At 43.4% G+C, this 72,089-nt stretch overlaps 1 protein-coding gene across 1 annotated transcript; it reads right to left on the bottom strand.

Moving 5' to 3' along the window:
- Positions 1-18,220: 18,220 nt before the first annotated feature.
- Positions 18,221-41,954, bottom strand: CHKA (choline kinase alpha). Its single transcript, XM_068398721.1, has 12 exons — positions 41,529-41,954; positions 37,715-37,826; positions 30,584-30,637; positions 25,673-25,786; positions 24,915-25,048; positions 24,532-24,636; positions 24,097-24,155; positions 22,353-22,440; positions 21,302-21,410; positions 20,707-20,813; positions 20,292-20,373; positions 18,221-19,491 (listed from the first exon to the last, which is right to left on the bottom strand). Exons 1-12 carry the CDS (start codon positions 41,858-41,860, stop codon positions 19,432-19,434), a joined length of 1,356 nt encoding a protein of 451 aa, XP_068254822.1. The 5' UTR covers positions 41,861-41,954; the 3' UTR covers positions 18,221-19,431.
- Between the last annotated feature and the right edge of the window lie 30,135 nt (positions 41,955-72,089).

Consider the following 72,089-nt stretch of genomic DNA (forward strand, 5'->3'; position numbering starts at 1 on the left):
CCACAACTACAGCGACTACTCTGAGGTAGTCCTTTTTAAATCATGCTCTACTATTATAGGATGGTGAGGTCCTACTGGGTCCTACTAGCTACGTACCTACCAAGATATGACTGCCTTGCCCAAGTGGTCTGATTTCCACCAGTACTGCAGACAGCACAAGCTTTGTTACTACCTTTGAGAAATGTGGGATCAAGCCTGAACAGCTGGAATATTCAGCTCTGATCAACACAGAGACCTTTTCCAGCATGAATACCTTATGCAATATTATATCTATATTTGAAATGCCCAGCTCTGGGACAGGGATAGATACCCCAATGTTTCATTTCTCCCTTCTCTTACTCATCCCAGATGTATATGTGAGGATAGATGTTTCCTGCAGACACCACAGAAAAAAGGACCAGAAGTCCAGGCCATGGCCCACACATGGCTCATCATGTTCAAGGAGACTTTCCTCTTCCACATGCCTGAGCCTCCAGCGTGGGACTGCACAGTCCTGGTCTCCGTTTATGAAGTGGACTCAGACCCCAGGCATCTCATTGGAAAGGTCTCCCTGGGGAAAAGAAGAGCGAGCAAAGCAGCTGACCGCTGGGACCTCATGATAAAGTCCATCCAGCAGCCTGTAGATAAATGGCATCTTAGAGGGGAGGTCTTCTGCAACAGTTGCACGTGGTGAATCCGGCCAGGTTTTCTTCCATGAAGACAAGCCAAGGCAGCGCTCACAGTGGGCATATCTAAAAAAATGATGGGTCAGAGCCTGAAATTCTTGCTCCCTAAGACATGAACAGAGGTAACAATCTTTTGGCTTTCTCCCACTCCTTGCTGCTGCTCCTGGTAGGGAAAGGGTTTTTCATCTTTGCTGATCCCATGTCATCTTTACGATAGCAACAGGGTTTCAGCAGTGCCTTGAGCTGGAGAAGGTTTGTACCTATAGAAGGAAATAGAGCCTGCCCTGAAGTGCTCACTATGAATAGACAGAGGAAAAAGGGATGGGAATGAGGAGGAGTCAGTGGTCCTATTTATAAGGTAGAAAAGCACTAAAAGGTTAATTGATTTGTTTAAGCTCAAATGAGAAATGTAGCTGGGAGCTTGGATTTGTATTGAGGTCCTCTCCAGCACCTCAGAAAGCCATCACCATTTTTTTTCCTAATAGCCTCCCAGGCTTGGCTGATTGGGACTTCCAAGTTTGTTACAGAAAGAGTAAAAACAGAGGCCCTGGGGCTATTGGAGTGAAAGTGTGTTGGTGTGAGCACCACTGTGCTTGCACAAGATGGGTTGCTAATGGGAAAGTACCACCAATCTCTACTTCGAGGTGCCAGCCAGAGGCTTTCATTAGCAGTACAGCCACCCCAAAACTGAACACGGACACCTCTCCCCACACTGCAGGAATGAGGGTGATGTGTCATCTCTGACCTCCGTGCAGAGGCACCTTCTTGTGCTGCTTGGGAAGAGACATCTCCCTTCAGGGAAGGATGCTGCTCCCTGCACCCAGGAGGGTGGCTGCTGCACTGGAAGGGCAAGCATCGAGCAGCGCTGCCAAGGTGACCACAGCTGCAGGGCTCTGCCCTGTCTCCAAGTCCAAACACAAGGAACACCAGAGCAAGACACATCAGCCATCTGCCCACCTCACATCATCCTTCTGCTGTAGGAACCTCTGATGGAGGCTGGAGAAGGGTTGGAGCTGGAGCTGCCTCTCCACCCTCCTCCTCCCCACTCCAGCTGGATCTAATGACTCAAGTGTTTCCTGCACCCTGAAGGGGGGAGTTTAATATACCTGCTGACATTTTTACTGTCGTTAATTCTAATGAATCTGGATATTCTTGCTGTCCATATCCATTTAGTCTTTTTCTGAACCTTGATGTATTTTGGCCTTCAGGAATTCCTGGGGCATGTTCATTGCATGTCATAGGGGAAAATAAATTAAAGAAAAAAAGATTTTTCACAGCTTAATATTTCCTTTCACCTGTCTCCTTGTCCTGGTCTAATAAGAGACCCATTTGTCATTTCCTATACTCCCAGCATGTCTTCTGACTGATTTCCCAGGCTTTAAAAGTGGCAAATTCCCTCACATAAGAGCGATCTTCTGTCTCGCCTGCAGAAGGGTGTGGGTTGGAACTCCAGTTTTCCTTTGTTTTACAGTTTTTCTTAGTGGCACTGCTTAAAAATCCTGCCCCCCTGCTCCAGTCACAAGATATGTAAGGTCTCACTTCCAAGACATCTGTTAAATATGTGGATACGTTTTGCTTAGAGGACAACAACAATAGCAAAAAAAGTGATTTAGGTCACAAAGGTTGGTGTGGGAAGCAAGTGAAAGGAGGCCAGTAGAAAAGGGGAAGGAGGAGGAGGTGCTGGTGTTGAAATGGGTGCTTCTGCAGCCATCCCCACCTTTGCACAGCTCCTCTCGTGTTTGCTTGCCCTACAAAATGTCTTAGGTTGCAACATGGATCTGACTCCCTCATCCTGTGGAGGCAGGAAGGATGAAGCTTGGAGGAGGAAGGCTGGAGGAAGGCTGCAAAACACTGTAGGCTGGCAGCGATGTTTGGGTTGGGATGAGGTGTCCCAGAGAGGCCAGTATTCAACTATCCAAGGTGCAAAGCCCAGGCAGGGCGATGGGAGTGGGTGATGACTGAGGGGTGCTTGCAGGAGGTGGACAGGATGGTAGCTCCTAGGTGGTGGAAGGTCTCCAGGTAAAGAGATGCCTGTTGCCCTGAATGCTACTGTGCCTGGAGCAGAGGCTTTCTCTGGTCTCTTTGGGGATGTGCCACTCACTCATATTTTCTACAGTGGACAATTTTCCTCTCCCAAACACCATATATTGAATTTCACTTGAAGTCCATGCTCTTTGCTGTGCTGCCTTTGCATGAGAGTGCAGGGGCAACAGGTCTGACTCCAGACGGAGCCAAGCAATGCTGAGCTGAGGAAGAAAAAGGTGGCTTATAAATAAATACATAGTATTTATATATAAATATATATATAAAATAATATATATTAATAAAGTACAAACTATTTAAATAAATAAATATATACAGGAGTACAGACAGGTGGGCAAATAGCTCTGCAAATCCTACCAGAAAAATATCACTAGAGCAAAGTGCTGTCAAACCACAGAGCCATAACCTTTATTTCCTTCTCATGCAGATCTCCCCATCTCAAGGCAAACGATTCTGGGTGGAGAACAAGCCAGCCCCTGGCCTACAGGTGAACACGCTGCCCAGGAGACAGTTATTCCACCCTCAATATAATGAGTCAGTGTGTTTATACAGTTAAACTATTAAGATAATTTTACTCCTCAAACTCTCAAAACTTGTCTAATTAGCCTCCAGTAACGTTAGGTTTTAAGCTATTAACGTGAATTGGAGATTCATTTCCGTGCAATTGCTTGTCCTAGTTGTTGGCTCTGTTCGGCTGGTTTGGGTGTGCCTGGGGTAGCTCTGAATGTTAACTGCAGGCTCAGGTCCTTACACAGCTTCTCCTGCCTACCTTTAGTAACTGTAGGCGATGGTGTTCTTGGGATTGTGAAGCAGAACGCCCTACTGAAGTAGCAGAAAAAGCTCTGGTGACCCACTGGAGAGTCCCAGGAAACACGCAGTGACTGGGAACAGCCCAAAGGTGGCACAGATACAGAATAGAAATGCAAAGGCTCTTGCATTTGACCTGGGTGGCTTCAGTGAGAGGTCTTACTTACCTGGGATTATTCCTTGTTTTTTCCAGGGTTTGTGCTTCCTCTTCCAAGCTCCTCTCCTGGCTGTTTAGCACCAGGCTCTCATGCAGGTACCAGCAGGTTTGCATCGAATTGATGCGCAGCTGCTCTGTGGCAGGATTAGTGCAGCACAGGATCTGGCCCAGAGGGCCCAGGCAAGCTCAGCCTGGGACCAGCAGCAGCCCCCAGCATCACCAGGGTTTCCCCCCATGGGCATCATGCACTGCAACGAAGACAAGCTCTCCCCTATACATGGCTGGGATGGAGGGGCTGAAGAAGGGGGATTTCTCTCCTTGAGCCCAGAGGAGTTTGCACTTGAGGACAGTCCTGTCAGGCACGTAGTTGTGGGCACAGAGCTGTACCTCGCTGACGTTGCATGGTGGAGTGGGAGGGGGCAGATGGGGAATGAGGATGGGGTCCTGCCCGCTTTGCGTAGCTCCTGTAGTGCCTGCAGGACAACAGTGTCTTTGCTTTTCTGTTATAAACAGGCCTGGAGGCACCTTCTTTAATTAATGTTTGAGTAGCCCTAGCAAAACACCATGTAAACGGACTTGAAGCAACACGTCCAGTTTAAGCACACCTGGACACCAAAGTACTCGGGTCCCATTTGGCTTACACTCAGAGGCGGACATGTTCGACCTCCTCAGACTATGCCAGATCTCAGATTTAGCTCTGGAGACAAATTTCAGGTCTCAGCCAGTTCAGTATTTAGTTTCAAGTCCCCAAAGCCACAGTTTCCAGTGCCATGCTGCCATTCAGCTGGTGGGAAGGACTCTGAAGGCAGTCAGGCTGTGCCACTGAATGCTTCGAGAGCTCTGGCGTCCAAGTCTTTGTCCCAGCCAGGAAAGTCTGCAACAAAGGCTTGGCTGGTGGGAGCAAAAATTCAGATAGTCACGAATATGACCCCATTGAACAGCACCTTCTTTTAGCCACTGGCCAGGCAAAAACCATTTCAGAGGTGCTGGCAGCCAGCCCCGGGCACATGTGTGCAGGGCTGAGTGGCTTCTGGTCGGCTCAGTTTGTTAATCTGTGCACACGTGCCACGTGTCTCCTCTCCAGGAGCTCCCAGCTGCTTTGGTGCCTGGCAAACCTCCCATATCCACCCTTCCCTCCCTCCTCCTCCCTAAGCACCTGCTTTCTGCAGCAAGGGAGGGAGCGGACGCCTGCCTCTCCCCTTCCCTGCTGGCCCAATCTTCATGCGGTGCAAGTCCCGCTCCCCAGACATGTCTCCCCAGTTGAAAGCAAGAGACAAAAGGGAGCTGCCCCGAGCATGTGCCATGCATCCCACTTGCACATCTCCCCTGCCGTTCCCATGCTCCCTGCGCTGCTGGACCTTTGCCAGTCCTCTTGTGCTGTCCCACCAAGACCCCAAGGTCATTCCCGACTGTGCTCCTTGCACCCCACGTGGGCCCTTTGGGTGAGCAAAAGCCACCCAAAAGCTCACCCAAATGCAAGCCTTTCCTCCCCTGCCTGCAGCAGCCAGCCTGGCAGCAGCACTCCCTACCTGTGCCCCCCAGCTGGTACTCTTGGGGTCCCCTCCTCCTGGCCTGTCCAGCTGTGTCCTTGGGGACAGTGGCAGCTACTGGGGAGGGGAGTGGAGACCTTGCCAATTTGTGACAGGCTGTTATGGGAAGGAGCCAAAAATGCAGAGATTCACCCTACTTGCCTGCCTCCAGACCCCCAGCTGCCTCCCCTGGCAGGGGTGGGCATCTTCAGGAGCAGTTCAAACCTCCCAAGGACTGAGCCAGGTCTGGATGGTGCCTCTCCCTTGCTGTTGACTGGAAAAAATCAAACCTAGGATGATGCTAATCCTAGTGAATGAGCATCATTGCGAGGATGCTCTGGTGCAGCCATGTTTGCTGGTGAAGCAAGACAGTGCACCTGCCTGCCCCCTCCTTCTTCCCCTCCCTGCATGCTAGTGGCTGCTGCCACCAGTAGCCGTGACTTCTCTGGAAAAAGCAAGCATGTGATTGTTCCTAATCCGGCAGAGCCAAAGAAGTTGTGATAAGGACAACCCCTTGTCGGGAGTGTTCGTGACGGCCTTGGACAGAAGCTGCTGCCCCTGCCAACCCTCCCAGCAGCGCCAGCAGAGCCCCACTCCTTCAGAAATCCCAAAGATCTTCCCCAAACCTTGCCCCCAGCATGCAGGACCTGATGCTGGGCAACACCTCCCCACCGAGACTGGAGTCCCAGAGCAAGATTAACCATCACATCTATTAATTAGGAGGGAGTCTGAAAGCGCCCCTGGCCATGCCTGCCCGCACCCAGCCGCGTACCCCCATACATCACTCACATGCTCTGCACTGGGATATGATCCTTCTGGGAGCTCCTCTGTGTATTTTAGGATTTTTCTGTGCTTGCAAGGACAGAAGTAGTGTACGCTTAGGCCAGCTCCATGACTGCTGCCTCATCTGGTGTCACACCACTGCCATATAGTTCTCATCCAGCTCCATCAGGCAGTGGTGGTCCACAGCCCCTGCCCAGGCAAGCAGAGCAAGGGGTTGTACCAAGAGCCAGCAGTGAGAAATTGTGCTTCCTTCCCCCTGTATTTACCCCACATAAACAAAATGCAAATATGTGTTTAAAAAAATAAACTGCAGGGAGCTGTCAGGGGACCAGGCAGCATCTCTGTGTTGCTGCGTCAGCTCTCACAGGGCCCACGGCAGCATCACCAGGACGACAGCCATCTGAAGGAGGAGCTGCCAGTCCCCCACGAGAGCAGAACAGCAGCATCAGGCTGACCCGTGAGCCTCCAAGGTCTGCTTGGCTCTAGATAAACATCCACTTCCCACACACCACTTACCTCCTTTTCCAAGGCTCTCATCACCGAATCTGAGTGGCTTCAAGACTGATTTAACTTTTCTGACAAACTAGTGGGAGGTGAATGTTATCTCACACAAGAGATAAGGGCACATTGACCGAAATCACATAGGAAGCCTGTTACAAAAGAAGCAAGAGAATTTAAACCTGGCGAGCTCTGGTTTTGCTCATTAGTCACAGACAGAAACTTTACTCCATGTGGGAGTGCAGCTGAACCCGTACAAGCCATTTCTCACCTAGGAGCCTCCTGTTAGGAGACTGTCTTGTCTAACAGGAATGAGAAGATGAAGGTAGCGTAATGTTTGCAATTCTGGGTTAAAATGAGGGTTTTTTTTAAAAAATACAGGAGGGTGAGAGAGCAGAGGGGGGATAAAGGCAATTGCACCCTTTGGAGAAACAGAAGTCTAAGTTTCTTACGCCTCTGGGATTTGGTGCAGGGGCCAAAGGCAATGTATTCTGTCCATCTTGCTTTGTCTGTAGCCCCATCTCCCTGCATACCCACCAGTGCGAAAGATGATGAGAACTGAGGCTCAGCTTTTCCCTGCTGAGAATCTGCTGGTGCCTCACGAGGATCCCCTGCGAGCTGAGCCCGGCTTTTGGTCCCAGCAGGTGCAAGGATCTCGCACTCACTCCCAGCAGCTTCCTTTCCCGGCTGACGCAGGGGAAGCCCGGTGCCCCGTGACCGCTGGCAGCCCTCCAGCTGCCTCTGCTTGGCTCTTTCTGGCTGCAGGGAGCACGGTGGAGGTTGGACAACAAATACAACACATCCTCCAGTCAGAGGGGAGTTCCTGACCCAAATGCACGCACCATCCAACTTCTGGCTCGAGCAGTATCTCACTGCGGTCATGATGGGGATAATGACGTGGCAGGAAAAACTATGCTGGAAATAAGGTGCGTGTGTAGGGGATGAAGCGGGGAGAGGAAGAAGCAGGGTGAGCAACAGGAAGAAATATTATGGTGAGCCAAATGAGACTCTAGGGAGGGGTGTCCTTCAGGTACCAGTGATCCGAACAAGCACAGACTTCAGTTTGTTCCTTGAAGAGAAATAAAGACACTGGTTTGCTCAGCCCGTGGCCCAAAGAGCCTTGGGAATGAACCCTTCTGTTGCCCTCTCCTGGAGCCAGCCCTGGTCCTACAGGGATGGTTTTGCCATCCAAACACAGCTGGGCAAGAGCAAGAGAAAATTAAACCCACTGCATGCTTTTTGGTGCCCCAGTAGGAGAAGACCCAATCTGACATCTTAAAGGCACCTAATTTCTCCCAAAGCCTGACCACACCCTGGAAACCTCAAGCCTCACTGGAGTGCCAAGTTTGGGCGTCCAAATCCCACAAATCTCGTTTTTAATCATCTGGCACAGAAACAAAAGACATCTGTGGTCCAGGTAGCCTATTTTTGTAATGTCTTTTTAATAGTGTAGAGACTGTCTAGTCCATAAAGGGAGGCCTAGAGAGACACTATGGACCTGGTTGGGGCTCCAGCCGCAATGCACTGCGAAGATAACCCAACATCTAGAGTCGAAGCAGTGTTGGCTTGGGGACAGCGCCATGTCGCCTCCAGACAATTACAGCACTATGAGCCAAAAACAGCAGCTCTGCCTTTGCCACAGCAACCCCATGGGCAGGGCGGGTACGGAGGGAAAAAAGCGCCAAATTTAGCCAATTTTGTGCACTGTATGACAACTGAGTTTCTCACCTGTGGGACAGGTTTGGATTGCATGGGTAGAGCTCCATGGGGTAGCTTGCACCTTTTCTGCACACAGTGTATGCTGCTGGGCACAGGGCTCTCACTGGATTCACCCTTCCCCATCCCCGCTCCAGCAGCTCAGCCACCCTAATGCATGTTGAGTTTCTCTTATTCTCACTCAAAAGCAGCCTGCAAATGTTTCTCGGACCCATATCTCCAAAGGCAGCAATCTAACACCTTTTTTTTTTAGTTAAGCAAGACTGACAGCTGGAAAAATACATTTAAGTGAGCATTAAGAGTTACTGATAAGAAGAGTCCTGGAATGAATTCAGCTGGTGCAGATGGCAGCATGCCCTGCGTGTACACAGGGTTCATGCCATATGAACAGCTGTGGACGGGAAGCAAACCCTTCCAGCCCCAGAGTGTGAAATACTTTGAGAGAGCAGCTAGTCCAAAAACCCAGTCCCTGCGGCTGAAAGACCAACCAGCCAGCGGGACATATTTCAGAGCATTCGCTTAATAGTACCATGAGCTTTTAAACTAGATTACATCTTTGCTTGTAAATTAAAAAAAAACCCACAGTGGTTCTGTGTTTGTACCGCTGTTTAGCAGTATGGCAACTGTACAGAGCCTGGCCAGCAGAAAGCCTTCAAGGAGACAGAGCAATGTCATTGCTTCTGGATTTCCCCTTCCAACAAATCCTCCCTAGGAGACTCCCTCTGGGAAAGGGAGATCTTGGTCTCTAACTCCATTCTGACCTTCCCAGCATCCATTTTGACAATGTTTCTCCAAGATTAGTCCTAAATTCACTCTCTGATTTCACACGGGCTACTAAGGAAACCCATTAGGTGATGGCTTTGTCTGTCTTCTGGTCAGGGCCAGACTTCTTTCAAGAAGTGCTAAATCTTCCAGCGATTTAGCTCCCTTTACAATATTTTATAAAATCAGGTCATCTTTCCTATCACCACAATTCCCAGTTTTTAAAAACAAGGAGAAAGGCTTCACCTGTTCCCCCTAACCAGGAATGATACGGGAAAACATGCTCCCCAGAAGACATCAAAAAAGAGAAAAAGTGTTTTCCTGAAGCATTTGGATAATGGAGAAATGTTTCAAAAGTCCTTCCAAGCCTAAGGAGTTTCTAAAACACAAAACAAAATAAAATCCAGCTGACCAGATGCCTAATTCAGACTATCGAGTAGTTTGCCCAAATCACTGCTGATGATTGTAAAATACTCTTTTGTAAAATACACTTTACTCTGTAGAAACACTTGGTGCTCACCATCACGCAGCTGAAAGCCTCTGCTCAAGAACTGAGTGTTTCAGACTTGCTCCGGACCCAGCTCCGAGATTCAGCTAAGCCTAGAGCTGATCTGCCACACACTTCCCTGTTGCTCAAGAGGCTTGGTGACGGGGACACTGGTTAAACTACTTTGCAGTGGAAATGCAAGCCTCAGCAGCATCCCCTTCAGCCTCACACTCCCAGCTAAAGATCTTTACTTACGTTTTTAGAAATAACTTCACTGCTGGTGCTCCAGACTGTTTGTTATCCAATTCAGGGAATAGTTTTGCTTTGTTTACTTAAGATTAGGCTCTTTCATCCCAGTCTCCAGGTTGTTTAAAGGGGAAAGGATACCTTTTTGGGGTTGGTTTTTTTTTTTAAGGCTTTCTGCATGGGGACTCAGGGGTGCTCAGGGCTGACGTTTCGGAGATGGTCCCTCTCACCATCCCATTCTCTTCCAGAGCCTTGTGTTGTACTGACCTGTCTCTAATGCAGCCATTTTCTTAAGTGATGCAAAAGATTGTGGGATTTTGAGAAAATACCCTTAGCACGCAGTCTACAAACTTGCTATTCTCATTTATGGGAAGTGAACCAACTCCTTCCCTAAGAGAGAGAGAGACACATAGTTTTGGGTCAAAACTACACTAAACAGGTGCTTTCCGGAGAATGTCCTTGACATCTGGTTTCAAACGCGTGTTAATGAACAAGCCAATGCCTCCAAGCAAAGTCACAGCACCCAGAAGAACGTCTTAATCATTAACCATAAAATACGCGATTTCCCTGCAGTTTGGAAAGCAGGGGGTTAGATAGAGATAACATTAAAGGCCATCAGGATACGTGCACAGTCCCAGTGCCTGGGAGAGCAGTGAGCAAGGACCACTCACAGCCCATCGGTGTGTTGCTTTCATCGCCTGAAGGTGTTTTTCTCCCCCCCAGCTACTGGTCTGCAGTGAGGACAGGACTGGACTCTGTATCCACTCCATGAGGACTTTGGTTTGGTCTCTTTACTACCCAAAGAAAGGCTTCTCACCCAGATTCCTCTTACCATCCCGTTTTAACGAAAAGCATCCAGAGATTGCTGAGTAGGTCTTAAGTTCAGGTGATTTTCAGATCTGTTCTCACAATTTTACATGCAGGACGGAGGGTTCAGGTCAACCCCAAAATGAGCAAATGGGCTCAAAAAAACTCATGAAGTTTTTAAGCAAGGCATCCCCAAGCTAACTTGTTTCTATTCTATGTATGCAAATGTTCAGACGGCCTTGTGCAAGTGCCTGCTAGCTACATTTTGTTAAACAAGTGAAACCAAGACGTGACGCTGGAAGGCAGAGCTTGCTTTGATTTTCTTAAGGCTGAGGACAAGGGAGCCAGTGAGAGCTGGAAGCACAGAAGCCATGGTGGTGCTTTGCCTTGCAAAGACACTGCCCCGGGGGCTGATTGTCTCCCATTGTCAGCCCAGCATCTTTATCAGCTGCCCCACAAACAGCCTGCCCTCCGGTCAGCCGCTGCACACACAGGGTATTTGCTTTCAAACACTGAAGCCAAAATCGGTTGCTGAAAAGGACATCCAGGACCTGAATGGCTTGGAAAGAGAGAGGTTTTTTTTAACGTGTGTGTATGTATGTGTGTACACAGGACACGTCGAGCCAGCTCTGCAAACAAACTGGTGCCAGCAACTGAAAGTTCCCAGGGTTTCCAGCAGCAGGAGGGGAAAACTGGCACTGAAAAAAGGCCAAGTCTGCAGCCATTGCCAGGCACACGGGAGCTGAATGAAGACCGGATTCAGGTTACCGGGCCAAAAATGTGCTCTGTCTTTTCTCATCTGTTTGCAGACCTTGTGCGGTCCTTTCCCTACACCTTAATGTAAAATCCAAATAACTGTCTCCTAGAAAAAGGAGGCAGGGCCGAAAGGCATCTCAGTAACTAGTCAGTGCCTGCAGTCTTCACAGAAACCCTGCTGTAATAAAAATACGGATGCATTAATCAAAACAGCAGTGATCAGCACATAGTCTTCTGCTCTGTATTGGTGAGAGGCAAAGGTTAAGTCAAGAAATCTTTAATTTAGCTAAGGCTTGAGGAGAGAGCACTGTAAAAATAACCTTTCCCCTTCCAAGTTACATCCTCATCTTCTGTGGTGGGGTTAGAAATTCTACACGAAGGGCAGCTGGCCTTTACGTTAACTGCTTGCTCCTGTGGCTCGGCCCTTCATTCTTTAGGGAAGACGCAGGGAAAACCATTGAATTCACTCCCTGTGAACTGAAAGCAGCTGGGAACTGTAGGCAGAGCTTAAGCCCAAAGGTTCCCCTGGGGAAGGGGAACTCCAGCTACAACAGGAGGATAAACCAAATAGGAACAGTGAGCTGCACTAAATCCTGAGTCCTGCTCCCTCGGGTCTGGTTCTGGTGAGCACCAGTTACAGCTATGAACGTAGCTTCTTTAAGCATCATCATCCACTGCTGCTTCAGCTGGAAGCATACCAAGCTCCATAGGATCATCTCTAGGCTCTGCTGACTTACTGGCGATAGATAGGCTTTGAAAGCCCATGCTTCCTACATCTCCTGGCCAATGCCTTTGCAACTTCACACGTGTCTTGAGCCCAACACATCAACACATTATGCTTCTCAGAGGACAGCAAGCTTGTACTTGCAGAGTTTTGCCAGAGACTATATGGTGATGCAACACTAGCAGCTTTCCAAAATAAAGCTAGTTCAATGTTTGCACTTTGCCAGGTTTACGCTGTTCTACCACTGAAGGAATCCATGACGCACAAGTACACTGGAACTAAGGTTACTCCTAGAGCAAAATATTCAGTGAGAACGGAAAGTAACTTCCTTACAGATTTGGTCAAATCCATGCCAAGATTTCTGGCACATTGCACAGTTCAGAGATTACTTAGACTCGACATGAGAAGTCTAAGACTTAACATGAGAAGAGCATGCAGTCCTCAAGGCAGGGTGAACCTGGTTGTTGTGCTGAAGGCAGGGGTGCTAAAATGTGTGTGCTGTCCAATACAAACCCGTACTGGAAGTGGAGACGAGTACAACTGAAAAAGCTATATTCAGAGACTTCAACTCATAGTTGAACTCCAAAAGCTCAAGCCTCTCCCACACGTGAAGATAAAAAGGGAACATAACCAGGAAGTCTGAGATCTGAGATATAAACTCTTTGCAACTGTTAAACATTTCAGTGGGAGACTATTTTTGGTAGGTCCTCTGGATTCTGTATTACCACATCTAGCACCAAGTGAAAGCAAGAAGCCTAGTTTGGGTGTCTGAAGACAGTGAAGATGCTGGCATTTCCTTCTTCAGGGCATTCCTGCCTAGAGAATCTTTTCTCGAGATCCCCAGTCCAGTATCACAGGTTCATTTGAAACCACTCTTTTGTTGTCAGCTCTTGCACAGTGCAAAGCTCGAAGGCTGCGAGGCTGCAAGCCATGAAGCAGCCAGGCAAAGGCAGAAGCAACATCAGCTGGAGATGTGGGAGCCCCTTCCCTGGAAGGTCCACACTGCCATGTTACCACCTCGTTCTGGCGCTGAGCATCAACCCATGGTGGCCTGGAGGGGCTATGGCAGAGCAAGGCCCTGAGGATACCCAGTGAGAACAAATGACTTGTGCAACAGGGCTATTTGTACAACTGCTATTTACAGCGTCTCCAGTTTTGTCTTTCTTTTCTGTCCCTTCCTCTTTTTGGGTCTTCTTTACTTTTTTGGGAAGTGAGAATACAAATTGTGACACAAATGGTGGTTTCACATATAATGCAGTTGGAGCATGCAGCCATGGAAACAGCTGCTTAGGTGTGACTTCACATGTCTTATTTTGTCTTCTTTTGATTAAATTGAACAGTAGAAAGGACCATAACCATAAGATCTACCTGCTCCTCTAGAAACATCGTTACTTGTCAGTTACTCAGTGCACAAATACCTATTTATATAAATATTTTATAAAAGCCTGCATATTTATAAATAAACCTGGCAAAAAAAAAATATAAAAAATCAAAAATAGTTGGGAGAGCTCAGAAAGAAAAACAAATGAAGATGTTATGGAAAACTTTCATTTTACTTTAGGTTGTTCACACTTTCAAACTGGAATGAAAACACCTCAAAGTGAATTTCAAAAACCTGAAGTTTGAGTCTTGAATCTTCATCCAAAACATATTTTAATGTAAATGAATGGTTTGATTTATTTTATTCCTAAAGAGAAACCAGTATTTTTCCAAACAACTCTACCAAGGGATTTATGAAAGAGCCATTTTTCTTTACAGCTGTAGCCTTCTAATTAGACTTTCATTCTAAGGTGAATTTTTAAGCCTTTCAGACCTGAGACATTACACACAATCCTCTATAATCTCTTCCTGAGGAAATTATTGTATTATTTAATAGTCTTTGTGTTGGGTAATTACAGCAGGCTTCCTTCCTCCTTTCCATTCCTTGTTCTCTATTTACATCTGCAATAGGCTCATACAGCCACAATCTCTGCTGACTTCCAGCGCACGATGATTCAGTGAGATGCAGCAAGGAGAGAGAAGAACATGGGCTCAGTGGGATTATTCAGCACAGAAGATTTGGGGTTTTTAACACAGAAGCTGCAATGCCCTTTCCTTCAGTACACATAGCCAAGACAAATACAGCATGACAGCTTCCTCACAGGCTGTAGGAGGAAGTGCAACGGCAGGGAGGAAAACCCACGTGCAGAGGAAAATCTGAGAGTTTCCAGACGGCAGACACCAGAGCAGAGGTCAGCAAATGTTTGAGATGATGGCAGGCAGCGCTTTTTCTCTACCCAACCAGAGGTTAAGTGTCCTGCTAGGTGGGAAGGTCTCTGTTTCCAAGGCAGGACACAGGCAACTGGTAATATTTTGACCTTGTTCAAGGCTGTACCTTTTGTCTCTGCTGTTTGCCTGACTTGGTGGGAACTGGGAGCTTCTCGTGGATGCCAGAGCTCCTGAGCATTACTGTGTGCCATTTAAATTCTGCCACTGGGCCACTTTAGACAGCAGTTGCCAGCCCTGACTTTACAGCACCTCAGAGTTATGGCCTTTGAAAATTAGGAAGGATGGCTGATTCCTGAGTCATATTTTATTTCCATAAGAAGGGAACAATGAATAAAAGTAACATTCCCTAGGACTGGCAGCAGAGGCAGCGTTTGTAAGGCCTTCTGAGAAGATATTTAGTCCAGCATGCAGCACACTGGGCTGGAACTCAACTGCTGTGTGCCGTTCCTGGCTCTGCCAGAGACTGCCTGTGACCTGTAACAAAGCCCATCACCTCTGCTTACTCTCCTGCCTTTTCTAGCACCATTTCTCAGACAAGCACTTCAGTGCTACACCACCCCAAGACTCAAATCCACTCCTGGTCAGGATGCTTTCTCCTAAGGGCAGGGTTCAATGTATTCATGAAAGGCAGATTGGACTGCATTCAGACTTTATTGGCTGATCCCTGTTTAATGAGACTGGTAAATATAAATCATATATACATACACACACCCCCCCCTTTGTTTGCACATTATGATACAATTGCACTTAATGCTGAGTCAGTACAAGCTCTTCATACTTTGAACATGAAAGCCACAAAAAGTGAATTTCACGTTAGGAAAAAACAAGTAGCCTGTTTGCTAGTGATCAGCTTTGTTGCCCGGGTACCAAGTACAGTAGCTCCTTTTTGCTCCCTGCCAGGGCCCTGTAAGCACATGCTGCATTTTATTTCAGTCCAGAACCATTACGGCTATTTATTCATCTCCGGTGAAATGCTCCATTCACAGGGACCCAGGCTGGCATCAGAGACAATCCTGTCTGCATGTCAAGGGAGGTCACCCAAGGCTGCCTCAAGGATCTTTCAATGGAGGATTTGAATTCTTAAAAGCTGTATTGCCTTTGTAAGGCACAGCAAACAGCGCTTCCCCCACCTACCTGATTTTCTGTAAGCCACTAAAACAATGCAGGGCTGTGCTGTGCTGCCTGGCAGCTCCCTGCACCAGCTCTGTCTCACTGGGATAGCTGAACAGTGGTGGAGAGACAGCAGCAGGATCTGTTGCCTTCTGGCTGCTGGACTTGTGATTTTATAACCCTGAAAAGCTGCGCTGACTTGCTGAAGATGTCGTCTGCAGAAAAGACAAACTGGTATCTTGAGGCATCAGCAGATTCAGTCACTGTGATTTAACACAGCATCACTCATCAGCTGAACCTCAGGAACCCACAGCACTGCAGTTGTAGAGCAGAAAACATGAGCTCAAAGGTGTTGGCACTTGGGCTAAGGACAGGCAATTTTCTTCATTCTGTGGATTAATCTATTGCTTTCTCCTTCTCTCTTCGCAAGTCAGAGGATGCATTCTTTAGTTCCCAATTTTACAGACTCTGGGAGATTTAAGCAAGGTTCATTTCCTTCCCCTGATCATCTCTGGTAAGTGAACTGCAGGACAAGTTAGGGCCCTGGACAACATTGCTGCAAGCCCCAGTGCCCTTGAGGGGTTTCCACAGCCATAATCAGCTAGGATAAATAATTACATCCATCTGAAGGAGTGAAATCCAGCTCATTCCATTTAAGCTGTAGCACAACCTCAGCCAAGTTAATAAGGAAAAAGCAGAAATTTTTATTGATATTGGCAGATTTTGAGACACAAAGGGAGTGATCTGATCTGCAAAGTAACATTTTCAGGTAATTGCTTTCAGAACACTCAAAGCCACTTCAAAGAGGAATGATAAACAGCTACGGTGAATTTTTCCTGTTAGCATCTTCAGTGCTGGGGAACAGGGATTTTCCAAGGCAGCTTCTGACCCTTAAGTGAAGCAGCCAAGCAACCAACACAGTTCTCAAAGAGTAACTGGTCAAAATATTGGTAATCTCAGCTTCTTCCCACTATGGCAAATGACTGCGGTTGGTGGAAAGACCAAGAGTCACATTACACAGAGCAAAGGCTGCTCTTCTTTTTCACCATTGTTGCTCCTTGCAGAGTGCGTTCCCTGAGGTTAGGGCTAGAAATAAACTTTCTCCCTAATCAATTATCAACTGAACAGCAACTCCAAAAGCATAATAGTCTCATTCTATATAGTGACATCACCACTATGAAAGATGTTTAATTTATGAATAGACTGTATCCAGTTCAGACCAGAAATACCTCTTTTTTTCAGAGAAGGCAGTACATCTGAAACAGCTGCAAGACTGCACAGGCTGAATTTTGTAGGGTTAGATCTTTAATGAGCTGTAGTGGGACATTTTTCCCTAAGTCTGAGCTTTCAGATTTTCCTCATATATAAATGGCTGTAGGAGTGAGGGGCATACACTCCAGACTATGGCGATTACCCACTGAATTACCTCAAAGTGGCAGCAGAGTCTAGCTGTCTGGCTAGACAAGTGACAAGTTTCCTTTAAAAGGTTGTGTTGTGGGTTTGGTTTTTGTAACTCTTATACCAAAAGTCACATTTTTACCAGTTAATAGAAGGTCCTTTCACCAGGACTTGTGAGGCAATGTGGACACAAAGACAAGAATTCACAAAGTTGAAATAAAGTCAGCAGTTTCAAGAAAGAGCTCAAGCACAAGGTTGTATTTAACAAATCAACCGAGAAGAGGATTAATCAGTAGTTTTAAGCTGCCTTTATGAAAAACAAATCAGATTGACCATACCTATTTTGACATTAAAGAAAATATAAATGTAGTTAAACATTTCTTAGAAGTCTTATGAATATGGCTTCACAAGACAATATCCCATTACATTTAAACAGCTCCTCATCAGCTTAGAAGTCAGGTTTAACATTCAGTGACTATGAGTAACAGAAGACTGTGCTCCAGTTCCTGTTTGTCTACTGCAAGTTCTCAAAGAAAACTTGAAGAACTTGCCCTTGATAGGAAAATCTATTAAAAAGCATGCTTTGCTTTCCTTCAGGGACTTTCCTTCCCCTCATGCTCAGAAATCACAGTAGTAAGGCTGGAGTACAACAGCAGGTCTAGGACTTACTGAAGCAGTCTTGCCAGGGAACTTTATAGCTTAGTTTCCTCTCAGAATTTGTTTAACAGGAGCCATTTTGGCTTCACTGAAGAAAGGGCTAAGAAAGGGCTTCACCTCTGATGCAACCTTTTCAGCCAGCTGCAAAGCATCATTCTTAACTGTTTTGTTTCCACCCCTTTCATTACCACTGCCATTCCCACTGCATTTACTGTGTGCCATAGTACCTGTTAAATGAAGCCTTCAGTAGCCTAGAGAAATAACCTGACTATTCATACTACAAGTACTTCATCTGGTGTGCCAGTAAAACTCAATATATGCTGGTGACTTTTACCTTTGCTTTTAGGGTAGTTAACAGGAGAGATATAGTAAAGTGCTTAGATGTAAACCTTTTCCCACCTCTAAAACTACAGACTTTATAAACTGATCTTCAGTCTACTTTTCATCACTTGCTTTAACCACCTTTCTTCCCCACACTTTCTATTACTATTCAGTTATACAGTAACTGCTAAAGACATATTTAAGTAGAAGGTATATCCCACAGCATTGAGCCTATCTTAAATTAGTCTGCCTTTAAAGGTAAGCAAGAAAGTACTTCCAGCATAGATTAAGGCCAGAAACAGCATCTATTTTATCCTGCAGATATAAAGAAGTCTTAAGAATATCAACTATGATGTTTTTAAGTGCTTTATATTTATTATAAAGTTTTAATAATTGAGTGTATGGAAAATGATTCTTTATACTAGAGACTGCTTTTACAAGTTATGCTATACAGTACATTAAATGCTGCACATTTTTTCAGCTGCTTGAAACAGTATTTGCTATACAAGTGAAAAAGGTAGACTTAGAAGTTTATTATTTATAATACAGTGTGTTAGAAAGCACAAACAAATAACACTCAAAATAAACAAGCTCCCAAAAATCTAAAGAAATCTTTAGATGACATGTACACAGATTATACTCAAGTTTCAATATACACATTATTGTTCCCCACAAGACGCTCCACTTTACTGGACTGCTGGAACACGATGAGAACTGAAGGTGCAAGAAAAGCACCTCCCAAGCCATGTAAGCATTGGATGGGCAAAACAGCAATTTCCTGAAGCATTCTCCACAGTCTTTGGCTCTACTATTTCTTACAGCCATATACTGTGTCAACACAAGAGGAGAGATGGGCTCAAATTACAAGTATTGTCAAAGCCAATGCAGCTATCTGGGGAGTTGCTAGAGCAATTCAAGGCACTCTCCCCAGTGCTGCCAGCCTACAGACCCCCTGTGCAGGACACAGCATTTTAAGAGACAAGCAGGCTGGGTTAAAGCATGTTATTGAAGGACATGGAATGAACAGTTCAAGACAAACTCCTTCAGAATGTCCAGTTCAAAGTTCATTCGTACTTCACAGGCACACCAGCTTAAGAGAAACATTCATGTATATGTAGATAACACTTTAAAGCATACTGCTTCAATGTGTTTAGCTGCTTTATGGTTAAAGTGGTGTAACATATCAGCAGCTTTGAAGATAGTGTTCATGGGGCATGTTGAACCTAATCTCACAGTAGATTTTAAGCATACTGCACAGTTTAACAGTTGTCTCCTTCGCTTTTCCTTCTCATTAAGAGGCAGTGTCTACAATGGATCATGTTTTACAACTGTTCCACTTACAACATAAACCATAATGCCAACAACCTCCTAGAAAACGTAATCACAGTAACACTGTTTGCTCTGATGCATGTGGTATTGACAACTGTAAGCTTCTCCCATAATATAAAATACCTTCTAGATGAAAAAGGTTTAAAGATATTGCACTGTTGTATTTTACTTTTGCCTCCCAATCTCATTCCAAGTATTACGAAACTGTAAACAAGTCATTTTTATACAGTCTTCAGTACTGTACACCTGCGTTCCAAGGAACTGGAATTCAGTGACACCTTTGATAGATATACAGTAGCCTAAGCACAGTGTAAGTTCTGTCCAGCTGCCCTCTTCATACAGTAACCAACACGTCACTCCTCCCACATTCACACCTTCAGCTTCCTCTTCTGATCAAAGTATGCATCAAATCTGGATAAAGCATATTCCTGGAGAAACAAGGGATGTTCAGTATTCAATACAGTAAATACAGCTGAGTTTTCTTATTTGGGATGGGGAAGCGTAATGAAGGTATTAACTGTGTTACCTTCCTAATCCATCATCTCAATGCGTTAATTAGCTCTATTTGGGAAGGATGATCTCTCCAGAGGTGTTCTGGCCTCTTAATTTAAATTTCCTCCAATCTTATTTCAACTCTAACACTACTAGCTGCTGCCAGCATGTCAGAAAAAAAACAGGAACTAAAAAGGTCAGGATTCACTAAAAAGGATGACTCCTGCAACACTTCCTGCAGGACATTCAGTGTACCTGAAAGTTATATCACTTTATAGTACACTACACATGTATCAAGAGTTAGACTGATCCCCTTCTCTAGTACAAGCTGCCTGGCATTGGTATCATTGCACACTGAGTATCAATGTCACATGTGCACTTTGACTACTCAATTTCCAAATTCACACTTAACTACATGCTAGCTTCCCTCTTGCACAGGATCTCATATTGCAGAAGAATACTTCACTGCAAGGTATCATCCCACTGCAAGGCCTGACACATAAGGCTATAGTCTCTCTACGTAACAATGGGAACAATTTCTGAAGTTTTTACGATCTTAGATGTTCTTTACATTAAGAAAAGAGAACAAACTAGTAACAAATTGATTTTAAAAAGTGTTACTCCACTTAGAAGATATTAGTTGCTGTAAGAGACCATTTCATTTACTTTCTGATAATGTACCACACGTTACTTAGAGTTTACATTTTTAGTTACATGAAACAATTCAGTAACTTACCAGGTACCCAAACTCAATGGATGAGATCTTTGCTTGTATAATAGACCATAGACCCCAGAAGAAGTGTGATGCAAGGGAAAACCTGAAATTACAAGGCTATGTTTATTGAAATACCCAGCTAAGTCACACCACCTTATTTCAATATCCTGTTAGAAGAGTATTCCCTAGTTTGGGGATGTCCACACCTTTTCTTCAAGTATGACATTATAAAAATAATTCCATTAGCTTCCCCACAGAGTAGTATTTTGTTTACTCCACTAAAAGTGTATACCATGTACCTAAAGGTCACAATGGACAGATTTTTCTTTACCACATATAAACAGCTTAGAATATCTCTTGGCTGAAGCTTCTCCAGTTATACAAGTACAGGTATCACAGTGGAAGTTTCAAGACACAGTTGTGAAAGACAAGTTACCTGTTAACTTCTATCAACACTTCTTCTTCTAGTTTGGACTTTTCTTCATTGCTCAGATTTTCAAAGCCATCATGGAATGCAGACAGGTAACTGGAGATAAAATGAAGCTGGAAGGCAAGTAAACAGAGTTACAACTCTCTCTCAAGACGTATTTGCTTCTTGCAGAATTAGGCAGGCCTTTCAATAAGTTGTCATTTATTTTTTCCAAATATTGACAGTGCTGGAGTTACGTTTAAGATTAATGGTGGTTCTACTAATGGCTTAGAAGTCTGGTTTAAGAAAAGCTGTACTATTAGGACAACAGATGACATTTTGCTACTGTCAACTAATTTCACAGCTGCAATCCACAACTACTGGACTTTTTGTGGTGGAGAGCTACATGGCACATAGTAAATATACTATCCTGAATAGCTATTATGAAGTTTCTACGATTTTTAAAGCAAAGGTAGTCAGGATTAGAGAAAGTGTTATATTTAAGGAAGTCACAGAAGAAAGGTCTTTGGACAGAGTAAGTCCAAAACAGAACTAGAAGAGACACTTAAGATTTGAAGACCGTGGACACCAGCATTTTGTTAATTGTGTCTTACATGCCTACCTGTTGCTTCTTTGAAGGATATTTAAGAACACTAGCTTTGAAGAATGGGTACTTCTCATATGTGTAATCATACATCCATTCACAGAAGTGATTTCCAATGTCAAATCCTCTGAAAGAGATAAAGACTGTGTACCTCAATATTTGCATACTAGCAATCTGGTTTTGCTTATGCAAACCTAAAAATCAAGTTTAAAAGCACAAGGCTACTTGAACTTACTGCAGTCTTGTGAAAGGAGGGAGAGAATTGATGACTAGAATACAACTTTTTTGCAAGTTAAAATCAATTAGTAAAGACTGGCAGTTCAGAATAAAAGCTACCAGCTACACAAAAATACTACACTTTGCTACCAAGTTTTATACCAATGGAGACAGGTAAAATACTTGAGTACACACTACATCTCAGCATGAAATCAGATGCATCTCTAACATTAGCATTATTGCAGGCAAAGAGGTCATACTCAAAGTATTTAACATATCCCACTTTTACATTATCAGAATTCAGAATTCAGGGTGCCATTATGTTCCAGCTATGCTAATGTTTAATGATCCCAGTGACACCCCACACTTAGATCATCTTTAAACACAGGTATTAGATGACTGAGTTAAGAACAGAAAGCATTTTGCATAACCATGTAGTGACAAACCTAGGACTACTCTCATATGCACAGATGAGAAAGCCATTTGAAAGGACTGAAGAAGAAAATGCAAAAGCAAACCTGCTCTACATACATACCTGCACACACAATCTACCCTTCTCCTCATCTCCCCACTAGAAAGATATTTTGACACACAAGCAAGAAGCCATTTGTGCATAAACAAGCCCTCTAGTCTGGACAATCAAGGAGCTCCAGCAGCTTTGACTCTGCTGTATGCCTATACTCAACATCATCAGGACCAGAGCTATTTTGAGTAGTTGTATTTGCTGTCCACCACTAAGAGCGGAACACAATTCACTAGAACAGACAGATAATCAGCAGTGCAGCACTTGCTCTCACTGTAGCACATACAAAGTAATACACTTTCCTGCTGAACAGAAAATAAAGTGATTTACCGGTAATTATAGCTGCTGTATTCAAAGTCAATGAGCATCAGCTTTTGGTTTTCCAAATTCTCTCTGCCTTCCAGAAGCAAGACATTACCTGAAAATTTTAAGATAATACAGCATATTCAATAAAATCCCAGGAAGATTACAGAAAAGCAACTCTTGTCTTAAGAAACACTGTAAATATGTCTAAGCAGCTGATAATGCCAGTTATCCCTTACATCTGTGCAGAAGAATGATATGAAAGGCCAAACTGCACTGGCTGTGTACCAGCTCACTGAAAGTTGAGATATATACTATAAACCTTGTAAAGCTGAAAGCAAGAAAGTTTTCTTCTGTACAGGCAGAGGTAGATTTTTCTCCCATGGGTCCTGCTTCTCCAGTGTTTATCTTGCAGCTAACTAAGGTGACAGTGTCAGCCTTAGCAGCCCTTGCCGAACTGATTGTTTCCACAGCTCGAGATCTAAATTATGCAGCATCTCTCATACCTGCATAGCACTATCATTGATCACACAACACTTGGAACAGGAATTGCTTTTCAGCAGCCTGAAAGCCACAGACTGATCACTTTGCTATTCTAGTATGTGGCATAACCAGTGCCTATAGAAAAGCTCAGCCTTTTCCTTTATAACAGTGAGATTGCTTTATCTGTCTTTCAATTCACTTTGTCACTATAATTCATCTGAAAAACATCAAGTCTGCCTCTATCAAGTGCCAACTAGTAAATAAATTTAGCATAATTTCAGTTTCTGCAATAGTTTGTCCCCTCTCCAACAGGTACATCTGTTCTCTATGCACAACAGAACAAGCACAGTATTTTGCTCCCCCCACCCCTGCACTGGAAATCTAGGTTCCAAAGCTTGTCCCAGCCCTATCATACTCTGACTCCTCCAGTACTGCACCTCACCACACCAGCAATGAGACCTCAAACTCCACCACTATTGAGCTAGCTCTTCAGACCTCAGATCAGTGGCTTTTTCCTCCTCACACTCCCTGTCCTTATGTGCCTATCCCTCCAGGGCCATCCTCTTCCAGGCCAATTCCTCAGCCTTAGCTAAGAAGGCTGGGACTCCTGAGAACAAAACAGCCCTGCATATGGTCCTAGTATAGCATCCTTCCAGCTCACTGGAAGCTTACCCACTGTACAGGTGACAGGGACCACAACCACAGCATACCCAACGCCGTCAGCCCTGCCTCCTTTTCATCTCTTCTGAGAATTGGCTCAAAAAAATTGTTATTCGCTCCACGACTCCCAGAGAGAGAGAGCACTAAAAAAGGTGAATAAGGTTTTCCTAATGTTTCTTACCAGTACAAGCTGAGAACTGCTGAGTCAAACTACCCCAGTCTCCATTTTCACCATTCACTCTACTTTTTCAGTATCTTTCTTTTAGAAGGACTAAAGTATATCCTACCCTGAGCATGTTTATTGCACACAGCTAAGGAAGGTATGGTCTTAACAGAAAACACCCAAGACTCCCATCATCAACTCACCTATACTAACAGACCATGCATACATGCTTGGCTTATTCCAGTTATGATACTAGATGTTCTCTTAATTAGCCTGAGGGGTTGCTGAAGCCAATGCACTTTGCTTTGCAACTGCTGCACACTTGGGAGTGCACAGGCTGCTTTTTCAGGTCAGCTGCCAGGGCAGTACCTCAGTAACTTGACTACCTCTAAGAAAGCAAACAAGTGACCAGAAAAGGCTTAATACTGTATCATTGAACAAGGTCATGAAATATTAGCAGCTTACCTTCTTGACAGTCATTGTGGCAAAATACAACCGGTGATGAAGTGGCTTCAAGCAAAGCTCTAGAGAACAGCAATATAGGATCTTGTAAGTAACAAATCACTAAGTTCAGTTCCATGTCCAAATAACAAATGGATTTTGTTGTAAGAATCTGAAGCACTATTCATTTCTATCAAGACCCTATTTTCTCAGTTAGGAGCCCAAGATCAGGACAACATAATTAGACTTCACTAATCAGCAAGTCAGATCAGCAATGGATCATATCTATTTGTAGTCATGAGACTCAGGTTAGTTACAGAACCAAAAACAATCCCCAACTTGTAAAGCAAAATGAATATAGGGTATTATAGCATATAATTCATTTGAACAAGTTTACAAATTCATACTGAAACTGTGCAAATTGGATGATAGTGGTAGGAAAAAAAAAAGTCAGCCTACCTTAGATTTTTCATTTCCTGGGGGAGATTGTAACTGAGGAGTTTGTTCAGTTTTCTAGTTTTGGATTCTCTGGTAAATTTAATCCTCAGCACTTGATTTAGATATCTGTTAAAAACAGAGACAATAGTACAGCATTTGTGACAATAAGTATATTAGTCTTCCCATACCAAGATATCATTTAAACTAAAATCAATAAAGTTTAAAAAAGTTACTAAAGAAAATGTTACTATTCCTCAAGGTAATTTAAGTTCCTCAAGTAACTATGAAACAGTTTCTGGGCACAGTGAGAGCTTGTGCTCTCAGGCATCCAGGAAGAATGATTTGTTTATCAAAATTACAACAGGTCACCTTTTTTCCATATTTAAAAGTATTTCATAACTTACTTTTCCATTGTTCCAAAAAGCCACTTAGGTTCTTTATTAAATGGCATTTTCATGCCATGAAATCTAGCCATCTTCTCAGCTATTTCAGCAGATATGTCAGGTAAGCTTAGTTCTTCAGTACTTAGTTTCCTGCTCTGTAATAAAACATAGTATTCTTAAAATACAGTTAATTGATTAATTACAAAAGTGTGATTAATTACAAACACTAGCATCAGGGTCTATATAGTACAATAAAAAATACTAGCATAGTACTCAAGCAATTACTTTTTTCATCCCAAATGAACTTACAAAATTGCTGACTTTGGAACAGCCGAGTTAGCCAGCCTAGCTTACTTATGACTTAATTCTCTTCTAGATCAAGACCTGAGGAATATCACATCTCACGTTAAGAATATCTTCAAAGCAGACAGGGTATAAATATTTAAGAACATCAAAAGCATCTGCTCTTGTTGCTGTTAAAAGGAAAGTGTTACTCCATAGCTTCCAGTGCTATGTTTGGTACCTAACAGGCTTTTTATCTTCATGTATTAGTCTCTGCTACAGCTGAAGAGTTTTTAGATATCTCTCCCTGGCAAGAGCTATAATTGGGCTCTCCAACACCCACTACAACTGTATCAAATTACAGCTAGCAATTACTACAGGCTGCCAAGTACTCCATTCCCACATCCCTGCTTTTCTGGGCAGTCCAGAGACCTTCTTGTCATGATCAATTAAAACAGCTACCAGCAGCCCGCTAACTAATCATGAACAGGACTTACGGGAATGAATTCTTCCAGTCGCCCTTGTGGAAAGATTCCATACAGCTTTGGGCCAAGAGCTCTCTCTGCAAGAATGGCAAACATAACACTTTCCAGAACCATGGCTTCTGCCCCCTACAAAAAAAAAATAAAGTATTAGTTGGTGCTTGCACAGAAATGAACTTAGGTGTGCACAATAGCTGAACTGCTACAAAGTGAGAAATTTTAGGGTTAGCTTTAAAAAGAAGACTCAAGATTTTACTAATGGAAGTTTGTTGACTAATAACTTCTAGTTAGCATGGGAGCAACACAAGTATTTTGCTTTTAAGTTTAAAGCTGGGGAGGAAAACCTGTATTACTTAACAGGTACTGTTGGTGGGCCAGGTCAAAGGAAAACTATGTAAAAAACCAAAACACCCTCTCTTCCCTCCCCAACCTGTGGGAACTCTGCAAATTCATTTCCTGAAGGAGTTTATCCCACTGAAGCACAGCACAGGAACTATAAATATTATCCTTGGCTATTTTAACACACTTCGGAACACTGTCTCACAAAAAGACATTTTAACTATGCAAAGTGAATGAAGTTAATGACTGAACTAACCAATTTTTCATTTAGCAGAATGATTTAGGATTTGTTTCCGTTAAGCACATTTTAGGTTTGTTTTTTTTTTAAGAGCATAATTTAAACTCCGCTGCTATGGAGCACATGTGTATGAACAAACATCCTTGCTTTTCTACCCCCAAACATACCTCATATTTCAATAACTTTTCTTCAAGGTTTTCCTTACATCAATAAACTCAGTCCGTAACAATCACAAGCAGACAGCTTTTTTATAATGATGTTTAAAAATTAATAGAAATACAAAATATCTCAAAAATACAGTTAAAATCACTGAAGTATATAGCTTTCTTGATGGGTAAGATTAGCTGTAAGTAAACACAGAAGCCACAGTATAAATCACTACTTCTAGCAATTACCTTAACCAGAATCCAGCTGTACTCAAACCCTAGAGGTCTCCTAAGCCTCTGCCTACTTTTGAGCAACTCATCACAAAGCCTGACCCATGACACTTAAAAGCATAAGAATTAAGAGCACAAAATTAAGAAAGCTCTCGGGTATTTTGGACTACAGAGCCTTTTGTGTTACTGTAGTCACTGCAGTCTCAGACAGTGAATAACTTTCTATACGACTTCCACTCTTGAGTACGCTCCAGGCAGTTCATTGATAAATGATTTTGTATTACTGGCCCACACCTTATTATTCTGGCATCTTCTCAAGAAATTCTAGCATTTCATATTGAAGTGTAGGAAAAACTCATGTAACTATGTTCTCAAGCATTAACTTCAATAAAAAGTAGAGTAATCAAGAATATAAATTGAGAGTTTAAGACAATTTGCATATGAACATGTTGCATCCATATCTTCCACTGTTCTTCCATCTCAACTCCTCAAAGCAGAACTAATGCACTAAATATATGTACACTTTTAATCATTTCACATGCCCTCACCACCACAGATCTGAACTTTTCAGGTCTGTTCTGAAGCCTAATGCCAAGCACCAAAAAGCAAATTAGATACAGGTTACTGAATGTCTATTCCATTATTAGCTGATACTGAATTTGCCTGTGCCTGATACAACACCAGGGTGTTTTAAAATCCTGATTACAGCAATCCTGTTGGCTGGTCCCATTAAGATGTCAGTTCCTTGTTTTCACTTCTTACTGAAAAACCAACTCATGATACTTGGATAACAGAGTAAGTGCCAAAGAAATGTTCTTCATTAAGATGTCCCTTAATGCATCAGAAGTGACAACCAGAAATAGTGAAATTTCCAGTTATTCAACAGTGCGCTTCTGGGTTACTTCTGCCACATGTCTGCCTAGCCCTAGTCATGCTTAAGACATGCTTAAAAATTTAGCATCTTCAGATAATCCACAACTACACAATTGCAAGTTTGTAAAATTCTGTGCCAGCAGTGTTAACAAGGATGGCTGCATCTCTCCATGAAAGATCTGCTTCAAAATTAAAAAGTACAGGCAAATATTATCTAAAAGCAGCAGTATAAGAATATGCAATATGAATGCTCTGGTGCCTGACTCAAACAAGAAAAAAGTTGAGTATCAAAAGAACTTTCTCTACTGTAACAGAATGGCCACTTAAGAACAAGTCCAAGGAAAGCTGTGGAATAATACCATCTATGCGTCTCAGGCACAAAGGCTTCTGCTTCATAATACCTGACAGACCTTTTACCAAGTCTCTACTCCATACACTACTGTCAAGTATAGGTGTGGAAATAAACTACTCAAGGACATTAGAAAATTCTATAGCATACTTCATATGGACACTGAACAAATCTAGGTGTCTAACTCTTCAGTTAAATGTTCATCTGATGACTTTTTTTAAAGTATCAAGCATTGTAACTAAGTAAATTATGTATCTCAATGCCTTCAAATACTTTGCAATATACTTACACTGCCAAGACAACAACCTGTTGTTTTAGGCTCTGAAGCTCTCAATTTTAATCAAACAGATGTAACCATGAGCACTTGTATTTAAAACAAGCTTCTGGAGAAGATTTGACCACTCACACTTTTAAATGAATACTTAGAGCTGAATGTTCCATTTCAAACCTAAGAATTATAAACACTCTTTACAAGACTTTTCCAGCACAGAACTCCCATTCAGGTGAGGAGAGATCAAAAGCTTTTCTATACTTCAGTTGGAAGCGAAGCTTCTGCTTTATTCTTGCTTCAAGAAAAAGCTCACTATAAAATACATGAAGTAGTAATATTTTGAGGAAATTTAGCCCTAACTATAGCAAAACCAAGGTAAAGCACAGAAAATCCCTGTTAAAAGACCTTATGAGCTAATACAAGACTATCCTATCTCTAGTCACAGTTGTCAAACACCAGGCAGCTCTGAACAGTTACAATGCTTTTGCTAGTGATCCAGAACATTTTGGGATTAGAGAATCACAGAATGGATGGGGTTGGAAGGGACCTCTGGAGATCATCTAGTCCAACCCCCTGCCAAAGCAGGTTTCCCAACACCACGTTGTACAGGGTCATGTCCAGGCAGGTTTTGAATATCTCCAGAGAAGGAGACTCCACAACCTCCCTGGGCAACCTGTTCCAGTGCTCTGTCACCCTCAAAGTAACAAAGCGCTTCCTCATATTCAGATGGAACTTCCCATGTTTCAGTTTGTGCCCGTTGCCCCTTGTCCTGTCGCTGTGTACCAACAAGAAGAGTCTGGCCCCATCCTTTTGACATCCGCCCTTAAGGTATTTGTAAGTATTGGTAAGATTCCCCCTCAGTCTTTTCTCCAGGCTAAACAGACGCAGCTCCCTCAGCCTTTCCTCGTAAGAGATGCTCCAGTCCTCTGATCATCTTTGTAGTCCTCTGCTGGACTTTCTCCAGTAGTTCCTTATCTTTCTTGAACTGGGGGGGCCCAGAACTGCACACAGTACTCCAGGTGTGGCCTCTCTAGGGCAGTGTAGATAGAGGGGGAGGATAACTTCCCTTGACCTGCTGGCCACGCTCTTCCTAATGCACCCCAGGATACCATTGGCCTTCTTGGCCACAAGGGCACATTGTGGGTAACCTTGGTTCAAAGGTTACCCAGAAGTCTTTCTTGTCTCCGAAGGATGACATTAATTCCTCTGATCTAACCTACCTACAATTTTTACCTAGACTCAAGAAAATTAAAATCCATCCTGACAGGAATTCTTGAGTACACTGATCCCACAGTGAAGTTCCAGCACTACGAGATTAATAGCAGAAAACAATAACCAACCAGCACAGAATCACTATTTTCAGGCAACAAATGAAGACAGTTCTGAAGTTTAAAGCCTTGCTTCCTGTACTGTAAAACTTCTATGAGCTGCTGGCACCAGGGTGGGACTTGTTTGGATTTCTGTTTTCTTTTATAACTTTAGGAACTTTTTTTTTACTGGATTGGGGTGGAGGAGAAATAAAGCCACCTCCATTTTTCATTTCTGAAGAAAACTGACGAATGAAATCAGTTCATTTTTTAGTTCAGTCTTGGTTCAACTGACTGAAGCTCTTCCAGTAAATGTAACTGAAAGTTCAACAAAATTTCAAAAGCAGTCATTCAACAACAGAAATTTAAAAACCGGTTTCAACTCACTAGAAAAAAAACCCAAATGCTTGAATTGGTTCAGATGGCACTCCCAGAAGGCAGAAAATACCAGGGGAGAAAAGCAGCACTTAACAAGTAAAATGTACTTCTCCCTAATCGCTGCCAAAACCATTAGAGCTGAAAAACCATAGTACGAGCAAAGCATCTGGCTAACAGGCTGGAATGTTATTCCTTACTGAAAAAATACTGCCATGTTAGAAATCTAAATTACCAAATTCTGTTCAGATGACTTTATGAAAAATTACACTCAGCTAAACATTATGCTGCATGAGCAGAAATGGTTCCAAATGCAAGAACTTCAAAGTTTGCAGAACACAGATGATCCAAGCACAACGCTAATCAGAAACACTTCATGTTCAAGAGGAAGTTCTCTCCAGCTCCATATACTTTCCTCAGAAGAGTTCATCAATGTATTATAAAATAGGTATTAGGTAAAGCAGAGTACTGATCTTCCTCTACTAAAGAAAGAAGAGGCTGGTATTAGAAATAGCAGTACTGATACCAATGTTAGAAATGGTAAGAAACCATTTAGGGTAGAATTGGGGGAGTGTTTCTTGTTAATGTGGAATGCTTAAATCTTTCCAAACCATGTACAGACACTCACATGATAATGTTACTTATAAAAGGAAATAGATTTCTTTTCTTCATTACTGTTTATGGTTTCTAGAAACACAGCCTAGACACCAGGTGGAGTAACTACTGGTTTAGAATGGATCACCACATTTCCCTATCACCTATAAAATTCTGTGAAATAAGCAAATTTAATTACTCACTTGCAAGTCATTTTCCTTCTGAGACTGTACAGACTCTCCTTTATTACAGGACCTCTATGAATGAGAAAAAGCAAACACAATGAGAAGATGAAATTTGACATGATTAACCTGCAACCACCAGAACAAAGGGAGTAGAAGTGCCACCTACAATTAACTAGATGTCTCAACACTGTCTTGATCTGTGACAGCTACAGCACTAGTATCCATCTGACCTCTGACCACCATACTACTTCAACAATTCCAAAATCTTGCAAAAGGATGTGCCACTGAGACTAAGCCACCCCTATAAATAGCCTGAGAACTGATTTTCAGGTATTTTTTATTGTTTCCCAGTATTTCAAAACAAGATTTCAATGTATCATAAGCTTAGAGGTACATTTTCAATTAAAAGAAAATTAAGTCCCTCTACATGACATCTGGGATGATATTCCTCTTGCAGATAAAGCACTTAAGAGACACATTACAGAGCTTACATAAAAGTCTTAGAAGGACGATTAGAACAGGCATGTTATGAAGCTTGCAAAGCGCTTGCTTTTTTCTATTACATTATTTTCCAAATTTCTTGTGACTCGAATTTCCTCATTGACAGTATGCTGTCTAGGCTATACGTACAATGTACCTCTGGCCGCGCAAATCCAAGGCTTCTCTTCAAAGGAATTGTCCATGTAAGCTAAAGATGTCTCAGTAAGAACTGCAGTATACTAGCAAAACTTTAACAAATCCCATGCATAATGTATTGTGCTGGGATTGTTAACAGTCATTATAAAGCAGTTTCAGAGTATAAAACCATACCCTCAGCAACTGAACCCTCAATGGCACATGCTTTTAACAGAGCTGCACATTTAAAATTCAAGATGTAATAAAAACCTTGTCCTTTAAAGGGCTTGAAGGTAAGGAGAAGAGAAAGCAAATATTTGCTTAGAATTAGCAACAGTTTGTGGCTGCTATTTATGTGGCAATTCCACCGTTGACTGTTTAAACCAGACTAGCTTTAGAGGCCCATAAAGGTAGCCTGCATCTCCACCTTCTGAACAAAAACATCTGATTCAAGGAACCATGTGCGTACCTTTCTGTTCCAAAGCTCTAACATGTCCAAAACAAGGGTGGAAATATGAACTTAATGGAATACAGTTAAGGCATTGCCTTAAGTACAATACAACAAGCTAATGATTTACACAAGCTACACAGTTACAGTATTTCAGAAGCTATAGAAGAAGTATAGTTAACATCAATCAATGGTCTTTCAGAAGTACTTCCCATTCCACTAGGATAATAAGTTTAAAACAAGACAATATGAAAACTATTAGTTTATATTACTTTCAAGAAAGTTAATAAAGTCAAAACATATTCACTAAAGCTAAATGCATAACTACTCAATAGTATTAAAGTCATTTACAGAGGGCTTCTCTGAACAAGCATGTCCTACATCAATACCACTCTTGCATCTCACAGATTTTTCTTGAACAGTCAGAAAGTTACTCACCATCCAGGAGTCTTTCCTGATTAATGGTGCTCTCAGAACGGTTCAGTTCATCAGAAGGTAAGCAGATTAGGCTTTTCCCTAGAACCTGAACTGGCATCCACTTTCCAGAAGTCATACTGTATGAAGAGCTATCCAGTTCTAACAGTCCACCTCAAATTAGCACTGGAGATAACCTAATGGCATCTACTGTGCCATTAGAAAGAGACAGTTAGGGATGTGTCCTGCAGAGTCATCAGAAAAGGAGACTTCTGCAGCATCCCTTCCTCTTTTCTGTTCCCTCAGCATGGAGCATTAGTGTCCAGAGGAGAATGAATACAAAGCAATTTGTAAATAACTTGCAAATATGAATGGGAGCTTGGAGAGGATCAGTCTTCTCAAGTGGCCATGTACTCAGCTTAGAATTAGGAAAGTCTCCAGTACATGTGGTCAAGGAGAATGAAGTAAGCAGGATGCAATTTTATGTAACAGAAGTTTTAAGAGTTTAAGAGTTTAACAGGTGTTAAAGTGGTAGGATTTGATTGTTTTCTGACTGCAGTCCCTTATGAGAACAGTGGTTCAAAGTGAAATATCTCATACCATGAAGTATTTGATCTACATATTTAGCTCATGTTCTTGGCTAAACCAATCAAAACTTCAGTTTTTCTATAAACTCTAATAGCTTACTCCAACTTATGTCCAACTCTGGGAGCTATTTACTTCAGCAGCAATGAGGAGATTTTAATTACCCAAATAAGAGAATGACTAAATAACTGCTGTAGGTTTTTAATCACTCTCTCTATATGGAAATATTAACTAGAAATGGACATGTGTTCTATATCTTTAAGATTTCTTTAAATATTTTTTCAGTGCTTCCTTTACTGTGGGAAGGTTTATTCTCAAAGCAGATTAAGAAATCTCACTACAATTTTAGTAAGGGAGGACAGCTATATGCACAGAGACAACAGAAGTTGTCATAGAATCTGCTTTGTGATCATGTAAATTGATTTTAAGGCAGGAAGCTTCAGGTATAAGATAGAAGTCCTAGAATGAGAGACATTGCACATTATCTGATCTGTGATCAGAAGATGACCAGACAGTGTTTATAACATCTGGCAGTTTGACACAGAAAATTGAGTTCTTCATCAACTTCTCCCTAATGCTCCAAATTTATTTCTCTTGTAGCTAGAAGATGACCTCTGTATCAAAAATCCCAAATGACACCTGGCAGGAGAATTCTGTGTAGAGGAGGAACTTGCAACTTTTTTTCCCCAAATAACCCTTAGCTCTGCCCACAAATTTACCTCTTACATTATAATTCTATTTTTCTGAGTTTACTCAGCTTTAATAGTTTTCAGGACTTTAAAATACTGCAATACTGTGATTTAGACAAATCCCTAGGAATTCAAATCCCAAGGAACTACAACACTACAAGGAACTGCCTGAAAGGTTAGAGGCAATCTATGCAGGGGAAACTTTTCTTAACTCTAGAAGCTGTTGGAAGACATCGATTTGAACTTCAGGGTATGGGAACACAAACAGTTTTAGATTCAGCAATAACTATTTCTGCTTCTAAGAATCTGCCATTGATCACTGATCCCTGACAGACCTGAAGGAACTTATACTAATTTGCTTAAGTCCTAAAATCTAGCATGAGAAGAATAATTCCCAGCTCAAACCCGACAAAAGCCACAAAGACATCTCTCATCCTCTTCATTTCAAGTTACCATTCTCTTATGAGGGAGCAGAGGAAAGGAAGGGGCAGTACTTGCTATTTTGTTATCACTGTAAACATTCAGATGCACAGACAGTAGCTGGTGCTACTTAAGCCTTATTTTTAAACAATGAAATCCAGTACTAAAGAAAATGAAAGCTGTAGAGAATGCTCCAACTTCAGAGATCTCATACTATACCGTGAATCGTGTCTGTCACCTGGAAACCAGAGTGCTCTAGGCACGATCGCATGGGCAAGCCTGCAGCAGAGAACACATGCATATACAACTAAAGTGGTACATTACCCCCAGAATACCCTTAACTCCACCCAACACAAATATATCCCCGTAAGAGGTGCTTGGTTTCTTTCAAGCCGTCTGCCAGTGCCAGGGATTTGTAGTTACTCCATGCTACAAACAGACATGGACACCAACAACCACAGAAGACGTTGATAATTACAGTTACACAGCAGTCTCCATTTTATTTAGTTACAAAAAATAAAAGGCAGCAAGGCAGGTATGGAAAAAGATTTACCACAGAACTGTGGCAACATTTATACTTATTTTGCATCTGCTCACATAGAAATTGAGAGACCAGAAGGGAACATTAGTTATACCAGTTTGTTTTTCCTCATATATATATAAGATTTTGTTTTGGCTGTTGCAAAATAACAGACACACAGTGAATTAGAGTTCAACGTTCTTTTGACATGCATAAAAGAATGGGAATCAATCCCCAAGTTACCTTTTCATAGGTGAACTTCAAAGAAATTCACCTTAATTTGAGCTTCTTTTTTTCATTGATGCTATCTTACATTGAAATCCTATCAGCATTTCTAAGATGTGGGAAGTTTTGGTTCTTCTGAATTTAAATAGAAACACTACAGTGATCTACATATGAAATCCAATCTTAGGTCTGGACATTAAATGGCATATTGTTGGAGAACCTTTTGTTTCAGTTGTTTTAACATTGATATAGCCAACAGTTAAAGACATTTTCTCATGAGGAAGTTTTACTTTCAATGCTCCCCTTTAAATTTAGCAACTAAGCTGGAGCAAGAATAGTAAGTGAAGCAGAGTGAGACATTTCCCTTTTTTCAATGTAGAACATATCTGCATTGTGCCTCAAACATTTGAGTTTTAATGTGGTTAGTACTTCAACCTGTCACAAGCACAAATACTTGTCTTAAAAAAAAGTTCTGCTCAAGGATATACTCAAGAGAAGTCCTTGATTTTTAAACATCCATGCCAGTGCGACCATTCATAATAATGGCCGAGCCAGCTGTTATCTCCTCCCAACTCCCCCCAAAACAGTCATGCACACAAAAAATTGGCTTAAACATATCAGCTATGACAGAGGAAGGCACAAAGCCTTCCCTGTGTGGCAGCTTTAGCCAACTGGCATGGTTTATATTGGATGAGTTTCATGTACTGACATTTGTGTCTTCCAAGATTCACAATAAGCAAACTGGGGCTATTTTCAAACTGCAAAAAAGGTTCCTTTAAAAGGTGGCTCAAAGAATTACGGTGCCAGTATCATTCACTCTTAAGTTAGTATCAGGTATCTATTTTTCACTTCTATTCAAAATTTTAACTTAAACTTGTCTTCTGTATAGATAATAATTTGGTGCAGATTGCTACAGATCTATGGTATTTACAGTAAAGGAATAAGAACTGATATTATCACTGTTTTGTGCTCCAATTTCAACAAAAAGTAAAATGGACAAGAGTTAAAACATGCTACAAAGGCTCAAACAAACAAGTGGTAACTACTAATACCCAGTGGCAGTTACAATTAAGTCATTGAGAATTGTCGTGATTTTAGCATAAGGTCTCAAAACTCAATTTACTTAAGCAGTGTCCCTTAATTTCTATAGGGCTTTAAACATAAGCTAACATTACTAAAAAAACCCCATCAAATTACTCCCTCTTAACAGGCTTGTCATAAGATTCTGCTTATGCCACCCAGAAATTCGTAAGAATCCTAAGTGAGGTTTTCAAAATACCCCAATAGAACAGTTTGCTTATATTTTAACCTGCATTTAAGGTAGAGGGGCTGGAAGAGACAAATGTTTGTTGACAAAAATTGTGAACCTCAATGCAATCTGAAAGTTTTACCTTGGGACTTTCTCTGCTTACTTAACCTTTAGTGAACTGCACCAACAAGAGCAGTCCTTTCACTGCCACTACGGAAATAAAGGAAGTTAGACATCTCAAAAGATCCTTCAACACCAAGAGTAGAAAGGTTAGAAAGTTATGAACACACTTTCAATTTTCAAACTGAATTAGTTTTGATTTTAGAGCCCAAAATTTTATTTTGATTCCTTCAGTGGATAGGGGCACAGAAAAGGCAAGTTAAAAAAAAAAAGGGAAGAAGAGGGCAACCAAATTCTATAGTCTATTTTACTTTTCCTTTGAAATATAAGAGAAAGGCCACATTTCTTCACAGCTCTTGGGCAACAGATGTCCTACCGCTACAGCAGTTTTACAGCCCATGTTCCTACTCAAGCCTTCTACATATTAAGTCAGCATACTAATTCTGAAAAAAGTTCTTAGCATCAACCCTACAAGTCATTTCAAAAAGAAAGTTTCTCATCATCATTTTTTTCACTTTGCTTTTTGTTTCTCTTAACTAAAGGAAAGACTATTTAAGCTTGAATTAATGAACTTCTACACACTTTTCTTGTTTAACAGTTTAACTTTCCAAATACACATACAGTGGTGTAGCCAAGCATTTCATGCTATTTCAAACCACTGGAATCTTTTACATATTTCTGGTAAAGTTTGCTACCATAGGAAAGTTAATACCTCATATAGTATAATAAAAGAACACTTTGAAGCCAGTTAAGTGACAGTATTCAATGAGATTTTTAATAGCAGGTTTGGTCAAGGCAGCATAAGCAGGAAGAATGGGCTGAAATTTCAGGACCAATCTCCTACTGATATTGGATCAGTTATTCAAAGCAAGTGACTTGAGTACTGGAAAATATCAAACTAATGGATAATAAAGCCAGATCCTTTAAGTCAAACAAACAAGTGCCAACATCCAAATGTAATTTTATGAAGCTGCAATTTTTCATAAGGTTAAACACTTATGATTATTTCTTTACAATATAATCAAGTGTCTAGCAGAGATGAGTAGGAGAAGATCTGCTGTACAGTCCTACAGTAACAGTCTGTAAACTTTAGAAGAGATCACCTTTATAAAATATTCTTGATTTTAAACCTTACAATTTGAAACAGATTTGCCAACCACTTCTCTTAAGGTTTGACAAATTTCAATGCTATTTACATTTTACTAAACAAATAAAAGAAAAGTAACATTATAAGAGTTCGACAAACATCTGGTTAAGCTTCTATGCTAGCTACAAGGCATATCACACATTTAGGAAAGCATGTTTTGGAATGAGATGGCTGTACAGTATTGATGTTTGTGCTTCATTTTTATTCTAACACTATAGATCAAATTTTCCAGCAACACAATTACCCATGAGATCTAATAAAATGCTTAAGTGCTGTACAAGTTCGACAAAACCTTCAATTTCAATCTCTGAGATTCGTGTTACCAAGATTAAAATTAAGCAGTTTAGTCTCTTGCAATCTTACTAGTTATGCCAAAGTCCTATATACTGTACAGAAGCAAACATTAATAACTTTCCTGAAACACCACAATCCAAACTTAACACCATAAACAAAACATTACTGATCAAACACACAGCAAATGAGCCTTTAGCTGATACACACCAGTCGGGATCTGTATAGAAAGGAGTGCAAGTTCTAGACAACAACAAACTATAAAGAAAACTGCTTTAAGCTAGCAATCTACCCCACTACCACTAAAACACATTCCCAAAGGACAAAGCAGCACACACTTGCAGTGTGTCACAAATGAAGATCTCCAAAAATACCACCATTAAGCTACAGAAACCCTCCCACTCCCAAAGTACTCTATGTACTCACCATCTGCAGGATTGCACCATATAAGCGCAGGAGAACTTTCCGTGGTTCATCTGCAACTGTCTCAATGGTATCAGGTAGTGAGCACTGAAACAGCATGTTGCTGAGGCCACCTCTATCAAGAGAAAGGTAAGTTTATCAGCTAACTTGGATGAGCATACATGTTTCATTCTCTACAAACTAGAAGCACACTAATCATCCTTTTAGTATGATTAACTGATTACTCTAACATGAGAAAATTTTCCAACAGTACCAATAAATCATAACATGCAAAGCTTCAACAGAACAATTGGCATCTTCATGCTTTTTAATGTATCGTTCACCGTCAAAATCTATGGATCCAAATTACAGCTCAAGCTATGAACAAAGTGATGTAAAATGCAACAGGCAACTAAGATAAGATGTAGACTTCTGCTAACTTAATTATTTTCAGGACTTCTAGAAAGTGATGCCGGAGTATTGTCAGATGTACTCGGTTGCACAAACAAGCAGAATAACCTTAAGACCATGCAGTGAGTATAAAACCCTAAGTTTGAATTAAGAGCTAGTGTCACTGGGATGGCAGCTACAAAGATTTAACCTGAATACCTGTGCTACACCATCACTGATGAAAGTCTTAATTACGCTATCATTCTTAGAGAATCATTTTTCAATTTTAAAATTTACAATTAAAGCAGTTCTTTATTTTAAAGAAACTGCTCATGTATTTGTCAAAACTAAAGTAACCCTCAATCTTACCAGTAAGACACAAATCAGGGAGTCCTGTGCTTCAATCATTCAGAGGTTATCAAGCATGCTGGCTTTTCATATAATTACTGTTTTACAACAGTGTTCTTACAGGAAAAAAATGATAGTATAGATACATAGCCTTTCTACAGGTTTATAGATACTAGATTAGAGAAGTAAGTTTCTTGATTTCTAATAGCCCACTAAATACGAGTCTACTCAACCCACATTTTCTTTACTACATTGTCTTTCTGCATCCTCTTCATTATCAATATGTTCCTTAGTAAGTTTTCAAATTTCCCTTCTGGAATAGATTTTCTCTTATTACTTCTTCCTCTGCTGTAAGAGGAAAGAGTACTGAAACTTCTGGTTTATTTGCAAAACAGAAATGCAAATCAACTCCACTGAAAAAAACTTGTCTGTCTCACCATTAAAGAAAGAACTAGCTAAAATGCAGTTCTTAGTCCTAACCTGACACTCCTGTCAATGCTTTTTCAAATATTTTTTCTGGGTTCTTTTAAGGAGGGCTGGCCTACATATCCAAAGTCAATGACTGAGAAGGAAAAAAGAAATCTCAAGAAAACGGGGTACAACAGCAGCTTCACAATATGCTAACGACAGAAGAGAACCAGGTGGCTTGGCAGGCATCCAAAAAAGGATGTTTAGAGACAAGAGATATGAAGTAACTTTGAACCATGAAGGTGAACAGGTAGAAAAACCAGACAGATGGAAGGATATCAAACGAAGAGCAAAGCTGGACTAGTCAGATGCAATCAGAACATTCGTTAGTTATATCAACTACACTTCTGGCTTCATTTAAACTGTGCTAGACGTTTTTTTCGAAAAACATTTGCCACCTTTTCTAAGCCTCTGACGTAGACTTTAGTGAAAACAGCAATACTTAAACAGAAGAGCTAAACACACTGAAACCCACTTTACAAAAAATACCAGACTAGAACTCAAAATCCTGTACAGTTATGTTACTTTCTTAAACACATGCTCAGCCTGCACACAGTGTATGAAAGCCCAAAAACTCTCCTTTTTTATACCTACTCAGCCAAACAGAAGTGTCTTACTGAGGCTGAACTCCATTAGACAGAAATTTCACTACAGTTTTACGCACTTCAGACTTCAAAAGTTACCTCTAATCAAGTAGATCCACATGGGAGTCTAATAAAAGGTATTGTTCGCCTGAAACGTCAGTAGACTCAGCAGCTTGCTTAACGGTCAAAAGGGCATATCTCACTCTTGTACACATAAAGCTACCAGTAAGTCTACCGCTACAAATTACTTACAGGTAAGCCCTTCAAAAAGGGTCACCTATTTTCAAAGCTTCCCATAGCTTTCCCCAAATCATAGCCACAGCAATCAGATGTGCTTATATACTTGCATTTTGATTAGACGCGAATCTATTTCTTTGCTCTCAAACAATAAGGACTGGACCCCTTCATCCTATGATACCAAGTACCTCACAGCTGTTTCATGAACATGATTTGCACTAATGCAATCAAAATGGTAATACTGACAGACACATTGGAGAATGCACACCAAGTGCTTTGACTTTTGTGAAAACTAGTATCAGCAAGCCAATATTATGCTGCATTCTCTGTAGATAAAGTCGGTGAAAAGACTTTTGCCAAAATAAACGCAACTGCCAATTAGCATGGTTTTACACATTCTTAAGTTTCAGCCCGTGCTCTCCTCCCAATCCGGAAACCATCAAGCCATTTTGAAGTAGTGTCTCAGAGGGGAAGTTTCCAAGAAATGCAAGAATAACTGTGCTAAAATCCAAGAAATGCAAGAATAACTGTGCTAAAATCTAAGGCTTTAGAAAGTAAGTACCAAAGTCAGCAGTACACACTAATAAAAATGAAAACAGAATTAAGCAAGTCAGATTACAGACTTATTACCAGACTAGTCTACTGTTTAGGAACAGTATCAGTCTTCTAAAAATTCCCCTTCATAAACTTATGATCACATCAAGTGAGAAGAAATGATCTAAAAATACAAATACTATCTGCACTGGCTTTCAATGAGTTGCTCACTTTTAATAAGGCTTTTAATTTACATTTAGAAATGAGCATGATGGGTTTTGATTATACTTTTATATATCAGAGCTTTGCCAATAGTTTATGCTCTCTTAGTAACTGTGGGTAGATTTGCATGTATTTCATGTATCAACAAAAGTAGAAACACTAGGAAAGCAAACTCAGGACTCGAGGTGAGAAGCTGACAACCATATCCTTTGAAACTGCATGTGACTAAATTTGATCAGGTAGAATGATCAAGCACTAATAAGACACTAGACAAGCAGTCTGAAAAAATGAAACTCTGAACAAACACCAGTTTAACTAGCCAAAAAAGAGACTAATTAATTCTGCAGAGAAGGCAAGGATGTGAAACACATTACATGCGGCTTCTAGAACATCCCCAATTTACATATTTCTGCTGCCAACGTGCTGAGCCACAAGTACTTGTTATGTGCTGTATGTGCTAAAAGACGATTCACATCATCCATACATCACATTTACCTGCTCACTTCTGAATTTCGGAACGGTCAGGGCCACGCCCCAAAAGGCACTTTTTTCCTCAGGATGGAGCTCCGGTGCAGCGGTTTGTACCAGCTCCATCACTTTTACCGTCAAGGTCCAGGGCCCCTCTCCCGGCTCAGGGCCGAAGCGCTGCTGTCGCGCTGCAGCACCAGCCACCTCGCACCACCACCCTCTCCTGGGCGGGGCGGGGGGATTGACGCAACGAACCCAGGGCCCTCCACCTCCCCCCGAGCGAGTCTCCCGGCGGCGGGGCCAGCCGGCCTGGCCCCGCCGCAAACCCCGCCACGCCGGTGTGCGGACGGGGGCGATGTCCGCGCCCCCCCCCCAGAGCCAATGCGGGAGGCGGATGCGCAGTCGCTCTCCTCCGCCCAGAAACGCAAATTTAGGAAGGATTTTTTTTTTTTTTTGTTAAAGAAAAAAGGAAAAGAGGGAGACCCTCAGCTCCGCACCTCTTGCGTCAGGAAGCGGCTCGGACTCCCAGCGACCAACCGGCCCCGCCCCTTCCCTGCAGGGACCACCCCACCCCCCCCAGCGCTGACCTGATGGGGCTGATGCGCAGCTGCTCCTCCCGCAGCCCTCGCCAGGCCCCAGGCAAGAACTCCTTACACCATAGATACGCCTTGCGCCGCGTTCGGGGGTCGAGCTGCGGCTGCTCCTCAGGCGGCGGCAGCAGCAGCGCGGAAGGCGGGGTCGTGGCGCCTCTGCCCGTCGCGACGGGGTCCTTCCCCTCGGGGTCGGCGTGAGCCAGCGGCGACGGGGGCTGCCCGGCGGCGGGGAGAACGACGCCGCCCCCGCCGGAGCCGGGGCTGCAGCCGAGGAGGAGCCCGAGCGGGGAAGAGTCGGTCTCGCCGTTACAGAACTTGGTCTTCATAGCGTGAGGCGGGCGTGAGGCGGGCGGGCGGCGGCGGGCAACGGCGGGGAGGGGGAACAGCTGGCGGGCGCGACACCTCGCGTGCGTCCTTCCGCCGTGAGCGCCAGCGGCGAGTGAGCCGCGCGCCTGTCCCCGGCCCCCCTTTTTATAGGCAGCGCGGCACGCGGGCCCGCTGCCTCACGCTTTCTCGCTGTGTCCTGATTGGCTGTCGGCTCCAGCCCGGAGCCGGAGTGGGGATGGGGAGAGGTTGCGACCGAGCGCGAGGAGCGAGCGCGCGCGCGCGCACCTCCTCCCAGCTCCCCGAGCGCCTGGTGATTGGTGCGCGGGGGAGCACGAGGCACTCGCTCGCGCCGTCGCAGCCGCCCCTGTGCGCGAGGGGCGGGCACGGAGCACGCCTATTGGCTGTTCCCCGGTTGTCCTGGTGACCGGCGCGCGCAGCTCGGGGTGGGCGGGGGGCGCAGCTCACGGTGACCCCTACCCCCTGCTCCCTGCAACAGCGGCGGCGCGGCCGCCTGCCCCCGGCCCGGCCCGGCCCGTCAGAGCCCCTCGGGCGTCGCTTCCCCTTCCCGCCGGGCTCAGCCCTGCCCCCGCCGCCTCCGGGAGCCCCTCTGTGCCTGCCGCTGAGGGCTCGGTCCCCCACCTGGCGCTCGCCCTCGGCCCGGCGGCCGCTGCTCAAGCCTGAGGAGGATTTAACGGGGGAGGTTCGGGCCACAGCGGAGGCTCGACCGGGGTGGGGGGCTGAGCGGGATGTGAGCACCGAGGAGAGAGGGAGGGTGCTGGCCGGGGCAGGGCGTGGGTCACCCCACGGCGTGCTGTGCGGTGGAGGTGCCTTCGTTGCGTCTTTGGTTACACTGCGTTTAACTGAGCTGGTGTTCCCTCAGGGCTGGCCACGCCAAGGCTTCGCAAGGTGCCGGTGCCGTTCACCCGCGACTTGCCACGGAAACATGCGGGAAATCTCTGTGCTGTACAAAGTGGATTACAGCAATCAAGAATGTTTATTTAAACTCTGCTTGTTAAGGAAGGTTAGTGAGAAAGTGAGTTGTCATGTGTGAGAGCTGGTTCATGCCTATATGGTAAACTGGTCTCTCTTGGCCCAGGAAAAGATCATACCTGAACAGACAGGTAAGCTACAAGACGAAAAATAATTCCCACATGCAGCCTTCAAAGTTGAGTTTCTTTGTTAGTTTTGGCAGTGGAAAGACGTTCTCCTGTTACGGAAACGTCAGCGCCTGCCTTCCAGTCCCTCACAGCACGTGCGGTGATGTCACGGCCAGCTGGAAGGAGCCGCAGCTTCCCTGGGCCTCCTGCAGCCAGAGGGGATGGGAATGTTGGCCAATATATCACCTCGTCATAAATGAGCAGTAAAGGAATAAATCAACTTTAAGCTTTGAACTACCTTTGTACTTCCCTGATTTTTTTTCTGCCTTTAGCTGTTCTCCCTTGATGGTCTTTTACTGTATATAAGAGAAGCTTGTGGGCTCTTTTAATAATAGTTGCCATTATTGTGGAGATCGTTGTTAAAGCTGGGGTTTGCTGGGTTGCAAGGGACTTCCTGATATGCTCCTGCCCTCCTCCTTCCCCAAACTATTTCACTGCATGGGCTGTTCCCCCATTTTGTCTGCACACTTCACTTCAGCACTCCAGTGCTGGAAAACCTCCAAATAACCCAGTGATTTTCTGAGAAATGGCAGGAAAGCTCCAGAACTGGCTTCAGAACTGCTTTGTGCTGGCAAAGCAGCTTCAGCACAACTGGGTTTAGAGGAAGTAATTTAAAGTAAGAGCGATGTATGGGTTAGGGATGCCAAACTGGAACAGAAGAGACACGGATTCTCTTTTCTTCCCTTTGTGCCTCAGCTCTTAATTTACAAAATAAAATCCCTTAATCTGAGCACAGATTAGGGTGCTGGAGAGGGGACAAGCAGTGGCTGCTGGAGATGGCAACACAAGGGCTGCAGAGAAGCAGCCTTTTGCAGGTCCCTTCTGAAGTACCTGACAACAGCACTGATGTTGAATAGCTAAATACCAAAAAACAGTTCTAGAGGTGGAAAGCTCATTCTGCAACAAATGCTGATGGTGTCTCTACATGTGGGAAGAAGTGGTGAAAATATCAGAACAATTTGCCTTTCAGACTGGCCCTTCGGTTTCCAAGTGCTCGAGCTTCACACTACTTTGTCGTAGCATGAGTAACAGGACTTTGTTTTTTTTCCTAATGAGAGTTATTTGACAGATTTTTTTTCTAGATTGCTATTAGTGTGGAAAGAGAAGGCAGAAAAGTCAGAGAAATAAAAGATTTATTTTTCCTAGGTAGAGAGAATTCTATCCACTTTTACTAGACAAGAAAACACCAACTTGTTGATACTGGCCATTTCACTGACATTTGTTCATACCAAGTCATAAGCTTTGCTTCAAAACCTCAAATAATCTCTTTCAAAGCCTCAGAGAATTTAGAAGGAGATAGGAAAGTTATGGCTCTATTTGTTACATTTGGCTCTCTTTTGATTACAACACACCCTTTCTTGGTGTTAGCCTAGCTTGGGTTTCAGTTCTGTAGTGACTTCCGTTTTGATAAATATTCTGGATCCATATGAAGCCCGTACACATATTTTCTTTAGATATTTGTTCTGCTCATTACATCATTTAATGTTTTAACACTTCATTAGTAGTTAGTAACTCATTGTAATTTATTGTTGAGTTTGCAGAAAGGGTGTAACTCACTTGAAAATTGCTCAGAGTGTTTTACAACAAACATGGTGTATCTTCTGGGGAGCCACAAGCATGTACAGTGCAATAAAGGTCAGAACAAAGCAGTAGAGGAACTCGTGATAGAAATAAAGGTGAGTAATCATAAGAGCTTGCAGGTTTAGTTGATATGAAGGCATATCGTAGGAATGATAGGATCATAGGATAGTTTGGATTGGAAGGGACCTTCAAAGATCATCTAGTCCGACCCCCCTGCAATGAACAGGGACGTCTTCAACTACATCAGGTTGCTCAGAGTCCCGTACAACCTGACCCTGAATGTTTCCAGGGATGGAGCATCTACCACCTCTCTGGGTAACCTATGCCAGTGTTTCACCACCGTCATCGTAAAAAATTTCTTCCTTACATCTAGTCTGAATCTATCTTTTCATTTAAAACCCTTACCTCTTGTCCTGTCACTACAGGCCCTACTAAAAAGCCTGTCCTCATCTTTCTTATAGGCCCCCTTTAAGTATTGAAAGGCCGCAATAAGGTCTCCCCCGAGCCTTCTCTTCTCCAGGCTGAACAACCCCACCTCTCTCTCTCAGCCTTTCTTCATAGGAGAGGTGTTCCTCTGATCATTTTTGTGGCCCTCCTCTGGACCCGCTCCAACAGGTCCATGTCTTTCCTGTGTTGAGGACTCCAGAGCTGGACATAGTACTTCACATCAGGTCTCACCAGAGTGGAGTAGAGAGGCAGAACCACCTCCCTCAACCTGCTGGCCACCCTTCTTTTGATGCAACCCAGGACACGGTTGGCTTTCTGGACTGCGAGTGCACATTGTTGGCTCATGTCCCGTTTTTTTATCTACCAGCACCCCCAAGTTCTTCTCAATCCTTTCATCCTCCAGCCTGTATTGATACCAGGGATTGCTCCGACCCAGGTGCAGGACCTTGCACTTGGCCTTGTTGAACCTCATGAGGTTCACATGGGTCCAGTCCTCGAGCTTGTTCAGGTCCCTGTGGATGGTATCCCATCCCCTCAGTTGTGTCAATCGCACCACTCAGCTTGGTGTCATCTGCAAACTTGCTGAGGGTGCACTTGATCCCACTGTGTATGTCATTGACGAAGATATTAAACAGTACTGGTCCCAGTACGGACTCCTGAGGGACGCCACTTGTCACTGATCTCCATCTGGACATTGAGCCACTGACCACTACCCTCTGGATGTAACCATCCAACCAATTCCTCGTCCACCAAACAGTCTACCCATCAAATCCATATCTCTCCAATTTAGATCAAACTAATCTTGCTATTTTAATCTAACTAACTTCTCCCTATGGTTCTGCTAGCCACACATCAAACTTCGAGACACTACTATGTCGATATGTTACTTACCAAAATTACTTTTTTTACATTATTCCCAGAATGTAAATGTTGGTTAGGGATTTCATTATGGGTTAAGAAGACTTTCATCTTTAAATTGTGGGTAATAGTTCTTTCAGCCACATTATCCCGCCATTGTGCATTTCAGATGTGGTTGATTTGAATGGGCAGGAAGGCATGTGGCAGCAGTGGCATGAACTTGGTCTTATTGAAGGCCTAGGCAGCAATGCCAAAGGTGAATGGTCTGAAGGCATGATGCAAAACCCAGTAGAGCATGTGGAAAGGCAGGTGCTAGTGTCACTAAACATGAAAATAAATAGTTTTCTGCTCTTACCCAAGAACTTCCTTGGTTTGGCTCAAAGCATGCAGGAGGAGCAATGTATGAGAAATTTATACTGCTCTTCTTCATGCAGTATATTTTAAATGGATAAACAGAGAGAGAGGTTCTCATTCTAGAGCTGCTAAGATGGTACTTTTAATAAGTTTTAAGTCCCCATTCAAATAAATCAGAAAAAAAGAAAAACGTACTACTTCTACTTTTAGACGTGATTTTTTTTCTGCTCCTAAGGAGGAATCTATTACACTTAGATAATGCATGTAGTCAAATTCAACAAAACTAAGGCTTCTGTTAACACCAGAATATATTGAAACTAAGAGACATCAGTAAAAAACTCAAAGGGGGGAGTTAAGTACTGAATTATTGGCTCAAATGCTCCAGGACTGAATGGTTAAAATACTGGACTCAGACTTGAGAAACCTGATTGTGTTCTCAGCAGCAACTGACCCCTGTTTCCATTTCTCGTGCACTAGAAGCACCTTGTTGTTAGGTAACGATGCAATACTCTACCCAATGGATTAGTCAATCAACCAGCCGTCTTCTTAAGTAATGGAAAAAGGCAAATGTGTCTTCATGTTCCTGATGTCAGGTTTTACACCATAGCAACCAAGCTGCATTAGCACATTTTTTTTTGTAGATAGCAGACATTGGTTCTGTATCTATGTTCAATTTCTGATTCCATTTAATAGGTTAATCTACTGTAGCATCTAATAAATTACACCCATGAAGAGAATAATTCTTCAGCTACCTATATCTCCTGGATAACCTAGCTTTAAAGCCTGTGAAGGAAGTAACAGTGAAATAAGTAGGGTTAGGGCACAGACAAAACACATAGTGACTAATCTTGCTATAAGCAAGGTACAGTCTGGACTAAGATCCCCTCTTTTGGGGTGAACAGAAGCTTGAGAGTTTGTATGACCTCTGCAGTCAGTATGGAGTACATGACTACAGTATCTGACTACTCGTCACAGAAATCGCCTTCCCCTCAGACAGTAAAATACATTTTTTTTTCTCTGTAATTTACTTTTCCCTCAACCCCATATCATTACCATGTAATCCATTACTTCAATGGTGGAAGAGAATATAATGGTCAGCGAGTCCACTACTTCCTTTGAAGTAATGGAGACACTTCTTCACCAAGTCTTGATGGAAATTTCTACTTTTCACTGGTTCTGAATGCAGTGGTAATCACAGAATCACAGAATGGCTAGGGCTGAAAGGGACCTCTGGAGATCATCTAGTCCAGCCCCCTGCCAAAGCAGGTTCCCCTAGAGCATGTTTCACCTAGAGCATGTTCACCTAATCACATGTTCAATCAGGAGAGGGAATATGTCTCTTTTCTATGACAGTATAACATAAATCATTATGTGATAAATCATTTGTTAATTTATTGTGTGATTTACTAAAGCTTATTAGAATATTTTTTCCCGGTTTTCTGTAATACTTGTATATCTGCAGCAAAGGGAATTGCAGCTGGATTGGTGCATGACTTTATTCACCCCAGTTGCATTGGTGCAGTAGAAATTGCTTATTGCTCACAAAAGTGCAAAGTCTAGAATTCTGACTCATAAAGCACTTAATTTTCTTTCACAAGTCTTTCTCACTATTATACCAAGCAGCAGCAGATTTTACTGGCAAGATCAAACGCCAGCTAAGGCTGGATCTGCCACGTGGCACAGAGAGAATGACACTTTTGTAGAAGGATGCAGATACTTATTTCAACTGAAAAGCTTGCAGACTTAATAGCAGCTGTTGATAAACATTCTTTATGGATGAGTAGCAGGTTGCTGCTGAGTTTGTGAATCCTGTTCCTGAAACTAGGTTGAGGCCAGAGACTTTGACACAGGAACTGTGCAGTTGTTGCAAACGTGGGTGAGAGTTCAGGGCTGTCCTTGAGTCCCTCGGCCTCTTGGCTTACTTCCTCAGCATACTGCTCACAGGGGAGCATTTTGCGATAGCAAAATACTCTCAGCATAGTTCTGTGTTCCAAGTTGCACTTGGAGCAGGGAGCCTGCTTTCGTTTTTTGACTCCTTGGTTCTACATCTGTAAGACTCTTGATGAATTTTAAACAATATTAAGGCTGCTATTTCTTATTCCCTGCATCAACAGCCAAAATAATGCTGCTCTGAAAGCCAGGGTTTATGAAAGTTTGAAGTTGTGTAGCCACCTAGGCAAGATGCAGCTGCAAGAGAGAGGCTGCACAGCTGTCTCCCCTTCTGCTTCTTCAGTGCTAGGAAGGGTAGTGTGATCATGGCAGACAACATCCTAGATCCGTGTCTCCAGCAACAATACTGCATGGAAAAATAGACAATAAGCAGCCTAGGCAGAATAGGGGAGCAGAGTTTTTCAACCGAAGTCCCCTTTGCTCATCCCTTATCAAGAGAATTTGCATAGTCTTCTGTGCTTTGATCCTAAGAGAGAGAGAATTTCAGGACTAAATTTGAGATTATTGTAGGCTGTTTTATTTTTCTTCTGTGATTGTTTAGTTTCCAGCACAAAATACCAGCAAAAAAAACAAGGTGCAACTTTGGCCCCTGAAGTATACCTGCCAGAGCACACAGGGTTAACAAGGGCTGAAGATGAGGGATTTACCCTAGGTGCTGACTTGGTATTTATATATCTCCTGTGAATGCAAGGGAAGTGTTACACCAGAAAGCAGCCTTACTGAAAGGATAATATGCTCATTCATTTGCTCTGTTGGTCTAAGATAACCACAAAGACCTAGAGCTTGTACAGTGCCAGGTACTCCAAGCAGTATGCTAAGATAACATTACCTGGCTCAAGTCCCAGAGAATGACTTTTCTTGGAGTCAGACTGACCAAGCCTTTATTGTATTACAAGTCACTTAATTTCTTACTCTGTACCAATTTCATCTCATTGAAGAAACCCAGCTGGGGAATTTTCTCAGGACCTCAGAGAGATTTTAAAATCCAGTAGGAATTAGCTAAATATTCTCTTATTTCTTTTAAAAACTCCAGCTTTGACACTCCTGGTTGTATGGAGTACTGTGGTACAGTAACAGCTTCAGACGTGGCTGCAACCCACAGAACAATACACCGTGAGGTGAGTATCACTTTTAATACAGTCCCAGTTTAGTAATCTCTCCCACGAGTTCAGGCACTTCAACATCTGTTTTACTTTTGGACGAGCATCAAACTCTTCTACAAACCTCTCCCAGCTCCCCCGATCCCCAGCAGAGTTCAAGAGTGCAGCCACGCAGTCTTTGTCAAACAGGATTTGTGAAGCAACCTCCCCTCCCAGCCTGAGGACTGCGCAGAAATCCCCTCGCAAGGGAGTCCTCCCAAGCTATGCTCAAAGAAGAAAACAGTTGCTATAGTAACCAGTTCTCTACCTGCACCGAATCAGCTCTCTCTTCCCTCTTAAGCTCCTCTGGTTTTATTAGTTCTGGGTGGGAAGCAGCTCGTCAGGTCGGGGTGCCCTTGGTTCTGCGGGCTGGAGGAGTGCATGGAGGGGACCAGGGGGTCCTCGCTCATCAGGTGGTCCTTGCTTACTCACTTTGCCTGCTGGAGGATGTCCTGCATGAGGCTTGGCACAGCTGTAATTTTGTGATAGAGCCACTCAAACCATAGAGGAACAGGCTTTTTGCTTCCCCTTCTTGCCCCCAACTTGTGGTGGAGCCCTACTGCTATATTGTCCAAGAGCAGATCTGCCACTGGTCCGTAGGCTCACTTGCACACCCTTTGCCACCTCACTGGGATAGATTTCAGCCTGCTAGTAGAAAAAGAAACTGGATACAGTCTCTTTTCTCTGATAGCACATTTTTGCAACTCTTTCTAGGGTTAAAAGTGACCACAATAATCACTGAAAACACTCAGCAAGTTCTAAAATGTGCTAAATTGCATCTTTTCCGATATGTCTGCTGTGGGCAGGCCTTGGACTAATAGCTTTCTGCATTATGAATTCCACTGTGGAAATATATAGCTGGGAGCCAAAGAAACCTGCTCTAGGGAAGAACGTGCCAGAGCCACCTCTAGCTGTTTCAAGTGTGCAACACAGGCAAATTGCCTGCACAAGCTGGGGCATGTTCCGCTCACAGCAAGTGGACTAGCATGAGGTGGGTGTGATGTGGTGACTCGGGATGCGGGGAAAAAGCCACAGAATTAATTACCATGGTTGTAATAATGGTCACTAATAAAAGGCTGCAGAGAATCATGTAGGACAAAGCTGGCAATGCACTATAACAAGGCATCAGGCACTGTCACTGCTTGTGTTAAATGCTCAGAGCCTGTATGCTGTGAAGAACCTGAGAACATTCACTGGACGCTTGCATGGACAGAGCAGTGCAAAGCCAATTAGAAGGCTTCCTTCTTACGTTCCTGTAGCTGCCATTAACGTGATAGTAAATGCCCTATATTTAAATACAACACAATAAAAAGGTCCAAGAGCACACCCACACCACTGTGTTGCTTGAACAACAGCCAGTAGTAAAATAAAAATGTGCGTACATTTCTAAAATGTTTTAAAATCTTTTGTTGACCCAAATAATGAGGTAGATCACAGATTAATCTTAAAATGACTTGGACTTCTAAAGTATCTTTTTTTTTTTCCCCTCTCCCCTTTTGCTCATTATGCAACAATTTGCTATGCTAAGCATGCATAGCAATGGACTAATACCAAGCTGAAATAAGTGATTTTTGATGGAACTTGCAACTTCCGTACTGCTGGTTATTCAAGCATGCTGCAGGTTTTTTCCTATGTTAGGATGTAAAAGGATGGATTCCAGATATGGATTCCAGACACTGTAGTTTCAACTCAGGCACTAATTGTACTTAAGTAATTGGCATAGTTTTTATGGCGCCCTGGCAGAGTTTATAATTTAAGCCAAAGAATGGTTTGCTAGCTGGTTATTTCCTCGTGGGTCATTAAACCTCCGTGATGGGCACAATCAGAGTGAGGAGGTGCCAGAGAGAAGTTTCCGAATCTTTGGGGAGCCAAGCCTGCAGCAATGGGACTCTGCTGGCAGAGCCTGAGGCAAGATACATGTTTTAGGCAATAGCTTCCGTGATCTACCTCACTCACACACATTTGTTCCTTCCCAGTGATAACAACTAGCAGCCTGAGGTTAAGGAAAGGTCATTAAGTTAGAAAATGTTTCCAAATATGCAGCAGTATGATTATTCACGGGGAACTGCCTGCCAAAGAAGTGGTCACTGGACTTCAAGCGTACACGTGCTGAAGGAGGATCAGCAGAACAAAGAAGTTAAAGCATTTCAGGGAGCTGGCTGTGTTCTTCCTGACATGCACATACACACACACACACACACGTACGTTGATTTTCAGGTGTTCTAGCCTGAAACCTAGAAAACAATAGGCGTTGTCAGTTTTACACAGACACCGAGGATTTCTTAGCCTGTATGAAGAGTTTTAACTCAAGTTTCCACTTGTAGGAGGAAATACATCACTAAATTTCCTGTGCTGATTTATTTTATTAAAAAACAAAAATCTTCCAAAAGATCAAATAGCATTTGCAAAGTGAGTCCTTTGCCCGAGTATCTTTGACTAACAACATCTGGTTATTGTACAGGTGTTTAGACTTTCAATAATCTTTTTATTGCCATATTGTCATAAAATGAGCAAGTGAATTTTTCTGTGAAACACTCCACATCATCCAGACAAACGGCCTTTATTCAGAAACAATCACGGATAATGCCCAGGAGGTGAGGGTGGCTTTATATACAGCCAAAGTGATTTTGTGATATACCTAAACTTCAAAGTTGCGGACTGTTTTTTGAGCACAGAATTAAACTCACTGTTATTTGTTACCGGAATAGTGTTGCACACTATAAAGTTTTTTTACTGTGGCATTTTGTAATTAACTAATTTAATCCTACTTTGTTTCCATTTTGACATGGATGAACAACACAATTACTTGTGACAATTAGAAAATGGTCACCAAGCAATTAATCCAGATTAGAAACCCTCTGAAAACAGAATGAAACCCATTGCCTCTTTAACCAGAGCACGTTGTACTCCATTACAGGTATTTAATAGATTTATGAATTAAATACAATATGATATCATGAATTTTTCCTTTCCGATCTGATGATAACTTGTGCCAACTGAATTTACAAATCTGGCTTGTTATGTATTAACCAGTCATCTGGGAATCCAATTGAGTAACACAGCAGTTGTTGCAATACCAAGACTCCCATATAAATCATGCCCGAGTCCTAAGTAAATATTGGCTCAAATATTGATTCACATGAGAGATATGGCTGCAGTTTAAAAGGTTACAGTGCTGGCTGAACTACTTTAGAGAGGACTGCTCCCCTCCATGTACATTTGAGATTCACATGAAAGTGCTCACTTCACTCTGAATTCATGGGAACAGAGCATTGCCCTTCACTTTTGAAACTGACGCTCTCTCTATCAGAACCTATTTTTGATGCTCTAAAATCAAAGGTATCACATTGTATATAAGTGCTAAGTTATTCAGTTATTTACACTCCAGATAGATGTAACATCTGGGAAGAGGGGAGTGAGACACAAGAAGTTAGTTTTTATGGGGCACCGAAAGCAGGAGGAGAGGAGGACACGCAGGTTTTTTCCTGACATATAGATGCTATAAGATATGCTGCCCAAAAAAAAATCCAGAAGAAGGAATTTGAGGTGAAGGAAACATCCAATGACAAAACGAAAAGCTATCTTCCACATTTTGGAAAATAGGAGTCTCTCATCAGCTGGAGAAAGCACAAGGGAAAAGGAGTACCCCATCATGTTTGTTTTTACACTAACAAAAGGTATTTTGAGCCACATCTGCACTAGCAATCTGCTCTTCTATTGCAATATCTCGTCCGCTTAGCCTTGAATCCCAATTGTTCTTCTGAGTAGGATGAACACAGATCCTTCTGGATACCTTTCACAGTTACCAATAGAAACAAGAATGAGTTTCCTCAAAGTCTCCTGGGCACATCTCTCTTAGCAAGTCATAAGCCAGCAACTAGAGAAAAGAGCGTCCGAATAAGTGGACTGTGAATAACACAAGCCAGATGCTCTAAAACTCCAAGTCTTGTGGATATTCTCTTTTAAGAGTGGCTCTGTAATTGCTATATTCACTAAGAAAATTGTTAAGAAAAAGGTTTACATCACAGAAATTAAGTTCCTGTTTTGAGCAATTTAAGATAAGTAGGCTTACATCAAAAGAGCTCAACCTTTTAAATGTAGGAAGCCTGGCACACCTTTATATCTCAGATTACCTCATCGCTTTTCTTTTTTAAAGGCACAGAAAATAAATCTGTGCATTATCTTAGTTTTCACAGTAACACTGTTTTCTTAATATTTGTAAGAGGTGTGGTTGAAATCAAAGCTTAGAGCATCACACCACATGAGACACAACAGAAATCATAAAAGTTTGGAAGTAAATAACCAATACCTGACTAGTCACCCAATTCAGAGTAATTAGAATCATAGAATATCCTGAGCTGGAAGGGACCCACGAGGATCATCGAGTCCAACTTCTGACAGCACACAGGGAAACCTAAAAGTTAAACCATATGTCTAAGAGCATTGTCCAAATGCTTCTTGAACACCGGCAGGCTTAGTGCTATGACCACTTCCCAAGGAGCTTGTTCCAGTGCTTGACCAGCCCCTCAGGGAAGAACTCTTTCCTAATATCCCATTAGCCCAACAAAATATTCTCCAAGTGACACCTTTACTACGATATGCTTTCCACAATGCCATAGCACATGCAGAAAATCACTGTTCTTTGAACTGTTCTCTGCACAGACGCTCCTTGCCATGGACACATCCCGTGCATGCTCAAGGGAAGACTTTTGGCCTGCAATATCTGCTGTGGTTGACCCTCCCCTGTGCTCCATTGAATGAAGGACAGAGAGAATTCAGTTCTCTCTCCATTCCTTCTAATTGCCAATAGCTGCAAGACAAAATCCCCACTTGTATCATTCCTCAGCACATTGTGCAATTTTAAACCCTTTCCTTACATATGTAGTTAGCTGGCATATTGCTCTGAATTGTGCAAGAAATTCTTTTGTCCACTGGTTGACAAACTAATTAGTGTTAAGGACCTTTTTGCTATTGCAATCTACCTGTTGCTGCTGCAAGAAACTTCTCTTCGTTCCCAACTGGTCTCTACACATATTTTTTTGCCCTGCAGAAGCCACCTTATCTGCCACAGGAATTCGTTTCGCCAGTCCTTTTTGGCACGGAATTTGGCCAGATGGAGATCTGCCTCAGCTTCTCTGCAGGCTCTGACGTGGGTCTGGCAAATCTACCCACCCTGAAAGAGCACAGGACCTCCAGCAGCATATGGGACCTCTCTGATGTGACTTCCAGGGGGATGTCAGGGAGCTCAGCTATGCACCTCACCAAAGCGTGGCATGCCTCACAGCTGGTCATCAGATAACGCACACAGTGATTCATTGCTGCATCTGGGCAGGAGGATGAGAGTGGCCACAGTACTTGTTCCTCTGCATATTACTGTGGGGATCTGCACCTCAGCTGCCTGGGAAAGCTTGTGCTGCCATTTGGAGAAATGCCAGCAGCAAATTCAGTGGCAGCGAACGTCAGCTTGGCAAACCAGAGCTGTGTGGTACCCAACAGAACGGCAGCTACATCAGACATACGCTGAACTGACTAATTTAGGAACTAACTTCAAGAAGTGCTGCTCTGGGCCCAACGTGCAACTTTCCTGCTCAGAAGAAAAAGATCTCCTCAGCCACTTCGCCGTTCTCAGTGCAACACTGGAGCAGAGAAAGTGTTGTAAGCAAGGTGTGGTCAATTGTTGTGTAATTCCCTCTCAGCCCTTCTCTCATGCTGGGTTCAGGGAAAGGGGGCAATTTTGTACTGGTGTCGCAGCCATTACTCTATTTAGAGGATTTTCTCCCAGCTTGTAAACAATAACATATAAGAGTTAAGTGGTATGCTTTTCTGGGCATGCTTGAGATGGAAAAGTATCAAAATATATCTCTATCTCAGCAATTGGCTCTGCTATGAGAAATAATTCTAGCTCATAAACCATGTAAACAAAAAATTATTGTGATTATAGGACTCCACATTAACAGAAAAAAAATCCAACTTAATTCTGACTCCAAGTACAATGTCTGTAAGATTACTGTCACTCTGAGATCTTCAGGAGACTGTCTTACAGAGCATTCAAACAAGAATAAGCTCCTACAAACACAAGTAGTTAATTTGTTTTCTTACTCCTGTATCATAGATTTTGCCAGACATTATTTTGCAAGGCTTTTTGAAACCAGTGTTTCTGCCAAGCAAGGAGCTAGTGGACAAGACATCTTTTCTTTGGGGAATGGATGAAAAGGCCTACTTAAGCCTTCCTAAGAGGTTTCCGTCTTTCACTTTGCCTGCCAAGGCTATGGCTGCCGAGGCTATTGCTAAAAAAAGGTTTGGATTCAAGGATGGATAACTTGCTCAGCCCACTGACAGACAGAGTGTGCAGGATCTTGGTAAGATGCTCACCATAGAGATGTTTTGAAGCGTGCAGCTATCCCCTTGTCTTGTGACTTACCATTCGCCTCCTCCTGGAGGTCCACTGTCGAGGACCTGACAGACAAAAACACAGCCCTGTAGCATGCCAATGGCAGAGCAGAGCCAGGCCATCTCTTCCCTGTCATTAGCCTGTTTGGCTTGGGACTTGTATATTTGTCCTTAGAGGACACCAGTGTCCCAGTACCTGCCTGGCAGTTGGTGTTCCCTGGCACAGCCCCAGTGGTTCTGTTACCCTGCGGAGGTGGGAGGCAGAGGCTCAGCAGTGATGGCCCCAGCCTGGGTCAGGCCATTCTGGCACTTGTGCATGACCGGTCTGTCAGTGCAGCCCAAGGGACACTGACAACGCTGCCTCATACTGCCCTTCAAAATCCTGCCTGGTGTCTGCATGGCTAACTGCCACAGAAAGATGCTTCTCGGTTAAAGTTCAAACAAAGTTTGTAGGCAAAAAAACAACTCCTGCTCCCTTCCAGCCCTGAATTAGAATGACTTTAAAACAAATAGAGTGACCTCAAAAAACAAAAATAGAAGTGCTATTCAATCACCACCTGCCTTCCTAGAAAATCCTATTTCCATCATTTTCACCTACTGGCAAGCCCTACAGGGACTTTCTGTCAGCGTCCTAAGGCTACACAGTCCAGCAAGCTAGCCCTGAAATGGATGACTTGCTGTCTGCTGTGTTTTGTCCTCCATACCAAAGTCTGCAGTGGTCTGTTAGTTTTCCCTATTCAAACCCCATCCATCTCTGTGTAAACTTGGTAGAGTCACAACCTTAACAGGACTTTCTTGTTCTTAATGGATTGTGCGTTTACAGTCTTCCTGTGCTCCACATCTTCCTTTCACAGTGCAGAACAACTTGGGTCCCAGGATCTCTCCAAGATTTTATTACACCAAGGGTGGGATTTCACCACAGACATCTGCCTCTCAGCTCAGCCCAGACTCTTGCGTACAGTCAACAGCACCAAGGGCCAGATTCACTTACCCCTGAAAATTCTTCAAACAAGTGCCCATTTCTTTCCTTTGGCTATTAAAGGAACACAGACCGGCCAGCCTGGGTGTACACGTCTACTTTGCAGATGTCTAGAATGAAGATGAACACCATCCAAAGTGACTCTGAGTTCTGTCTGAAAAGGATTTACCTCCTGATTATTTTCCCACTGTTCACACAAATGAAGGGAAAGCTAAGCCGTGCACCGTCAGTAGGAGGGCCAGACTTCCTTTTGCTTTGTAACCTTTGCAGCAGGGTCTCTTTCCTTAAAAGTGCGCCATAAACACGAGATTAGATCCACATAAATTCAGTATAGTCCTCAACACCTTGGGTGAGACAGTCTCTGTTATTTCCTTAAAGAGCATCTGCACTCCAGAAAGATGCAAAGTGCCCGCATGAGAATCCGTCCATGCATTTTCCCAGTTCTGGCCCTTACGGGGGCTTTTTGGTCAGACACCCATCCTTTCTCTTCCTTGGTTTCGAACTTGGCAACTTGTTTGTGACAGGACCCCCCTTGAAAAGACAGAATACTGTCATGCACACACAGAGGAAGAAGAGGTAGCAACTGCTAGAGGCAGATACAGGCAACTGTAAAAAAACCTACCATGTCTTAATAGCAGAACCAAGATAGGAGAGAAGGGAGGTATTGCTGAGTTGCGCTGGGAGGGCAGGAGAGCGTCAGACTGCTGGGAAGAGGGCAGGAGGCCTGTTCTTAGATGGTGGCCAAGATTAGGTAGACCAGGTTGCTTGGGGTGGGATGAAAGTCTCTGTGTCCCCTCGTCTCCTCAGGAAAGATCTAGAGAAGTATCAGAGCATCAGCACAAAGATTCACCACATGCTGCAAAGGCAGAAGGGATGATATTTTCTGCTTTAGCCTAGCTGTTGCTTCTGGCTGATAACCAGTAAAAATAAAGCTTTACTGTTATCATTACCACATTTGAGAGATCAGTGTGAAGGACAACCCTGCCACCAGGCAGAGAGTAACACAGCGGAGAATCTAATAACTCCCTCCTATCCTTTTCTTTTAGACTGTGGTAAAACGATAACACTTGTCTTATCTGCAAACTAACAATAGCTCTGCAGCAGCATAGGAAAGTTAAACAAGCCTTAAGTCAAGGGGATGTAGCAATTACTCCATGCACTGACTAAAGCTATAGACCACATACTCTTCTAGAGAAAAAACTGCAAAAGGAACAGATTTTGAGGTGTTACTGACCTAAAACTACAGTCCTGTGGTCCATCATATTCCACCTACAAGTATCTCCCCCACGTCCTGGTCACAGACTAGCAAAATCACAGATTTGGAGTTCTTTGTCTTTAAATCAGAATGTAGCCCCCATCAATAGCAGCTAATGCTCTAACAGTGGATTTTATCCATGTGACAACAAAAATAGGAAAGAAAACCCTGACATCAAGCCAGTCGTCAATAGACAGGCACCACACAGTGACTGAGCTAATGTGCCCCCAGGAACTGCACTGCTGCAGAAGGGTTTGTTGCATATGGCGGAGAAGGGAAGAGGTAAACTGGGAAATTTCTGCTTTTTTCTCTATGCTCATAGTCAGGCAGTTCACAGATGATGGGTAAATTATCTTAAAGCACTTTTAAAGGAAAGACAGAAATGTAGTTTGGAGCGTGTAGTTTCCTTGCTAGAGCTGCATTAGCTCTGAGTAACTCTGCTGCACTGCATCACACTAAGCAGAATAGGATCCCTCTGCTTCTAGAAAGTTTTTGTGCTACTAGTTACTGAAATCTCAGACAATATACTTTGCACAGAGTGCAGGGTACTTGTATGATTCTCCTCCTAAGCTACATCAATTTAATTAAAATGTTACAGACTTCTGGGCAGGGCTTTGTTTGTTCCAAGATGTCTATTTCTTAGCTTTCCTTTCGTGAGGTGTGTTCTTCCACACCCACCCTTTGGCCTTGAGAAGGCCAGTCCCTTAATAAACCATTCCATGCTCTGTTTGTTTTAGTAATTCCTACCCAAGGTCTTGATCTTTGAATCCTGTTTGTGCAGCTTTGAACAAGATTCAGTACTTGGTAGGGAGGGTGAGTGAGGTGGGAAAGACTTCTTAGTGCCTTTAGTATTTAATGTTATCTTACCTGTGACAAGTAGATGATTTACAAGCTTGTTGACACTGAGGTGGTGTGAATCTCTGCCCCTTACAGTAGGTGTAAACACAACTTGACACAGCAGCTATGCGAGTAGTGAGGGCTATGGAGAACTACAGTGCACAAAGCACCCAGGAAACCTCAGGAGAAAACACTGTGGTGGATAGCCCACTGCAAGTCCTTCCACCCGCTTCTGGCAGGTTTTTTCACAACAGCAACACACGAAAAATCCCATCCGTCTTCTCTTTCAGTTGCAGCTGCAAATTCACAGCTTGCAGTGCTACTCCACATAGCAAATTTGCTAATCAGAGCAGTGGATCTGAGAGTCCGTGAGTAAGAGCCACTTGCCACAGCCAGGCTGCTGCAGCCTGCTGCTGGGGGAGCTTAGCAGCACAGCCCAGGAATGCCTGGAATGTTTCAGCCAGCAGGTACTTCACAGATCCCGCTCTAGGAAATGTCTGCACTTCTCAGAGAAATAGTCCCCCTGCCCATCGCCTCTCTGAGACAGTAAGAGTGGCCTCCCTCTTCTCCCCTCCAAGCCCCACACGAATCAAAATCTCTCCAGCTTCAGTCTTAACCCCAGCTCCCCTTTCTGAGGCAAAATCATCATGGGAAATGGAAATGCCACAAACCAGCAACGTACCGGTGCCTTTCCCAACATGCTGTGGGTCTGGATACAGTCTTGGAAGTCAGGTTGTTTCTAGAGGATGGTCTTCTCCACACCAGTGAGGCAAACATCTGCAGCCCATCAATTCAACAGCTTCCAACAGCCCAAAAAAGGAGTTGCTGATCTGCCTGTTTGAGACAGGTGGAACTACCATAGTTTTAAAGACGACCATCTCTGCTTTTGCAATAATTCCCTATGCTGTCCTCATCTTCCTCCACCTCTCCAACACTGAAACACCTTGTAACACATTATAAGTAAATTTTTCTGACAAGTGATTTTCTGATTTTCCGTGTTTTAAACTTCCCCCCTCTGCAAAGCAATGCTTGGTAAAAGAAGGTTGTCCCTACCACACTATCCACCAGCCCCGCACTCACCAAGAATACCAAGGACTTGCACTTCAGTGTCTAGGGCTGTTCTGGGAAAGAAGGAGATACAGTGCAGAGCCCTTTTTAATATCATATCCTAAAGACATATATTTTCCTCAGAAAACACTTCCTTGAAAGATTCACACACTGTTCAAGTGTGAAATACCTCTGTCCATCGGATTGATTCTTATAATTCCTGGACAGATAAAATGGCAAGAAACATCTTTTGCTGCTTTATAATTGGTTAAGAAACTTCACTTCTGGTAGGGAAGATTGTAGATCATTGCAGCTGGCACTAAAATTGACATGAAGTGTAGATGTGTCAGTTTGGGGGGAAATAAAAGCAAGGCTAGTTGCCAGCTGAGCAGTGTAAACCTCTGGAAACACCCCAATCAATAACATCTTCTTTCTTGTCTCCAAGTTCACTAGGGTCACTTAAGACAAGATACCATCATCCAAACCAAACACTTGCAAGTTCTGAAAGAGTTTTTGTACCCACCATCTGCCCTGTTCATGAGGTTTGTGTTAGGAACACACTGCCAGGGACAAATGAACCAGCTATTCCAAAATACTTTATGGTTACCACATACAAATAGAGGTCTCCTAAGTAAGCTGTACATAGATATTTTGTATACAGGCAGGATAAGCAGAACTTTCTCAAAGAAGAATTAAAGCAAACTCCAATGTTTCTTGCACAGTGGCAGGCACAGCTAATTGACTTGCTGAATAGAAAATATTAATTCGACACCTAAATATAAGAGGAAGGAAGAAATAAATTCACTTAACCCACATCTTCTCTATGTTGGGAATCTACTAACAGCTAGTCATCTCAGTGTTCAAAGGAGAGATTCCTCCAATATTCAACCCATGCATCTTCACCGCCAATCTATGGCACTGGCAGAGGGCAGCTCAATCCATCCCAGGTGTGTAGAGAACAGAAAGGCTGTTTGGATAGGATGCCTCCATTTCAGTATGGTGAAACCCATCCTAAGACAAACTGTACTGCTTGGGGCTCAGAAGGAAAGGGACTCTGACAAAGTAATCGGATCAAGGATCTTCAAGAGTGACAGTCTTAGTTACGGAAAGCTCCAGTGCTCAGCCTAGGAGCCTGCGTACCAAAGCTGCAGCCCCAGCAACGGCGAGAGATGGGGTGCTACTTCCAGCTGGAACATCTAGGACTGAGGCTTGCCAGGCAAGCTGCCTTGGCCAGGTTTCTCAAATGCTGTATACCCAGAGCCAGACTATACAGAGCATGCCCTGCACAGAGAAGACTACAGTTGTGCAGTAGCTATTCCTCTGGGACCCAATGTCACACACAAATCCTGAGCAAATGGGGAAATCCATCTGCTAAGGACACATCCAGAGAAACTCTGAACTACAGCAGCATCTCTAAATGAAAAGTGTGTGCTGCTGCTAAACAAATGCACAAGAACAGGGAAGCACCTGGGAGAAGTGATGTGCAGCTTTAGCACTTCGTACTGAGGAAACGTCCACTCTGTAAACAGAAGGTCCACTTCATGACTCAAGGAGCAGAGCTGGGGGAGGAGGAAATAAGTGAGATGAAAAACAAAAGGAGCCTGAAAGGCAGATGATCTGCCTGATGAGAGCTGTTTATCTGCCATTACACACTGCTACTGTATGCCCTTTCACTCTCCTGTACTGCCCTAAGTAATTTAATTGCTTCCCTATTTTCTTCTCTTCTGGTGTCCCATTCTTTACTCAACGATGTTGCTGTTTTTCTTCCATGGTTTCAGCTGAGATTAGTGAGGCAACTACTCTCACCCAAAACACACACAGTTTGTTTATTGCTATTAGCACACACTTTAGTGCTTACTGATCTCTCTGTGCCTTAGAGCAGGTCTTCCCCTTCCATATTTTGTATCCTCTTTGGAGACCATTTAATTCCAGCCTTTCCTTCTCTAGCCCTCTTTCCTGTGCTGTTTCCCTAAGTATCCCAGGGCTCTTACATCCTGTACCAGAGCACCAACTCACTATTCTGGTGCAATTCAGCGTAAGAAAGGGAGAATCCTAAGCATCCCTTGCTGACTCCTCTCTACACCTCAGTCATGCACTTACTACTTTACCTGCAGCCAATGCTGTGGAGTATTAAAGGTCCTCTCAGGTCCTGGGTGTCTCTATAATACTTGAGTGAGTTTATTATTTAGCAGATAAAGCCAATGTTATTCTTTCATGCTCACAACTTGTACAAAACCTTTGACAATTCACAGCCAAGTTCTCTCAGGGCCTGTGGTGATCAGTAACATCCAGGTTCCAGCTCTTCAGCCCTCTTGGACCAGGTGCTCCCTCCATCAGTGGTTATCTTTTGGTAGACTAGGGCATAGTGGACATCATTGAACAGCAAAAGGCCTAAGCTAGCAAACATTCACATTAACAGGAGCCTTCCTATTGACTTCTGAGGTCTGAAGTAACCCCAAAAAGCTCAGCAAAGAGGACATAAGAAGTGAGGCATAGTCCTATATGATTTGAGGGAAAGGAGCTTTCTAGTAAGGTAAAGGCAATGAGCATCAAAAGCACCTTGTCTAGAGTGCCAGGTTTTTAAGTTTTCTTTTTAGCAGTCCCTCTTATGCAAAGTAAGTGAACACGAAAGCAGGAGCATCTGCCAAAGTTCTTAAGCCAGAGGGACGGTCTGTTCTGAATGCTAAGAGGCCTTCACTGAGGTCACTCTGATCCAACCAAGCCTCACTAACTTGCTTTTGAGAAGCATCTGGCCAAAGGCAGCCCAAAAGTTGCAGATCTTGGATTTAGCTTGTGCCAGCTGTCAGGCAGAGTAGAGCAAGCTGAGAGCTGCTGCCATTACCCCTGGGGGACTCATCCTGTAGGAAAGCACAGCCTATCAGTAGCGGCTAGAATGAACCCCGGATTTCTTCTGGGTGTATCAGCCTAACCCCAAATTCTTTTACTGTAGGGACCAACTGGAAATGCCAAGGAAGATGGTGTTGGATATGGAGGGTGGGCAGCATCCAGTCCAGATGCTTCATGTTCCTTTTGTGCTCCTGCAGGCAGGAGAATCTGTCCTCAACTTTTGCCTGAAGTGAAGCTGAGTAATGGGGCCATTCCTAGATTACCAAAGGGAAAGTAGGGCCAGTCCTCTATGTGCACTGGAGTGAACTTGAGGAAAAAGGTAAGAAACAGCCACCTGAGTTCCTGCATGCCCCTTCTAGGGCCCAAGATAGAACAAAATCAGCAAAATCAGGGCCGTTTCAAGGTTTTACTAACTGAACAGTGCAGTGACATCGATCCTACAGTCTTCTGTGAACCTGCTAAGTGAGCGGTAGAGCTGGCAGGACAGATTTCACTCAGTCCCTCAGTGGGTCTGCTCTGCCACTGATTGGAACTTCAAAGCAGAAGAGAAATGTCACCTGCTCAGACTAGTTGACCTGATTGCATGGATGGTGACACAAGCTTCAGGGGAGGGGTGAATTCAGGATGCCTTGACTTGTACAGAGAGAGGAATTTCCTTTAAATCATTATTGCTCTACCAGCTGTAAAAACTCAGATTTCTGTTTTTGCGCAACACTTCTCCAAACAAGGGCATTATACTGACGTGTGTAATTAAAATCCACACTCTGGGGAACTGCAAAATTGACCATGCCTTCTGAAGGCATGGTCTTTTTCACAAAATTGGGGGAGGAAACAGAAAAATGCCTTACTCTTAGATTTCAGCTTTCTACCACATGGTGTGTGTTTATATCTCCTTCACTGCATGAGAAAATGGTTGCACAGCTGCCTGGAAATCTCAGTACAAGATCCCTCCTCCTCAGTAGAGTTTAGTCTTGTTAATCTTTCCAAAGTCTCCCCTTTCCACTGCCTATTGCACTTGCATCTCCTGGGCCATCACTGCCTGTATTCTCTCCTGTCAAGGTCACTCTTAGCTCTGTTCTTGTCCCATTCTTTCTACCTCCCCCCTTCTCTTGCTGCCATCTTTCACGCAAGTGCCACTCTGCCTCTCTGTTGTTTCACTTGCTAACTCATCCAGTCTTGATCCATTTCCAGAGCATCTGACAGAGAGGAAATTGGCAGAAGTTGGAGAAAACAAAGCCTTCAAACATGGCTACAGGACCAACATTTTTGGTGTCCTTCATAAGTGGAAGTCATTGCGATGAGACTTGCCCTTCTGCTCTGGGTGAAGACAATGTGTTCTCACATACTGTCTCAGTTCATAACAAAAAGGCTTGTGCACACTGAATGTAATAGTAGATGAGAAACAGAGCAGAAAGGGTTGGGAGGCTGTGTTCAGCTTGAACCACAGCAAATAGTATTTGCAACCAAGAATAAGGGTAGTCCATGGTGTCAGCTGCTGTGTTTGTCTCTGATTAACAAGCCGAGAAACGTCAATTTTGCACAGCTCTGTGTTCTGCAACTGGAGTGGCAGCACACACTTCTGCAAATATCAAAGTGGACAAGCGATGCTCACTCACTGGCAGTGGTCTGGCCATTGATATTTCTCAATTAGGTATTCAGCTCCATCCCTGCACACTGAGTTTAGCAGCTTGAAGTACTATTGCCACCCTTGCTGCATAGTTTGCTCTCAGAGCATGAGTGACAGGATGTCCTCTTACTGCCCCAGAAGCAGGACAACAGCACAGGATTTACAGTGCCTGAGGGAACGGTTTGCTGGAGCATACAATGTTGGCCTAGTGCCGCTACCATGGAGGTCAGGGACGAATCTGCCATTGGCTCATGTGGCAGCTGGTACTATCGAAAAATGCCACCCTTGGGCTCTGGCATCCTGGGCTGCGTTCTCTGTCCCACAGTAGAATTGAAAACTTCTTTTATCCACAGCCCTGTCGAAAGAACAGGCAGTAGAGAAGAGCATATCCAGACAAATACTCTTTTCTTCCTAACAGCACTTTGAGATCTGCCCTTTAACCAGACTCCTCCACAAAGGGACAAAATCACAACCCTTTAAACAGAAACTTTTTCTCTACATAGATTTTCATCCAAGTAAAAGTCAGAGAGCCCACTAGTTGTCAGAACCCATCAAAGGCCTCATCCAAAACTTCAGTTGAACTTAGCTTCTTGCAACAGCTTATCCTGTTTGGTAGTTTTTCTCCTTGTTTAAATAGGTGCCCAGACTCAAGCAAAAAGTGATGAAATCAAAATCCTGGGAGACCTACTATGCAGGATTATCACAGTTTAAGCATTGCTGTTGTGCTTTGAGATACAGTCATATCCAGGCAGTGTGGACCAGCAGGTAGAAAGACCATCTGAAAAGAATTTTCAAACGTCCAAACAAAGAGCTAAAAAGGCACTAAAACGAAGCCTGAAGAGACTTGCCAATGTCCACAGACAAAATCTGCTTCACACCCAGCCTAACAGGAAGCAGGAATTCCTTACCTAGAGATGTCTTCTGAACAGAAATTCCTGGAGATTATAAATGCTGTAAAAGCATTGGCCCTTGGATGGTACCAGCCAACAGGTCTATGGTGAGATGGCAAAATGGATTCCTCTGAAGTAACATATGCCATTATCTCAGAGCACACTACAAAGCTGAAGCGGACATGGCATTTATATCAAAGTTCAAGTCATCCTTGTTTCAGTGGACATGTAATTCTGTGGCCCTTTAGTGATTCTTCAACTGCGGAGGTCCAGAGTCTAAGGTCAGGCGCTCATAAATGGGAATTGACTCATGCTCAGCTGACTCTGATGTTGCCCTTTGAATGGACACATCAACAATATGAGTCAAACTGCCTCACCCACTTCCACTAACCCCCTCCCTTTTTTATACCATTTTGTCAATGCAAACTGGAAGCAGAGATGACAACTCAGACCTGCTGGAGTGAACTTTGGCTGCAGCGTGAACTGTTTACCCTGACCACTGGGTAGCATCACCCACGAGGCTCCAAAATCAACATGAACTACATGATCCTCGGATCATAGATAACGTTCACTAACAGCAGACAGAGCAACACTAGAGAAGTAAACTGTCACACTCCATCTACTGCCTTGTGAATTGCAACACCTTTCAGGTGTAATATACTCTACCCACAGAAACACAGCTTTGTAACTGAAATCCCACTTCACTTGTGCAGAAAAGGAGACTTAAGCATGGGCCTAGATACTGTTAAATTGGGTTATTGGGGGCCTCTCATAACACAAGCTGTTTGTGAGCACTTGGATCATGCCTGCTTGTACCAACTTAAAAGAAGCCAGATACCTTTCAGGCTATGTCTCTAGCACAGTAGTCTCATAGGACTGCTGCTAGCACTGATACCTTGCACTGTTCTCAATCTGTCCTTCAGAACTCTGCCTGATGCTCCCTGGAAAATTTCCCAGAGTGGTTCAGCTGACAGTAAGATTAAAAAACACAGCATGTGTCTGTGGACTTCTTGTATCAAACATTCAGAGATAGATAGCACGCAGCAGAGCAATAATTGTCGCAGCTATGCTCTTAAAAGACTGCTTCTGTCTCAGGATATGTCGTTACCAGAGATGACCATCTCCAAGCAGACAGCTGCAGATCTCACCCCAGTGAAAACAGTTTATTCCTCTAACAGCTGTATAACTTCAAGTCTTTGCTGCAAAATCCACCACTCAAGTTTTGCTCTTAATTTGAGGGTCATCTACGCACAACACCTCTGAAATCTTCCTGCTGGCACATCAAGATAAAGAGTAACAATGCTATTATTAATGCCAGTCACTGCTACAACAGCCTCCCTGACACACTGCTTTCCCAGGACTCCTGTTGAACAGATACCTTGTGCTGTCCTCCTCATCTTGTCCTTGAGAATTCTGCCCATTATTCCTTGGAAATTTTCCCAGAGCGGTTCAGCTTACAGCAGCACTAAGAATCACAGCACATGTCAGTAGATGTTTTTGTATCAGATGTACTGAGATACAATGCAGCAGAGGCTTAATTATCACAAGGTTAGCTCTGTTATATTTCCCTCTTGGTTATTAAAAAAAAAAAAAAAAGGAAAGAATGAAGAAAGAAAGAAAGAAGTTGTCAGCAAGAAACTGCAAACCCTTCCTTAAGCGGTAACCAGGCTACCATTTTTGGAACTTTTCCTGGTATAACAAAAGACACCATGAAGACAGGAACTTTGGCAGAAGCAGTTTTGAACTCCACAACCCCTAATTTTCCTCTGGTTTTCTATGAACATGTCACTGGAAATATAATTGACAGCTAGGGAAACAGTCAACCTCCAAAGAGACATCTAAGCAGCAGCAAGCCTCTGGAAGTTACTATTGCTAGAATCGAAAGGAGATTTTCACCAAAGCAGCCCCAGATTCCCGAGTTAACCCATGTCCTGTTTTGCCTGATCACTGTCGCCATAGTGACTGCAGGAGCTGCCGCCGAGCCATCGCTCTGTGGCTTGGGTCAGAGATGAACAGGATGCAGCGCTGGGAGGGAAGTGACTTGGGCTCAGGGACCAGTGATGGAGATGTGGACTGTGGGACGAGGCATTGGAAGCAGCCTTGGAGTGCACTGTGGTTGGAAAGGCAGTTTAAAAAGGGAGGAGGTGGAAGCATCCTCACTGCATACCAGCCTCAGAGGGCTAGCACAGACAAAGGTACTGTAGCGTTATGAGAGGAGTCAGAAGGTGAAGGAAGAGGAGTTGAAGATGAGGAGCACGAAGGAAGAAGGCGTTCACAGCAATGCTGCAAATGCAGTTTAGCTGGAGCTGGAACAAGCTGATTCATTCCTCTCGGTATATCATTTCTGTGGACTGCTCCCTCTCCTGGGGAAAACTTGCCAAAACAAACAAACAAACAAATCACAACCCAAACCATTTCTTCAAGCAAAACAATGCGCCCGCAGAGCTCACAGGCGGACAGTCCCCATGCTCGCAGGTTCAAGTTGGAGAAGGCAGGATGCAAGACCCCCATGCTGCCCTTCCCAGTGTGTGGCTCTGTCCTGGCTAGAGGAGCTCAGGGTGGTCAAGCAAGTTGTAACCTCCAGACTCCAGTGCAGAGCTAAGCACCGCTCCACCCAGCACAGACAACGGCACCACTGTCTTCTCCCTGCTATGGTGCTGCTGCCAAGCACCACCCAGACCATCCTCCACTCTCAAACCAGTGGAGTTACCCAGTGGCGCAATAGGCCAGGATCCAGGAAACAGTGCTTGCAAGCACTTTTCAGAGTGAATGCTGGAGTAGAAATGCCTCTTTTCTGGGAACTGGACAGAAATCATCAGTTCCAGTCATGAATGCTGGTAAGGACTGACATTTTTAGCCACAAAAATAAATTTCAGAGTCTGTGATCGAGAAGAAGAAAGAACAATCTTGAAACGTACTTTCACAGTGAGAAATACTCACCACCTACCTACCATTTACTCCTTTAGGATTCCAAAGTCTAGTTAAAATCTTTGCAATGAAGCTAGCTCAGAAGATCTTGCAATCAGATTAGAACCAGCTGGTAAAAAATGGCATGTTACAGCAGCCAGTAAATATCCACATGGAGCAGCCCTGGAGAGGTGAAAGACTCTGCTGAGCTTAACAGCTCATGAGCGTATTCCATACTGGCTGATACTGGTATATGACTACTAATGACCCTTCTGCCTCTTCCTTCTAAATTCTTTCCCAGTTGATGGTCTCTGCTGTAGAAAAGTTATGATTTAAATACGCACAATTAATAATGAGAGAATAATTATTTTATGGCATGTGCTGTGCCAGCTTTATGGAAGCTTTCATCCTGGTGATGAAAGGATGGAAAAAAGCCTTGCTTGATTCTTAATAGTCTATGAGAGTCATTACATGATACCACGTTGGTCAATCACGCAATCGGGAAAGGTTACAAGACATACAGTCATTCCTCTTGGCTTTACAGCTGCTTTCCAGAGCCAAGACTCCTCCTTCATACACCATTTTGCAGTCAAGTGCAGCAGCACTCATGCCTGCCAAGCACTGGGAAGCCCTGCCATAACAGTCAGTACCTGTAAGATGCACACTGTTTTTTTTGTCTACAGGCACTAATAAGAGAACCAGAATGGATTTGCAAAACCTAATTAGCCTAAATAGATTCTTACTGACTGCAACTGCAGCTACTTAGCGACATAAAAGGGGTGCAAGTCTCACTTTTACAGATATGCTAGGTTTGTAGGGGGGATGGGGGAGGCACAGGAAGAGTTTTTCCAAAAGATAAAAAGGAATGGAAGAAAGTTACTGTTGCCCTATGTCTTCTACATGCTTGAAGAGGAAAGAGGTCTTCTAATTATTTTACTGTTCTAACTATGTGAATTACAGCTACTAATTCAAGACTCATAATACTACATAAAAGATTGCATAACTAGGAAAGGTCCTTGTCCTGAGGAGTTTATAGCTTTATTAGATTGGTGACAGGTAGTATCATCCCTGATTTACAGACAGAACACTGATCAGGAGCCACACTTCAAATGCTTTGGTGATGTGTAAGGCAAGTCTCGTAAGGCAAGTGTGAAGGACACACAGGAACAGAAGAAGTAATAAATATAAGGTAGAAAAGTTCAAGACTATAAAAATAATATCCACTGCAGCCTTCCCTGACCAAAGCAACCAAGCAGTCTGATTCCCAGGCACACAAACCAACTACTCCTTTCCCCCCAGAGGCTGCCATCTCTGCTGCTGGGGCTGTGGTGTGGGATGGTAGCAGAGCCTCGGGCTCCACAGCGCACAACCCTGTGCTTTGTCACCGACCCACCCCTATCAGAGATCACGTATGCAAACTGGGTGGCTGAGGTGGGCATGCAGGTTCCCTTCTGCCTCCCTTGGCCCTGCTACTTCTGGCAGAGACCTTTTGCTCAGTAAGCTCTGGGAAAGCTCAGCTCTCGGGGCCCTTACCCCACTGATACATATGACTGTTTCTTCACTGATGAAAAGCATCTACATATGTTTTAGATTTGGCAGAGTCTCCTATCTCCTCACCTTCCTTTCTGTGAGTCAATTTGCCTTTCTGGAGCACCCAACCTAAGCCAGACTTTCAGAGCAGATCAGCATTTGTGTATTGTTCTGCTCTCTTTTTCTACAGAAGTAAAATTTGGATTCTGGGGCCCACCTCAAGGGCACACAAACAGCTTTTAATAGCCAACAGAAATTTCCTGCATCTCTGGCCACTGTCCTCCCACTGTCCTAGCCAGTCAGTGTCAGGGAATGCTTAAACCTGCACAGAAGGTGACGCATCAAGTCTTTTCTCTGCACTTTAAGTGGTGTTTAGATCAGTGTTATTTCAGAATCTGTCACTCCTCTGCTATGTTCCCTTAAGGAAGCCAGTTCACATTTCTGTGCCCCAGTGCCTCCATCTCTTTACCATTGTAGCTCTTATCTACTTAATAAATCATTTTGATATGTGGTAGATTACTGCTGCGTTGTTCTTGGTAATTCTTGATCCAAAAAAGGCATGGGCAAAAGTAAGAGTCTGAGATCCAACCCCATGGTTTCTGTGAGACCAGCAAGCCAGGGCTGCAGAACAACAAAAAGGGCAACATAGCCTGGATTGAAGGAAGGCCAGGTAGTGTTCGGCTACATCTCTCACTGTTTGTACTCCTCCATGGTTTTCATTAAGACTTCATAGAAATTAATCTACTAGGTCAGTTTAGATAACAAATACCTTGCAGTGTTGGGGAGAACATCAAGTAAACCAAACATGAGAGCCAGTATTCCAGAAAAAGATGTTGACTAGATGGCCTGGATCTTCCTCCTGCTGATAGCACATAGCACAGAGGTGCAACCCCTGAGCAAACAATGATTTAGAAATACTGCATAGCAACAGGACAGGCAGCAGCCAACTTGTTCTCACTTGATTTTGGCAGCTGTAAGACCAGCCGACAGCCCCTCCCCCCCAAGAACGCATACAGCATTCCTGAGGCAAGTGTTAATGCTGGATCTTGACCAAGAAAGGATTCCTATAGACTCAGCGGATGAGAGGAGGATGTTACACTGCTTGCCTCTTTCCACTCTTTTCACCACTAGCCGCATTCCTCCTGTCCTCGTACTTCCCCTTCTCTGAGGACCTTTAACACAGCGGCAAGTGCCTGCCAGCAGGATGGAAGGGGCAGCAGCACACAGAGCCTGCCTGCCCTTGGCAGGAGTTATTCTGACTAATGGAAACAGCAGAAACTCAAGAGACAGGCATGGAGAAGGCTGGAAAGTGCTGAAGGAGGAACCCTCCTCCTGGTGGAATGCAAAAGGATTAAAACTAGCAAGAGCACAGCTGCGTTCAGCATCAAGTCATTCCTCGATTCCCCTTGCAGAGCATTGATCTGTGACTTGGATCATTCCCTGCCTCCAGAACGCTGCCGGCTCGTTGTTCTCTTCCCCCAGGTGTCGTTCAGATGCACTCCTGGGATATCAGACAGTAAAAGGTAATAAATGGCCAAACAGTCTGTGACTAATGCACACACACTGGTTTCTAAAAGGGAGCGGGGCTGCAGGGCTGAGGAATCCCTCTCTTGGAATGTGAGTGCCACCTCGTGCTGGGAACGGTAAGAGTCAAGGAATAAAACTCACCTTGTCCAGAAAAGCAAACGGGAGAATGGGGGCAAGAAGCCATCTTTGGAGCAATGCTGCATTAGGCGCTTCGGCTTTTGGAGATCTTTCCTCCTGGTACCAACCAGCATCACTCTCAATATCCCACTGTAGGGTAGATTCTGCTTTGTCAAGGGACCGGTGGGCTATTGTGAGCAGCTCTGTGCAGCTGTGCTCCCACCCCAAACAGCAGCACAAAGTCTTACCCAGCCAAGTCAGACCTCAGATGTGCACCAACAGCTACAGCTGGCAGGCGTCAACTCTGTCCTCAGCACAGACAAGGCTGGGAGAAACAAGGTCTCACCTCAGACAGTAAAATTTGGCTGAATGTTACTGACATCCACACCAGAGCCTGGTTTGCAACAGATAAGCCTGTAATACAGGTGTGGAAGATGAACCAGTAAAATACAACCAGCATTTTACAGAGCAATTTCCAAATGAAAAATACTGCTGTGTAAAGAAAAGTGCAGGTGAGAGAAGCCAGCTGGCTTGCTAGGGGAAAAGAAAAGCAGGGTTTGAGCTGCTTATTTGTTTCTTTAAAATTCACTTTGAGGCTTTTACTCAAAAGATGAGTTAAGTTTCATCTGCTCAAATTATATGAGGTGCCTCAAATGAACTTCTGAAAATGCCTGCTTCTCTACACCGATTTTTAGGGGAGCTTTAGCATAGTTAGCCTCATGGAAATGTTTTTTTTGTTTGTTAAAAAATGGGAGGTTGTTATGTGTGAAAATATATTTCAAAGCCTAA

Source organism: Nyctibius grandis, chromosome 4, assembly GCF_013368605.1.
Source record: "Nyctibius grandis isolate bNycGra1 chromosome 4, bNycGra1.pri, whole genome shotgun sequence".
NCBI lineage: Eukaryota > Metazoa > Chordata > Aves > Nyctibiiformes > Nyctibiidae > Nyctibius > Nyctibius grandis.

Excerpts from the sequence above, each read along its gene's own strand:
- CHKA (XM_068398721.1), bottom strand. The coding sequence starts at position 41,860 with ATGAAGACCAAGTTCTGTAACGGCGAGACCGACTCTTCCCCGCTCGGG. Across the intron at positions 24,637-24,914 it reads CTTTTTGGAACAATGGAAAA|ATATCTAAATCAAGTGCTGA; the intron begins GTAAGTTATGAA and ends TGTTTTTAACAG. Across the intron at positions 20,814-21,301 it reads ATCCTTCAAAGAAGCAACAG|CTTCATTTTATCTCCAGTTA; the intron begins GTAGGCATGTAA and ends CTTGCCTTCCAG.